Source organism: Heptranchias perlo, chromosome 39, assembly GCF_035084215.1.
Source record: "Heptranchias perlo isolate sHepPer1 chromosome 39, sHepPer1.hap1, whole genome shotgun sequence".
In the NCBI taxonomy this organism is placed as follows: Eukaryota; Metazoa; Chordata; class Chondrichthyes; order Hexanchiformes; family Hexanchidae; genus Heptranchias; species Heptranchias perlo.
Genome location: NC_090363.1, coordinates 480,127 through 552,215, shown reverse-complemented (window position 1 = coordinate 552,215; position 72,089 = coordinate 480,127). Strand labels below are relative to the sequence as shown.

At 46.5% G+C, this 72,089-nt stretch overlaps 1 protein-coding gene and 1 long non-coding RNA gene across 2 annotated transcripts; both read right to left on the bottom strand.

Moving 5' to 3' along the window:
- Nucleotides 1-21,189: 21,189 nt before the first annotated feature.
- LOC137305034 (pregnancy-specific glycoprotein 22-like) lies at nucleotides 21,190-50,533 on the bottom strand. Its single transcript, XM_067973800.1, has 6 exons — nucleotides 50,368-50,533; nucleotides 48,068-48,338; nucleotides 29,412-29,714; nucleotides 28,972-29,238; nucleotides 22,112-22,211; nucleotides 21,190-21,661 (listed from the first exon to the last, which is right to left on the bottom strand). The coding sequence occupies exons 2-6, from the start codon at nucleotides 48,129-48,131 to the stop codon at nucleotides 21,613-21,615; spliced, it is 783 nt and encodes a 260-aa protein (XP_067829901.1). The 5' UTR covers nucleotides 48,132-48,338; nucleotides 50,368-50,533; the 3' UTR covers nucleotides 21,190-21,612.
- A 10,603-nt stretch (nucleotides 50,534-61,136) lies between these two features.
- Nucleotides 61,137-66,380, bottom strand: LOC137304867 (uncharacterized). Its single transcript, XR_010958649.1, has 2 exons — nucleotides 66,119-66,380; nucleotides 61,137-61,588 (listed from the first exon to the last, which is right to left on the bottom strand). It is a non-coding gene; the product is annotated as an uncharacterized lncRNA (long non-coding RNA).
- Nucleotides 66,381-72,089: the final 5,709 nt, after the last annotated feature.

Genomic DNA, 72,089 nt, shown 5'->3' with positions numbered 1-72,089 from the left:
TGTCTGAACTCGGGAATGTTAGCACTGTGTGTTGTCTGAACTCGGGAATGTTAGCGCTGTGTGTTGTCTGAACTCGGGAATATTAGCACTGTGTGTTGTCTGAACTCGGGAATGTTAGCACTGTGTGTTGTCTGAACCCGGGTGGTGTTAACGAATTTGTGTGTCCTGAAGTTGGGAATGTTCTCGCTTTGTGTTTCCTGAACTCGGGAATATTAGCGCTGTGTGTTTTCTGAACTCGGGAATGTTAGCAATGTGTGATGTCTGAACTCGGGAATGTTAGCACTGTGTGTTGTCTGAACTCGGGAATGTCAGCACTGTGTGTTGTCTGAACTCGGGAATGTTAGCGCTGTGTGTTGTCTGAACTCGGGAATGTTAGCGCTCTGTGTTGTCTGAACTCGGGAATGTTAGCGCTGTGTGTTGTCTGAACTCGGGAATGTTAGCGCTCTGTGTTGTCTGAACTCGGGAATGTTAGCACTGTGTGTTGTCTGAACTCGGGAATGTTAGCGCTGTGTGTTGTCTGAACTCGGGAATATTAGCACTGTGTGTTGTCTGAACTCGGGAATGTTAGCACTGTGTGTTGTCTGAACCCGGGTGGTGTTAACGAATTTGTGTGTCCTGAAGTTGGGAATGTTCTCGCTTTGTGTTTCCTGAACTCGGGAACATTAGCGCTGTGTGTTTTCTGAACTCGGGAATGTTAGCACTGTGTGATGTCTGACCTCGGGAATGTTAGCACTGTGTGTTGTCTGAACTCGGGAATGTCAGCACTGTGTGTTGTCTGAACTCGGGAATGTTAGCGCTGTGTGTTGTCTGAACTCGGGAATGTGAGCACTGAGTGTTGTCTGAACTCGGGAATGTTAGCGCTGTGTGTTGTCTGAACTCGGGAATGTTAGAGCTGTGTGTTGTCTGAACTCGGGAATGTTAGCGCTGTGTGTTGTCTGAACTCGGGAATGTTAGCGCTGTGTGTTGTCTGAACTCGGGAATGTTAGCGATGTGTGTTGTCTGAACTCGGGAATGTTAGCGCTGTGTGTTGTCTGAACTCGGGAATGTTAGCGCTGTGAGTTTTCTGAACTCGGGAATGTTAGCGCTGTGTGTTGTCTGAACTCGGGAATGTTAGCACTGTGTGTTGTCTGTACTTGGGAATGTTAGCGCTGTGTGTTGTCTGTACTCGGGAATGTTAGCGCTGTGTGTTGTCTGTACTTGGGAATGTAAGCGCTGTGTGTTGTCTGAACCCGGGAATGTTAGCGCTGTGTGTTGTCTGAACTCGGGAATGTTAGCGCTCTGTGTTGTGTGAACTCGGGAATGTTAGCACTGTGTGCTGTCTGTACTCGGGAATGTTAGTGCTGTGTGTTGTCTGAACTCGGGAATGTTAGCGCTATGTGTTGTCTGAACTCGGGAATGTTAGCGCTCTGTGTTGTCTGAACTCGGGAATGTTAGCGCTCCGTGTTGTCTGAACTCGGGAATGTTAGCGCTGTGTGTTGTCTGAACTCGGGAATGTTAGCACTGTGTGTTGTCTCAACTCGGGAATGTTAGCGCTCTGTGTTGTCTGAACTCGGGAATGTTAGCACTGTGTGTTGTCTGAACTCGGGAATGTTAGCACTGTGTGTTGTCTCAACTCGGGAATGTTAGCGCTCTGTGTTGTCTGAACTCGGGAATGTTAGCGCTGTGTGTTGTCTGAACTCGGGAAGGTTAGCGCTGTGTGTTGTCTGAACTCGGGAATGTTAGCACTGTGTGTTTTCTGAACTCGGGAATGTTAGCGCTGTGTGTTTTCTGAAATCGGGAAAGTTAGCACTGTGTGTTGTCTGTACGTGGGAATGTTAGCGCTGTGTGTTGTCTGAACTCGGGAATGTTAGCGCTGTGTGTTGTCTGAACTCGGGAATGTTAGCGCTCTGTGTTGTCTGAACTCGGGAATTTTAGCGCTGTGTTGTCTGAACTCGGGAATGTTAGCACTGTGTGTTGTCTGGACTTGGGAATGTTAGTGCTGTGTGTTGTCTGAACTCGGGAATGTTAGCGCTCTGTGTTGTCTGAACTCGGGAATGTTAGCGCTGTGTGTTGTCTGAACTCGGGAATGTTAGCGCTGTGTGTTGTCTGTACTCGGGAATGTTTGCACTGTGTGTTGTCTGAACTCGGGAATGTTAGCGCTGTGCGTTGTCTGAACTCGGGAATGTTAGCGCTGTGTGTTGTCTGAACCCGGGAATGTTAGAGCTCTGTGTTGTGTGAACTCGGGAATGTTACCGCTGTGTGTTGTCTGAACTCGGGAATGTTAGCGCTCTGTGTTGTGTGAACTCGGGAATGTTAGACCTGTGTGCTGTCTGTACTCGGGAATGTTAGTGCTGTGTGTTGTCTGAACTCGGGAATGTTAGCGCTGTGTGTTGTCTGAACTCGGGAATGTTAGCACTGTGTGTTGTCTGAACTCGGGAATGTTAGCACTGTGTGTTTTCTGAACTTGGGAATGTGAGCGCTGTGTGTTGTCTGAACTCGGGGATGTTTGCTCTGTGTGTTGTCTGAACTCGGGAATGTTAGCGCTGTGTGTTGTCTGTACTCAGGAATGTTAGCGCTGTGTGTTGTCTGAACTCGGGAATGTTAGCGCTGTGTGTTGTCTGAACTCGGGAATGTTAGCGCTGTGTGTTGTCTGAACTCGGGAATGTTAGCGCTGTGTGTTGTCTGAACGCGGGGATGTTCGCGTTGTGTGTTGTCTGAACTCGGGAATGTTAGCGCTGTGTGTTGTCTGAACTCGGGAACGTTAGCACTGTGTGTTGTCTGAACTCGGGAATGTTAGCGCTGTGTGTTGCCTGTACTCGGGAATGTTAGCGCTGTGTGTTCTCTGAACTCGGGAATGTTAGCGCTGTGTGTTGTCTGAACTCGGGAATGTTAGCGCTGTGTGTTGCCTGTACTCGGGAATGTTAGCGCTGTGTGTTCTCTGAACTCGGGAATGTTAGCGCTGTGTGTTGTCTGAACTCGGGAATGTTAGCGCTGTGTGTTGTCTGAACTCGGGAATGTTAGCACTGTGTGTTGTCTGAACTCGGGAATGTTAGCACTGTGTGTTGTCTGAACTCGGGAATGTTAGCGCTGTGTGTTGTCTGAACTCGGGAATGTTAGCACTGTGTGTTGTCTGAACTCGGGAATGTTAGCTCTGTGTGTTGTCTGAACTCGGGAATGTTAGCGCTGTGTGTTGTCTGAACTCGGGAATGTTACCGCTGTGTGTTGTCTGACCTCGGGAATGTTAGCGCTGCGTGTTGTCTGAACTCGGGAATGTTAGCTCTGTGTGTTGTCTGAACTCGGGAATGTTAGCGCTGTGTGTTGTCTGAACTCGGGAATGTTAGCTCTGTGTATTGTCTGAACTCGGGAATGTTAGCGCTGTGTGTTGTCTGAACTCGGGAATGTTAGCGCTGTGTGTTGTCTGAACTCGGGAATGTTAGCGCTGTGTGTTGTCTGAACTCGGGAATGTTAGCACTATTTGTTGTCTGAACTCGGGAATGTTAGCACAGTGTGTTGCCTGAACTCGTGAATGTTAGCACTGTGTGTTTTCTGAACTTGGGAATGTTAGCAATGTGTGTTTTCTGAACTCGGGAATGTTAGCACTGTGTGTTGTCTGAACTCGGAAATGTTAGCGCTGTGTGATGTCTGAACTCGGGAATGTTAGCACTGTGTGTTTTCTGAACTCGGGAATGTTAGCAATGTGTTTTTTCTGAACTCGGGAATGTTAGCACTGTGTGTTGTCTGTACTCGAGAATGTTAGCGCTGTGTGTTGTCTGAACTCGGGAATGTCAGCACTGTGTGTTGTCTGAACTCGGGAATGTTAGCGCTCTGTGTTGTCTGAACTCGGGAGTGTTAGCGCTCTATGTTGTCTGAACTCGGGAGTGTTAGCGCTGTGTGTTGTCTGAACTCGGGAATGTTAGCGCTCTGTGTTGTCTGAACTCGGGAGTGTTAGCGCTGAGTGTTGTCTGAACTCGGGAATGTTAGCGCTGTGTGTTGTCTGAACTCGGGAATGTTAGCGCTGTGTGTTGTCTGAACTCGGGAATGTTAGTGCTGTGTGTTGTCTGGACTCGGGAATATTCGCACTGTGTGTTGTCTGAACTCGGGAATGTTAGCACTGTGTGTTGTCTGAACTCGGGAATGTTAGCGCTGTGTGTTTTCTGAACTCGGGAATGTTAGTGCTCTGTGTTGTCTGAACTCTGGAATGTTAGCGCTGTGTGTTGTCTGAACTCGGGAATGTTAGCGCTGTGTGTTGTCTGAACTCGGGAATGTTAGCACTGTGTGTTGTCTGAACTCGGGAATGTTAGTGCTGTGTGTTGTCTGAACTCGGGAATGTTAGCACTGTGTGTTGTCTGAACTCGGGAATGTTAGCACTATGTGTTGTCTGAACTCGGGAATGTTAGCGCTGTGTGTTGTCTGAACTCGGGAATGTTAGCACTGTGTGTTGTCTGAACTCGGGAATGTTAGCACTATGTGTTGTCTGAACTCGGGAATGTTAGCGCTGTGTGTTGTCTGAACCCGGGAATGTTAGCGCTGTGTGTTGTCTGAACTCGGGAATGTTAGCGCTCTGTGTTGTCTGAACTCGGGAATGTTAGCGCTGTGTGTGTTGTCTGAACTCGGGAATGTGAGCACTGTGTGTTGTCTGAACTCGGGAATGTTAGCACTGTGTGTTGTCTGAACTCGGGAATGTTAGCACTGTGTGTTTTCTGAACTTGGGAATGTTAGCACTGTGTGTTTTCTGAACTCGGGAATGTTAGCAATGTGTCTTTTCTGAACTCGGGAATGTTAGCACTGTGTGTTGTCTGTACTCGAGAATGTTAGCGCTGTGTGTTGTCTGAACTCGGGAGTGTTAGCGCTCTGTGTTGTCTGAACTCGGGAGTGTTAGCGCTGTGTGTTGTCTGAACTCGGGAATGTTAGCGCTCTGTGTTGTCTGAACTCGGGAATGTCAGCACTGTGTGTTGTCTGAACTCGGGAATGTTAGCGCTCTGTGTTGTCTGAACTCGGGAATGTGAGCGCTGTGTGTTGTCTGAACTCGGGAATGTCAGCACTGTGTGTTGTCTGAACTCGGGAATGTTAGCGCTCTGTGTTGTCTGAACTCGGGAATGTCAGCACTGTGTGTTGTCTGAACTCGGGAATGTTAGCGCTCTGTGTTGTCTGAACTCGGGAATGTGAGCGCTGTGTGTTGTCTGAACTCGGGAATGTCAGCACTGTGTGTTGTCTGAACTCGGGAATGTTAGCGCTCTGTGTTGTCTGAACTCGGGAATGTCAGCACTGTGTGTTTCTGAACTCGGGAATGTTAGCGCTCTGTCTTGTCTGAACTCGGGAATGTGAGCGCTGTGTGTTGTCTGAACTCGGGAATGTCAGCACTGTGTGTTGTCTGAACTCGGGAATGTTAGCGCTCTGTGTTGTCTGAACTCGGGAGTGTTAGCGCTCTGTGTTGTCTGAACTCGGGAGTGTTAGCGCTGTGTGTTGTCTGAACTCGGGAATGTTAGCGCTCTGTGTTGTCTGAACTCGGGAGTGTTAGCGCTGAGTGTTGTCTGAACTCGGGAATGTTAGCGCTGTGTGTTGTCTGAACTCGGGAATGTTAGTGCTGTGTGTTGTCTGGACTCGGGAATATTCGCACTGTGTGTTGTCTGAACTCGGGAATGTTAGCACTGTGTGTTGTCTGAACTAGGAAATGTTAGCGCTGTGTGTTTTCTGAACTCGGGAATGTTAGTGCTCTGTGTTGTCTGAACTCTGGAATGTTAGCGCTGTGTGTTGTCTGAACTCGGGAATGTTAGCGCTGTGTGTTGTCTGAACTCGGGAATGTTAGCACTGTGTGTTGTCTGAACTCGGGAATGTTAGTGCTGTGTGTTGTCTGTACTCGGGAATGTTAGTGCTGTGTGTTGTCTGAACTCGGGAATGTTAGCGCTGTGTGTTGTCTGAACTCGGGAATGTTAGTGCTGTGTGTTGTCTGAACCCGGGAATGTTAGCGCTGTGTGTTGTCTGAACTCGGGAATGTTAGCACTGTGTGTTGTCTGAACTCGGGAATGTTAGCACTATGTGTTGTCTGAACTCGGGAATGTTAGCGCTGTGTGTTGTCTGAACCCGGGAATGTTAGCGCTGTGTGTTGTCTGAACTCGGGAATGTTAGCGCTCTGTGTTGTCTGAACTCGGGAATGTTAGCGCTGTGTGTGTTGTCTGAACTCGGGAATGTGAGCACTGTGTGTTGTCTGAACTCGGGAATGTTAGCACTGTGTGTTGTCTGAACTCGGGAATGTTAGCGCTCTGTGTGTTGTCTGAACTCGGGAATGTGAGCACTGTGTGTTGTCTGAACTCGGGAATGTTCGCACTGTGTGTTGTCTGAACTCGGGAATGTTAGCACTGTGTGTTGTCTGAACCCGGGAATGTTAGTGCTGTGTGTTGTCTGAACCCGGGAATGTTAGCGCTGTGTGTTGTCTGAACTCGGGAATGTTAGCACTGTGTGTTGTCTAAACTCGGGAACGTTAGCACTGTGTTTTGTCTGAACTCGGGAATGTTAGCGCTGTGTGTTGGCTGAACCCGGGAATGTTAGCGCTGTGTGTTGTCTGAACTCGGGAATGTTAGCGCTGTGTGTTGTCTGAACTCGGGAATGTTAGCGCTCTGTGTTGTCTGAACTCGGGAATTTTAGCGCTGTGTTGTCTGAACTCAGGAATGTTAGCGCTGTGTGTTGTCTGAACTCGGGAATGTTAGCGCTGTGTGTTGTCTGTACTCAGGAATGTGAGCACTTTGTGTTGTCTGAACTCGGGAATGTTCGCGCTGTGTGTTGTCTGAACTCGGGAATGTTAGCGCTGTGTGTTGTCTGAACTCGGGAATGTTAGCGCTGTGTGTTGTCTGAACTCGGGATTGTTAGCGCTGTGTGTTGTCTGAACTCGGGATGTTAGCGCTCTGTGTTGTCTGAACTCGGGAATGTTAGCGCTGTGTGTTGTCTGAACTCGGGAATGTTCGCGCTGTGTGTTGTCTGAACTCGGGAATGTTAGCGCTGTGTGTTGTCTGAACTCGGGAACGTTAGCACTGTGTGTTGTCTGAACTCGGGAATGTTAGCGCTGTGTGTTGCCTGTACTCGGGAATGTTAGCGCTGTGTGTTCTCTGAACTCGGGAATGTTAGCGCTGTGTGTTGTCTGAACTCGGGAATGTTAGCGCTGTGTGTTGTCTGAACTCGGGAATGTTAGCGCTGTGTGTTGTCTGAACTCGGAAATGTTAGCACTGTGTGTTGTCTGAACTCGGGAATGTTAGCTCTGTGTGTTGTCTGAACTCGGGAATGTTAGCGCTGTGTGTTGTCTGAACTCGGGAATGTTACCGCTGTGTGTTGTCTGACCTCGGGAATGTTAGCGCTGCGTGTTGTCTGAACTCGGGAATGTTAGCTCTGTGTGTTGTCTGAACTCGGGAATGTTAGCGCTGTGTGTTGTCTGAACTCGGGAATGTTAGCTCTGTGTGTTGTCTGAACTCGGGAATGTTAGCGTTGTGTGTTGTCTGAACTCGGGAATGTTAGCGCTGTGTGTTGTCTGAACTCGGGAATGTTAGCGCTGTGTGTTGTCTGAACTCGGGAATGTTAGCACTGTGTGTTGTCTGAACTCGGGAATGTTAGCACTGTGTGTTGCCTGAACTCGTGAATGTTAGCACTGTGTGTTTTCTGAACTTGGGAATGTTAGCAATGTGTGTTTTCTGAACTCGGGAATGTTAGCACTGTGTGTTGTCTGAACTCGGAAATGTTAGCGCTGTGTGTTGTCTGAACTCGGGAATGTTAGCACTGTGTGTTTTCTGAACTCGGGAATGTTAGCAATGTGTCTTTTCTGAACTCGGGAATGTTAGCACTGTGTGTTGTCTGTACTCGAGAATGTTAGCGCTGTGTGTTGTCTGAACTCGGGAATGTCAGCACTGTGTTTTGTCTGAACTCGGGAATGTTAGCGCTCTGTGTTGTCTGAACTCGGGAGTGTTAGCGCTCTGTGTTGTCTGAACTCGGGAGTGTTAGCGCTGTGTGTTGTCTGAACTCGGGAATGTTAGCGCTCTGTGTTGTCTGAACTCGGGAGTGTTAGCGCTGAGTGTTGTCTGAACTCGGGAATGTTAGCGCTGTGTGTTGTCTGAACTCGGGAATGTTAGCGCTGTGTGTTGTCTGAACTCGGGAATGTTAGTGCTGTGTGTTGTCTGGACTCGGGAATATTCGCACTGTGTGTTGTCTGAACTCGGGAATGTTAGCACTGTGTGTTGTCTGAACTCGGGAATGTTAGCGCTGTGTGTTTTCTGAACTCGGGAATGTTAGTGCTCTGTGTTGTCTGAACTCTGGAATGTTAGCGCTGTGTGTTGTCTGAACTCGGGAATGTTAGCGCTGTGTGTTGTCTGAACTCGGGAATGTTAGCACTGTGTGTTGTCTGAACTCGGGAATGTTAGTGCTGTGTGTTGTCTGTACTCGGGAATGTTAGTGCTGTGTGTTGTCTGAACTCGGGAATGTTAGCGCTGTGTGTTGTCTGAACTCGGGAATGTTAGTGCTGTGTGTTGTCTGAACCCGGGAATGTTAGCGCTGTGTGTTGTCTGAACTCGGGAATGTTAGCACTGTGTGTTGTCTGAACTCGGGAATGTTAGCACTATGTGTTGTCTGAACTCGGGAATGTTAGCGCTGTGTGTTGTCTGAACCCGGGAATGTTAGTGCTGTGTGTTGTCTGTACTCGGGAATGTTAGTGCTGTGTGTTGTCTGAACTCGGGAATGTTAGCGCTGTGTGTTGTCTGAACTCGGGAATGTTAGTGCTGTGTGTTGTCTGAACCCGGGAATGTTAGCGCTGTGTGTTGTCTGAACTCGGGAATGTTAGCACTGTGTGTTGTCTGAACTCGGGAATGTTAGCACTATGTGTTGTCTGAACTCGGGAATGTTAGCGCTGTGTGTTGTCTGAACTCGGGAATGTTAGCGCTCTGTGTTGTCTGAACTCGGGAATGTTAGCGCTCTGTGTTGTCTGAACTCGGGAATGTTAGCACTGTGTGTTGTCTGAACTCGGGAATGTTAGCACTGTGTGTTGTCTGAACTCGGGAATGTTAGCACTGTGTGTTGTCTGAACTCGGGAATGTTAGTGCTTTGTGTTGTCTGAACTCGGGAATGCAGAGCACTGTGTGTTGTCTGAACTCGGGAATGTTAGCACTGTGTGTTGTCTGAACTCGGGAATGTTAGCACTGTGTGTTGTCTGAACTCGGGAATGTTGGTGCTTTGTGTTGTCTGAACTCGGGAATGTAGAGCACTGTGTGTTGTCTGAACTCGGGAATGTTGGTGCTTTGTGTTGTCTGAACTCGGGAATGTTAGCGCTGTGTGTTGTCTGAACTCGGGAATGTTAGCGCTCTGTGTTGTCTGAACTCGGGAATGTTAGCACTGTGTGTTGTCTGAACTCGGGAATGTTAGCACTGTGTGTTGTCTGAACTCGGGAATGTTAGCACTGTGTGTTGTCTGAACTCGGGAATGTTAGTGCTTTGTGTTGTCTGAACTCGGGAATGTAGAGCACTGTGTGTTGTCTGAACTCGGGAATGTTAGCACTGTGTGTTGTCTGAACTCGGGAATGTTAGCACTGTGTGTTGTCTGAACTCGGGAATGTTGGTGCTTTGTGTTGTCTGAACTCGGGAATGTTAGCACTGTGTGTTGTCTGAACTTGGGAATGTTAGCGCTCTGTGTTGTCTGAACTCGGGAATGTTAGCACTGTGTGTTGTCTGAACTCGGGAATGTTGTTGCTTTGTGTTGTCTGAACTTGGGAATGTTAGCGCTCTGTGATGTCTGAACTCGGGAATGTTAGCGCTCTGTGTTGTCTGAACTCGGGAATGTTAGCGCTCTGTGTTGTCTGAACTCGGGAATGTTAGCGCTGTGTGTTGTCTGAACTCGGGAATGTTAGCACTGTGTGTTGTCTGAACTCGGGAATGTTAGCATTGTGGGTTGTCTGAACTCGGGAATGTTAGCGCTCTGTGTTGTCTGAACTCGGGAATGTTAGCACTGTGTGTTGTCTGAACTCGGGAATGTTAGCACTGTGTGTTGTCTGAACTCGGGAATGTTAGCGCTGTGTGTCGTCTGAACTCTGGAATGTTAGTGCTTTGTGTTGTCTGAACTCGGGAATGTTAGCGCTCTGTCTTGTCTGAACTCGGGAATGTTAGCACTGTGTGTTGTCTGAACTCGGGAATGTTAGCACTGTGTGTTGTCTGAACTCGGGAATGTTAGCGCTCTGTGTTGTCTGAACTCGGGAATGTTAGCGCTTTGTGTTGTCTGAACTCGGGAATGTTAGCGCTCTGTGTTGTCTGAACTCGGGAATGTTAGCACTGTGTTGTCTGAACTCGGGAATGTTAGCGTTTGTGTTGTCTGAACTCGGGAATGTTAGCACTGTGTGTTGTCTGAACTCGGGAATGTTAGCGCTTTGTGTTGTCTGAACTCGGGAATGTTAGCACTGTGTGATGTCTGAACTCGGGAATGTTAGCACTGTGTGTTGTCTGAACTTGGGAATGTTAGCACTGTGTGTTGTCTGAACTCGGGAATGTTAGCACTGTGTGTTGTCTGAACTCGGGAATGTTAGTGCTGTGTGTTGTCTGAACTCGGGAATGTTAGCGCTCTGTGTTGTCTGAACTCGGGAATGTTAGCGCTCTCTGTTGTCTGAACTCGGGAATGTTAGCACTGTGTTGTCTGAACTCGGGAATGTTAGCGTTTGTGTTGTCTGAACTCGGGAATGTTAGCACTGTGTGTTGTCTGAACTCGGGAATGTTAGCGCTTTGTGTTGTCTGAACTCGGGAATGTTAGCACTGTGTGCTGTCTGAACTCGGGAATGTTAGCACTGTGTGTTGTCTGAACTTGGGAATGTTAGCACTGTGTGTTGTCTGAACTCGGGAATGTTAGCACTGTGTGTTGTCTGAACTCGGCAATGTTAACGCTCTGTGTTGTCTGAACTCGGCAATGTTAACGCTCTGTGTTGTCTGAACTCGGGAATGTTAGCAATGTGTGTTGTCTGAACTCGGGAATGTTAGCACTGTGTGTTGTCTGAACTTGGGAATGTTCGCACTGTGTGTTGTCTGAACTCGGGAATGTTAGCGCTTTGTGTTGTCTGAACTCGGGAATGTTAGCACTGTGTGTTGTCTGAACTCGGGAATGTTAGCACTGTGTGTTGTCTGAACTCGGGAATGTTAGCGCTGTGTGTTGTCTGAACTCGGGAATGTTAGCGCTGTGTGCTGTCTGAACTCGGCAATGTTCGCGCTGTGTGTTGTCTGAACTCGGGAATGTTAGCACTGTGTGTTGTCTGAACTCGGGAATGTTAGCGCTCTGTGTTGTCTGAACTCGGGAATGTTAGCACTGTGTGTTGTCTGAACTCGGGAATGTTCGCCTTGTGTGTTGTCTGATCTTGGGAATGTTAGTGCTGTGTGTTGTCTGAACTTGGGAATGTTAGCACTGTGTGTTGTCTGAACTCGGGAATGTTCGCCTTGTGTGTTGTCTGAACTTGGGAATGTTAGCACTGTGTGTTGTCTGAACTCGGGAATGTTAGCGCTGTGTGTGTCCTGAACTTGGGAATGTTCTCGCGTTGTGTTTCCTGAACTCGGGAATGTCAGTGCTTTGTGTTTTCTGAACTCGGGAATATTAGCCGTGTGTTGTCTGAACTCGGGAATGTTAGCGCTCTGTGTTGTCTGAACTCGGGAATGTTAGCACTGTGTGTTGTCTGAACTCGGGAATGTTAGCACTGTGTGTTGTCTGAACTCGGGAATGTTAGCACTGTGTTGTCTGAACTCGGGAATGTTAGCGTTTGTGTTGTCTGAACTCGGGAATGTTAGCACTGTGTGTTGTCTGAACTCGGGAATGTTAGCGCTTTGTGTTGTCTGAACTCGGGAATGTTAGCACTGTGTGATGTCTGAACTCGGGAATGTTAGCACTGTGTGTTGTCTGAACTTGGGAATGTTAGCACTGTGTGTTGTCTGAACTCGGGAATGTTAGCACTGTGTGTTGTCTGAACTCGGGAATGTTAGTGCTGTGTGTTGTCTGAACTCGGGAATGTTAGCGCTCTGTGTTGTCTGAACTCGGGAATGTTAGCGCTCTCTGTTGTCTGAACTCGGGAATGTTAGCGCTCTGTGTTGTCTGAACTCGGGAATGTTAGCGCTGTGTGTTGTCTGAACTCGGGAATGTTAGCACTGTGTGTTGTCTGAACTCGGGAATGTTAGCACTGTGGGTTGTCTGAACTCGGGAATGTAAGCACTGTGTGTTGTCTGAACTCGGGAATGTTAGCGCTCTGTGTTGTCTGAACTCGGGAATGTTAGCACTGTGTGTTGTCTAAACTCGGGAATGTTAGCGCTCTGTGTTGTCTGAACTCGGGAATGTTAGCACTGTGTGTTGTCTGAACTCGGGAATGTTAGCACTGTGTGTTGTCTGAACTCGGGAATGTTAGCGCTCTGTGTTGTCTGAACTCGGGAATGTTAGCGCTTTGTGTTGTCTGAACTCGGGAATGTTAGCGCTCTGTGTTGTCTGAACTCGGGAATGTTAGCACTGTGTGTTGTCTGAACTCGGGAATGTTAGCACTGTGTGTTGTCTGAACTCGGGAATGTTAGCGCTCTGTGTTGTCTGAACTCGGGAATGTTAGCGCTCTGTGTTGTCTGAACTCAGGAATGTTAGCGCTGTGTGTTGTCTGAACTCGGGAATGTTAGCGCTGTGTGTTGTCTGAACTCGGGAATGTTAGCGCTCTGTGTTGTCTGAACTCGGGAATGTTCGCGCTGTGTGTTGTCTGAACTCGGGAATGTTAGCGCTCTGTGTTGTCTGAACTCGGGAATGTTAGCACTGTATGTTGTCTGAACTCGGGAATGTTAGTGCTCTGTGTTGTCTGAACTCGGGAATGTTAGCACTGTGTGTTGTCTGAACTCGGGAATGTTAGCAGTTTGTGTTGTCTGAACTCGGGAATGTTAGCACTGTGTGTTGTCTGAACTCGGGAATGTTAGCACTGTGTTGTCTGAACTCGGGAATGTTAGCGTTTGTGTTGTCTGAACTCGGGAATGTTAGCACTGTGTGTTGTCTGAACTCGGGAATGTTAGCGCTTTGTGTTGTCTGAACTCGGGAATGTTAGCACTGTGTGCTGTCTGAACTCGGGAATGTTAGCACTGTGTGTTGTCTGAACTTGGGAATGTTAGCACTGTGTGTTGTCTGAACTCGGGAATGTTAGCACTGTGTGTTGTCTGAACTCGGCAATGTTAACGCTCTGTGTTGTCTGAACTCGGGAATGTTAGCACTGTGTGTTGTCTGAACTCGGGAATGTTAGCACTGTGTGTTGTCTGAACTTGGGAATGTTCGCACTGTGTGTTGTCTGAACTCGGGAATGTTAGCGCTTTGTGTTGTCTGAACTCGGGAATGTTAGCACTGTGTGTTGTCTGAACTCGGGAATGTTAGCACTGTGTGTTGTCTGAACTCGGGAATGTTAGCGCTGTGTGTTGTCTGAACTCGGGAATGTTAGCGCTGTGTGTTGTCTGAACTCGGGAATGTTAGCGCTGTGTGTTGTCTGAACTCGGGAATGTTAGCGCTGTGTGTTGTCTGAACTCGGGAATGTTAGCGCTGTGTGCTGTCTGAACTCGGCAATGTTCGCGCTGTGTGTTGTCTGAACTCGGGAATGTTAGCACTGTGTGTTGTCTGAACTCGGGAATGTTAGCACTGTGTGTTGTCTAAACTCGGGAATGTTAGCGCTCTGTGTTGTCTGAACTCGGGAATGTTAGCACTGTGTGTTGTCTGAACTCGGGAATGTTCGCCTTGTGTGTTGTCTGATCTTGGGAATGTTAGTGCTGTGTGTTGTCTGAACTTGGGAATGTTAGCACTGTGTGTTGTCTGAACTCGGGAATGTTCGCCTTGTGTGTTGTCTGAACTTGGGAATGTTAGCACTGTGTGTTGTCTGAACTCGGGAATGTTAGCGCTGTGTGTGTCCTGAACTTGGGAATGTTCTCGCGTTGTGTTTCCTGAACTCGGGAATGTCAGTGCTTTGTGTTTTCTGAACTCGGGAATATTAGCCGTGTGTTGTCTGAACTCGGGAATGTTAGCACTGTGTGTTGTCTGTACTCGGGAATGTTAGCACTGTGTGTTGTCTGAACTCGGGAATGTTCGCCTTGTGTGTTGTCTGATCTTGGGAATGTTAGCGCTGTGTGTTGTCTGAACTCGGGAATATTGGTGCTTCGTGTCTGAACTTGGGAATGTTTGCGTTTCTGTTGTCTGAACTCAGGAATGTTAGTGCTTTGTTTTGTCTGAACTCAGGAATGTTAGTGCTTTGTGTTGTCTGAACTCGGGGGTGTTAACGCTTTGTGTTTCCTGAACTCGGGAATGTTAGTGCTTTGTGTTGTCTGAACTCGGGGGTGTTAACGCTTTGTGGTTCCTGAACTCGGGAATGTTCGCGCTTCGTGTTGTCAGAACTCGGGAATGTTTGCGCTGTTTGGTGTCTAAACTTGGGAATGTTAACGCTGTGTGTTGTCTGAACTCGGGAATGTTAGCACTGTGTGATGTCTGAACTCGGGAATGTTAGCACTGTGTGTTGTCTGAACTTGGGAATGTTAGCACTGTGTGTTGTCTGAACTCGGGAATGTTAGCACTGTGTGTTGTCTGAACTCGTGAATGTTAGTGCTGTGTGTTGTCTGAACTCGGGAATGTTAGCGCTCTGTGTTGTCTGAACTCGGGAATGTTAGCGCTCTCTGTTGTCTGAACTCGGGAATGTTAGCGCTCTGTGTTGTCTGAACTCGGGAATGTTAGCGCTGTGTGTTGTCTGAACTCGGGAATGTTAGCACTGTGTGTTGTCTGAACTCGGGAATGTTAGCACTGTGGGTTGTCTGAACTCGGGAATGTAAGCACTGTGTGTTGTCTGAACTCGGGAATGTTAGCGCTCTGTGTTGTCTGAACTCGGGAATGTTAGCACTGTGTGTTGTCTAAACTCGGGAATGTTAGCGCTCTGTGTTGTCTGAACTCGGGAATGTTAGCACTGTGTGTTGTCTGAACTCAGGAATGTTAGCACTGTGTGTTGTCTGAACTCGGGAATGTTAGCGCTCTGTGTTGTCTGAACTCGGGAATGTTAGCGCTTTGTGTTGTCTGAACTCGGGAATGTTAGCGCTCTGTGTTGTCTGAACTCGGGAATGTTAGCACTGTGTGTTGTCTGAACTCGGGAATGTTAGCACTGTGTGTTGTCTGAACTCGGGAATGTTAGCGCTCTGTGTTGTCTGAACTCGGGAATGTTAGCGCTCTGTGTTGTCTGAACTCGGGAATGTTAGCGCTGTGTGTTGTCTGAACTCGGGAATGTTAGCGCTGTGTGTTGTCTGAACTCGGGAATGTTAGCGCTCTGTGTTGTCTGAACTCGGGAATGTTCGCGCTGTGTGTTGTCTGAACTCGGGAATGTTAGCGCTCTGTGTTGTCTGAACTCGGGAATGTTAGCACTGTATGTTGTCTGAACTCGGGAATGTTAGTGCTCTGTGTTGTCTGAACTCGGGAATGTTAGCACTGTGTGTTGTCTGAACTCGGGAATGTTAGCACTGTGTTGTCTGAACTCGGGAATGTTAGCGTTTGTGTTGTCTGAACTCGGGAATGTTAGCACTGTGTGTTGTCTGAACTCGGGAATGTTAGCGCTTTGTGTTGTCTGAACTCGGGAATGTTAGCACTGTGTGCTGTCTGAACTCGGGAATGTTAGCACTGTGTGTTGTCTGAACTTGGGAATGTTAGCACTGTGTGTTGTCTGAACTCGGGAATGTTAGCACTGTGTGTTGTCTGAACTCGGCAATGTTAACGCTCTGTGTTGTCTGAACTCGGGAATGTTAGCACTGTGTGTTGTCTGAACTCGGGAATGTTAGCACTGTGTGTTGTCTGAACTTGGGAATGTTCGCACTGTGTGTTGTCTGAACTCGGGAATGTTAGCGCTTTGTGTTGTCTGAACTCGGGAATGTTAGCACTGTGTGTTGTCTGAACTCGGGAATGTTAGCACTGTGTGTTGTCTGAACTCGGGAATGTTAGCGCTGTGTGTTGTCTGAACTCGGGAATGTTAGCGCTGTGTGTTGTCTGAACTCGGGAATGTTAGCGCTGTGTGTTGTCTGAACTCGGGAATGTTAGCGCTGTGTGTTGTCTGAACTCGGGAATGTTAGCGCTGTGTGCTGTCTGAACTCGGCAATGTTCGCGCTGTGTGTTGTCTGAACTCGGGAATGTTAGCACTGTGTGTTGTCTGAACTCGGGAATGTTAGCACTGTGTGTTGTCTAAACTCGGGAATGTTAGCGCTCTGTGTTGTCTGAACTCGGGAATGTTAGCACTGTGTGTTGTCTGAACTCGGGAATGTTCGCCTTGTGTGTTGTCTGATCTTGGGAATGTTAGTGCTGTGTGTTGTCTGAACTTGGGAATGTTAGCACTGTGTGTTGTCTGAACTCGGGAATGTTCGCCTTGTGTGTTGTCTGAACTTGGGAATGTTAGCACTGTGTGTTGTCTGAACTCGGGAATGTTAGCGCTGTGTGTGTCCTGAACTTGGGAATGTTCTCGCGTTGTGTTTCCTGAACTCGGGAATGTCAGTGCTTTGTGTTTTCTGAACTCGGGAATATTAGCCGTGTGTTGTCTGAACTCGGGAATGTTCGCACTGTGTGTTGTCTGTACTCGGGAATGTTAGCACTGTGTGTTGTCTGAACTCGGGAATGTTCGCCTTGTGTGTTGTCTGATCTTGGGAATGTTAGCGCTGTGTGTTGTCTGAACTCGGGAATATTGGTGCTTCGTGTCTGAACTTGGGAATGTTTGCGTTTCTGTTGTCTGAACTCAGGAATGTTAGTGCTTTGTTTTGTCTGAACTCAGGAATGTTAGTGCTTTGTGTTGTCTGAACTCGGGGGTGTTAACGCTTTGTGTTTCCTGAACTCGGGAATGTTAGTGCTTTGTGTTGTCTGAACTCGGGGGTGTTAACGCTTTGTGGTTCCTGAACTCGGGAATGTTCGCGCTTCGTGTTGTCAGAACTCGGGAATGTTTGCGCTGTTTGGTGTCTAAACTTGGGAATGTTAACGCTGTGTGTTGTCTGAACTCGGGAATGTTAACGCTGTGTGTTGTCTGAACTCGGGAATGTTCGCGCTTCGTGTTGTCAGAACTCGGGAATGTTTGCGCTGTTTGGTGTCTAAACTCGGGAATGTTAACGCCTTGCGTTGTCTGTCCTCGGGAATGTTTGTGCTTTGTGTTGTCTGAACTTGGGAATGTTAGTCCTTTGTGTTTCCTGAACTCGGGAATGTTCGCGCTTTGTTTTGTCTGAACTCGGGAATGTTAGTGCTTTGTATTTTCTGAACTCGGGAACGTTAGCGCTTTGTGTTGTCTGAACTCGGGAACGTTAGCGCTTTGTGTTGTCTGAACTCGGGAATGTTCGCGCTTTGTGTTTCCTGAACTTGAGAATGTTCGCGCTTTGTGCTGTCTGAACTCTGGAATGTTTGCGTTTTGTGTTGTCTGAACTCGGGAATATTAACACTGTGTGTTGTCTGAACTCGGTAATGTTTGCCCTGTTGGTTGTCTGTGCTCGGGAATGTTGATGCTTTGTGTTGTTTGAACTCGGGGTTGTTAACGCTTTGTGGTTCCAGATCTCAGGAATGTTCGCGCTTTGTGTTTCCTTAACTCGGGAATGTTCGCGCTTTGTGATTCCTGAACTCGGGAATGTTCGCGCTTTGTGTTGTCTGAACTCTGGAATGTTCGCGCTTTGTGATTCCTGAACTCTGGATTGTTTGCGCTTTGTGATTCCTGAACTCGGGAATGTTCGCGCTTTGTGATTCCTGAACTCGGGAATGTTCGCGCTTTGTGTTGTCTGAACTCTGGAATGTTCGCGCTTTGTGATTCCTGAACTCGGGATTGTTCGCGCTTTGTGATTCCTGAACTCGGGATTGTTCGCGCTTTGTGATTCCTGAACTCGGGAATGTTAGCGCTTTGTGATTCCTGAACTCGGGATTGTTCGCGCTTTGTGTTTCCTGAACTCTGGAATGTTCGCGCTTTGTGTTTCCTGAACTCTGGAATGTTCGCGCTTTGTGTTTCCTGAACTCTGGAATGTTCGCGCTTTGTGATTCCTGAACTCGGGAATGTTCGCGCTTTGTGTTTCCTGAACTCGGGAATGTTAGCGCTTTGTGTTTCCTGAACTCGGGAATGTTAGCGCTTTGTGTTGTCTGAACTCGGGGTGTTAGCTTTGTGTGTTTTCTGAACTCGGAGAGTTGTCAGGACTGTTGCCCACTCGCCAAAATTCCTGATTGGGAAAAGCAGCCTTTCTAAAGATATTGAGCAAAAGTAGTTCCCAAATCAGACCCCCGTGGGATCCGACTGGTTACATTCTTCCCCACTTATCACAATCCTTGTACCCCCCGCCCTCTGTGTTCTATCAGTTAACCAATTACATATCCGTTGTGAAATATTTCCACTGTTTCCTGCTTTCTTTATTTTCAGTTTCATCCTTTCCAGACGAACTCTCTGACAGGCCGTCCTGAAATCCAAGGAACCGCAGCCTGTACCTTCCCCCTATCAAGGTCCTTTGTCCACCCTCAAAGTAAAGCAGTAACATCCGTCTTTCTCAGTGTCCATGAACCTCCCCCGTAATCAACTATTTGTTATTTGAAAACATTAAACAGCCAGCTATTTTATTCTTTAAATGTTACAAAGACTTAGAGATTGAGCCAAATGAAGAGAATGGAAATGAGTTTGCAGCAATTTAATTTTATTTCACTGATAATGAACTAACAGAGTGAAGGAACAGATATAATCTGCTCCAGGGTACAGCAATCATTAGCTTTTCACTGTTGCACACCTTTGGAATCAGTTTTTCCGGAGCTGGTTGATTATTTTGTTAAAGGTGTTTGATGTTGCAGGCCTCTCTCTGCTACATTCACTGGGTTTAGTGGAGGAAGGTTAGAATGCCAGCAGAGAGCAGTCAGCATTCAGAGCACTCAGGATGGGATGGGGCCGCTCAAAAGCTTCGAAAGATGAGTTTTTACACTTCTTTATCGGAGGTAAGGGTCGCAGTAAAGACATCTTGATCTTCCAGCCCAATGGACAATAATTTGCCACTTTCTCACCTTCAAGTGTTTCTCTTGACAATAGGGCACCTTCATACAGGACCCACACACCTGTCTCGACAGCATGGGACGAGGCCAGTGTCGAAACCTCCTCTCTTCAGATCATCTACCGAATGAGACTGGCCCTTGAAGTCAATATGCTCGTACAGAAGGACTGGCGAGGTATTGAGGAGTTTCAGAGAACTGATATTTTTGTCAAAGGTTCCCAGTTTCTTATGCTCTCCTTCTCCAAATATCTTGGGATCTCTGATGTAATTTTTAACCCTTCACCTTAAGAGAGTGAGGGGCCCCAGTTAAGAACTTCAGCCAAAGTCAGGGGTGTCAGAGGAGAAATCTTCCATTTTTCCTTCTCTATTGTATCGAACAATCTCGCACATTCTTCCAATGATTCAGGGAATGAAGAGACAGGTCAGAGTCGAGAGGAATGTTGATGGGATATCTGTGTCTCTGGGTTTACATTGGCCATCTCACTGATTACACAGCACATATTATAATTAGATTGCTTATCAATAGCCAATTGTAAGTGGCCACAATGCACTGGTTCAGTCCAGTCCAGAAAATATCCTAGCCAGACCCAACCCATAATTACGAAAAGGGAATGAGTAATAAAGCCTTTCTCAGATTCCTAAATTGTCAACTCAGCGTTTTCACAATTAAATCAGATCAGCTCACATATGCCAAAAACCATTACAGGCTTGATCATTTTCATTCTCGTACTCCCACTTGTTTCCTGCTGTCTCTGTAGTTTCTCTTCCCTGATTCCATGAAGGACCTTCTTTCATTACAATTTCTGTTCCTCATTCACTAATATCCCAGCAGGTTATTGGGAAGAAATAACATATCATTCCGACTCGGAAATATATCGCCGTTCCTTCATTGTCTCTGGGTCAAAATCCTGGAACTCCCTTCCTAACAGCACTGTGGGAGAACCTTCACCACACGGACTGCAGCGGTTCAAGAAGGCGGCTCACCACCACCTTCTCAAGGGCAATTAGGGATGGGCAATAAATGCCGGCCTCGCCAGCGACGCCCACATCCCATGAACGAATAAAAAAAATATTCCCCAAAGGACAGCCCCTGATTGTAGGAGCCAGGAGTAGCCAGTTCCCTCCTCCTCCCTCGGGACTTGAATATTGCCTGCAGATAACGTTTAACTCATGTTGTAATTACATATACGCAATACCTGAGATGCCAACCTTTTCTTTATGGACATGGAATTGGTGACTTTGGACCTGCGGTTCCTAAAGCTCCATCACTGGCGTTTTTCCTCCCCTCAAGTCTGGGTCTGTTGTCGGCTCATTGATTGGGATTGATTATGATTAATTAACAATTCCATTATCGTTGTATCATGTGACTACCAAGATGCTAGAAGACGAACTGGATGGACCTCAGTCTTTTATCATCCAGTGATTCCTATGTTGCTATGTTTTTTGAAGGTGTTTTTTGTACAAATCTTGCTCCTACCATTACCCTGATTCTCAGGGCTCATCACTCCAAGAAGCATTTAATGAATGAATGTTTACGCACAAGCTCAGGAGTCGGCCCGTGGCTCAGTGGGTAGAACCGACACCTCTGAGTCAGAAGGCTGTGCGTTCAAGTCCGACTCCAGAGCCATGAGCCTATAATCCAGGCTGACATTCCCAGGGCGGTACAGAGGGAGCGCCGCACCGTCGGAGGGGCGGTACAGAGGGAGCGCCGCACCGTCGGAGGGGCGGTACAGAGGGAGCGCCGCACCGTCGGAGGGGCGGTACAGAGGGAGCGCCGCACCGTCGGAGGGGCGGTACAGAGGGAGCGCCGCACCGTCGGAGGGGCGGTACAGAGGGAGCGCCGCACCGTCGGAGGGGCGGTACAGTACAGAGGGAGTGAGTGACCATTGACTATGGGGAATGGTCTCCCCTGTGTATTTATCGGGTGATGCCTTGTATAACCCCCAGCTGCATCTGTGCTGGAACATGTCAAGGTTGGATAGAGCTGTCTTGGGTTGTAGGGTGAGGAGTCATGGCGAGGGGGGGCACAAGGCATGGTGCGGGGGGCCGCGAGGCACGGTGAGGGCTGTGTGATCTGCACTGCCCTGCGAGTGGCTGTAAATACGTGACCCAGTTTGAACACATTCCCAAACCTTGCCAAACATTCTCCAATTACAAGCCTGGTTACACTGCATGCTGTTACGAATGCAATGAAGTGTGTATGGATGGGTTTAGTGCTGGCAGATAGATTTTAATAGAAATACATACATGGTTTTGTGTACAATACTGGCACACCCAGTTTCCTCCAATCATAGTGCCCTTGCACGGTGATTATTAGGGGACAATCTCCCTGGTCACAAAAGTTGAACATCTCTCAGGATTCTCCAATCCTCCTCACAGCCATCCATCAGCAGAAACACCCACCTTCGATCTGCTCTGCCAGATGCTGCAGTGACATGGCCCAGGAGACTTCAGTACTCACCTGCCCCCCTACTTCCTCATTAATACATTCGGACACAATCTCTCAGCACTTTACATGATGATGGAACTCAGTTACAGCCTGTAACTGCCCTGCTGCTTTAATTGGTTGGGAGATCACACACCACTCCTGGACTCCTCACAATGTCAAGTTCACCACTATCCTCACACATGGTCAATGCCGATGGTTATAAGTCAGTGCAGGGGGAAGGTGGCAGCGATACCTGCACAAAGACAAGGAAACAAACATATCACTGGAGAATGGAGACACCATTTCCCTCAACCCCCCACACCCCTCCCCTGTTCGCCCCTTCCCCCTCCCCCCCATTCGCCCACTCCCCCCAAGGTAACCCCTCCCACCTGGTGCAGAGTCTGTGTCCAGTAAAGACCGGGGGGCGGTGGTGAAAAGAGCCGGGGGGAGGGGGGTAAAGACTGCGGAAACTGCAGACTTCCTGATGGATGAGTGACTCAGGGCTGATTCCACAATCCTAGTGATGAGCCACAGGCAGAATGTGGGAAATATTGGGCGGGCCCTGTTAATACTAATGTCTGACCCCACAAGCGCGACCCCGGGCGAGGAGGACAGAATCAGCCCTGTTGCCGCCTTCTGATTTCATCAGACTCACTGTCACAAGTTGCGGGTCACTGTGATATTTATATTTATATTTACTAACCTCACTAAAATAATGCCAAAGACCAGCATCATTGGAAAGACACACGCTATCCCAAAGACAATACCAATGATCATGCCAGGTTTATAGGTCGCATATGGAACTAAGGAATGAAATAAAATGACTCAATTAATTCATCATCATCACGCTTTAAACATTTACACTGTAAAGGAATAGCCCGAGATTACAAATATACAGTTCCTGCAATGACTTGCATTTATATAACGCCTTTATAGTAAAACGTCCCAAGGCGCGTCACAGGATCAATCAAACAAAAATTGACACCGAGCCACTTAGAGATATTAGGACAGGTGACCAAAAGCTCAGTCAAAGAGGCAGGTTTTAAGGAGGGTCTTAAAGAAGGAGAGGTGGAGATGCGGAGAGGTTTAGGGAGGGAATTCCAAAGCTTAGGGTCTAGGCAGCTGAAGGCACGGCTGCCAATGGTGGAGTGATTAAAACCAGGGATGGACAAAAGGTCAGAGTTTGAGGAACGCAGAGATCTCGGAGGGTTGTAGGGCTGGAGGAGGTTACAGAGATCGGGAGGGGTCAGTCCGTGGAGGGATTTGAAAACAAGGATGAGAATTTTAAAATCGAGGCGTTCCCGGACCGGGAGCCAATGTAGGTCAGCGAGCACAGGGGGTGATGGGTGAACGGGACTTGGTGCGAGTTGGGATATGGGGCAGCAGAGGTTTGGATGAGCTCAAGTTTATGGAGGGTGGAAGATGAGAGGCCGGCCAGGAAAGCATTGGAATAGTCAAGTCTGGAGGTAACAAAGGCACGGATGAGGGTTTCAGCAGCTGATGAGCTGAGGCAGGGGCAGAGACTGGCGGTCTTGGTGATGGAGCGGATATGTGGTTGGAAGCTCATCTCAGGGTCAAATAGGATGCCAAAGGTTGCAAACGGTCTGGTCCAGCCTCAGACAGTGGCCAGGGAGAGGGATGGAGTCGGTGGCGAGGGAACAGAGTGCATGGCAGGGACCGAGGACAATTTTTGCTCATCCAGCGCTAGATATCGGACAAGCAATGCGACGAATGGGAGACAGCGGAGGTGTCGATGGAGGTGGTGGTGAGGTAGAGCTGGGTGTTGTCAGCGTACATGTGGAACCTGACGTGTTTTCGGATGATGTTGCCGAGGGGCAGCATGTAGATAAGAAATAGGAGGGGGCCAAGGATAGATCCTTGGGGGATGCCAGAAGTAACAGTGCGGGAGCGAGAACAGAAGCCATTGCAGGTGTATAATGGAGAACAAGGAAATAGGGGATGAATTGAACAGATATTTTGCATCCATCTTCACTGTAGATACAAATAACACTAGAAATAATTGTGAATCAAGAGGTGAAAGGGAGGGAGGAACTTAAAACATTTACAATCACCAGGGAAAGGATTCTGAAAAAATTATTAGAACTAAAGGCTGACAAGTCCCCAGGTCCTGATGGACTTCATCCTCGAGTCTTCAAATAAGTGGCTGCAGGGATAGTAGATGCATTGGTGTTAATTTTCCAAAATTCCCTAGATTCTGGAAGGGTCCCATCAGATTGGAAAACAGCAAATGTAACTCCTCTATTCAAGAAAGGAGAGAGACAGAAAGCAGGAAACTACAGGCCAGTAGCTTAACATCTGTCATGGGGAAAATGCTAGAATCTATTATTAAGGAGGTTATAGCAGGGCACTTAGAAAATCTCAATGCAATCAGGCAGAGTCAATGCAGCTTTGTGAAAGGGAAATCGTGTTTGACTAATTTATTAGAGTTCTTTGAGGAAGTAACAAGCAACGTGGATAAAGGGGATCCTGTGGATGTGGTGTACTTGGATTTCCAGAAGGCTTTTGACAAGGTGCCACATCAAAGGCTACTACACAAAATAAGGGCTCATGACATAGGGGGTAACATATTAACATGGATAAAGGATTGGTTAGCTAACAGGAAACAGAGAGTAGGCATAAATGGGTCATTTTCAGGTTGGCAAGATGTAACGAGTGGAGTGCCACAGGGATCAGTGCTTGGGCCTCAACTATTTACAATCTATATCAATGACTTGGATGAAGGGACTGAATTTATGGTTGCTAAATTTGCTGATGACACAAAGGTAGGTAGGAAAGTAAGTTGTGAAGAGTCTGCAAAGGGATATAGATAGGTTAAGTGAATGGGCAAAAATTTGGCAGATGGAGTGTAATGTGGGAAAATGTGAACTTGTCCACTTTGGCAGGAGGAATAGAAAAGCAGTGTATTATTTAAATGGAGAGAGACTGCAGAACTCTGAGGTACAGAGGGATCTGGGTGTCCTAGTACATGAATCACAAAAAGTTAGTCTGCAGGTACAGCAAGTGATTAGGAAGGCAAATGGAATGTTGTCATTTATTGCAAGAGGAATGGAATATAAAAGTAGAGATGTTTTGCTACAGTTGTACAGGGCATTGGTGAGACCACATCTAGAATACTGTGTGCAGTTTTGGTCTCCTTATTTAAGAAAAGACATAATTACTTTGGAGGCAGTTCAGAGAAGGTTTACTCAACTGATTCCTGGGATGAGGGGTTTATCTTATGAGGAAAGGTTGGACAAGTTGGGCCTGTATACACTGGAGTTTGGAAGAATGAGAGGTGATCTTATTGAAACATGTAAGATGCTGAGGGGACTTGAAGGGGTAGATGCTGAGGGGATGTTTCCCCTTGTGGGAAAGACTAGAACTAGGGGCCACAGTTTAAAACTAAGGGGTCTCCCATTTAAGACGGAGATGAGGAGAAATTTTTTCTCTCAGAGGCTCGTGAGTCTGTGGAACTCCCTTCCCCAGAGAGCGGTGGAGGCAGGGTCATTGAATATTTTTAAGGCTGAGTTCGATAGATTCCTGATTAACAAGGGAGTGAAAGGTTATAGTAGGTAGACAGGAAAGTAGGGTTGAGGTCACAAATCAGATCAGCCACGATCTTATCAAATGGCAGAGCAGGCTCGAATGGCCTACTCCTGCTCTTAATTTGTATATTTGTAGGTGATTCTGTGGCTAAAACGAGATAGATAAGAATGGAACCAGACGAGCGCAGTGCCACCCAGCTGGTCGATGGAGGAGAGGCGTTGGAGGAGGAGGAGGATGGTGTAGTCAATCATGTCAAAGGCTGCAGACAGGTCGGGAAGGATGAGGAGGGCTAGCACGGTCAAAGTCACATAGGATGTCATTTGTGAATTTGATAAGGGCCGTTTCAGTACTGTGGCAGGGGCGGAAACCTGATTGGAAGGATTCAAACATGGAGTTGCGGGAAAGAAGAGCACGGATTTGGGGACATGTTCAATTCGAACTTGGCTTTACTCAGCTGCACCGCCATCCCAGCATGGTCAAATAGCTCGCTGATGCTCACTACCTTAGGTGACATGAGTAGTGAGGAATACTTGGAGATGGTACTGGAGTGGATCTAGATTCCAGCAGGAGTCAATGCTTGAGGGAGAGAGAGATAAAGGTCACCAACATTTCTCTCAGGGTCCCACAGGAGCTGAGTGCACAGTGTAGAGGCCAGAGATAGTGAGCAACACTGAGCCCACTGTCCCTGACCTGGGTTATCTCCTCTGGCTGCTCCAATTGACCTCAGTACCCTGGCTTAGAGAGGTGAAATATCACCTGCTATTCTCACTGCTCCACACTATTCGCTACCTGTGCCCCTCAGGCGAGCAGATTTCTGTGACAATAGAATTATAGAATCGTTACAGCAAAGAAGGAGGCCATTCGGCCCATCGAGCCTGTGCTGGCTCTTTGTAAGAGCAATCTAGTTAGTCCCACTCCCCGCTCTTTCCCCATAGCCCTGCGAATTTTTTCTCTTCAATTATTTATCCAATTCCTTTTTGAAGGCCATGATTGAATCTGCCTCCACCACCCCCTTGGGCAGTGCATTCCAGATCCTGACCACTCGCTGTGTAAAAGTTTTTCCTCATGTCACCTTTGGTTCTTTTGCCAATCACCTTAAATCTGTGTCCTCTGGTTCTTGACCCCTCTGCCAATGGGAACAGTTTCTCTATTTACTTTATCTAAACCATTCATGATTTTGAATACCTCTATTAAATCTCCTCTCAACATTCTCTGCTCTAAGGAGAACAACCCCAGCTTCTCCAGTCTATCCACGTAACTGAAGTCCCTCATCCCTGGAACCATTCTAGTAAATCTCTTCTGCACCATCTCCAAGGTCTTCACATCTTTCCTAAAGTGCGGTGCCCAGAATTGGACACAATACTCCAGTTGTGGTCGAACCAGTGTTTTATAAAGGTTCATCATAACTTCCTTGCTTTTGTACTCTATGCTTCTATTTATAAAGCCCAGGATCCCGTATGCTTTTTTAACCGCTTTCTCAACCTGCCCTGCCACCTTCAACGATTTGTGCCCATATACCCCCATTTCTGTGACAGACGCTGTCCGGAGGGCCGATCTCAGCGGCGGACGCTGTCCGGAGGGCCGATCTCAGCGGCGGACGCTGTCCGGAGGGCCGATCTCAGCGGCGGACGCTGTCCGGAGGGCCGATCTCAGCGGCGGACGCTGTCCGGAGGGCCGATCTCAGCGGCGGACGCTGTCCGGAGGGCCGATCTCAGCGGCGGACGCTGTCCGGAGGGCCGATCTCAGCGGCGGACGCTGTCCGGAGGGCCGATCTCAGCGGCGGACGCTGTCCGGAGGGCCGATCTCAGCGGCGGACGCTGTCCGGAGGGCCGATCTCAGCGGCGGACGCTGTCCGGAGGGCCGATCTCAGCGGCGGACGCTGTCCGGAGGGCCGATCTCAGCGGCGGACGCTGTCCGGAGGGCCGATCTCAGCGGCGGACGCTGTCCGGAGGGCCGATCTCAGCGGCGGACGCTGTCCGGAGGGCCGATCTCAGCGGCGGACGCTGTCCGGAGGGCAGCTCTGAGCAAATGGCTGCAGCCAAGCTCTGCCTCTTCACTCATCCTCCTGTGCGCTTCCAAAACAGAGCAGGGCTGGAAATTTGGGCTGCAGCACTCTAAATTGTAGCAGTTCACCTTTAAGAAAGGTTAGAGTGTGACTGGGGTTTAATGTCCATTGCATGTGAGAGACCACTGTCCTCTGCTATAAAGGACCCTCTGGGAAATAACCAGCTGGCTGGGTGGAATGGGAGACTGTTGGAATGACCCTTACCAGTTCCCATCCCCCAATGTGGAAAATTGCCCAGGTATGTCCTATCCACAAAAAGCAGGACAAATCCAATCCGGCCAATTACCGCCCCATCACTCTACTCTCAATCATCAGCAAAGTGATGGAAGGTGTCGTCGACAGTGCTATCAAGCGGCACTTACTCACCAATAACCTGCTCACCGATGCTCAGTTTAGATTCCACCAGGACCACTTGGCTCCAGACCTCATTACAGCCTTGGTCCAAACATGGACAAAAGAGCTGAATTCCAGAGGTGAGGTGAGAGTGACTGCCCTTGACATCAAGGCAGCATTTGACCGAGTGTGGCACCAAGGAGCCCGAGTAAAATTGAAGTCAATGGGAATCAGGGGGAAAACTCTCCAGTGGCTGGAGTCATACCTCGCACAAAGGAAGATGGTAGTGGTTGTTGGAGGCCAATCATCTCAGCCCCAGGGCATTGCTGCAGGAGTTCCTCAGGGCAGTGTCCTAGGCCCAACCATCTTCAGCTGCTTCATCAATGACCTTCCCTCCATCATAAGGTCAGAAATGGGGATGTTCGCTGATGATTGCACAGTGTTCAGTTCCATTCGCAACCCCTCAAATAATGAAGCAGTCTGAGCCCGCATGCAGCAAGACCTGGACAATATCCAGTCTTGGGCTCATAAGTGGCAAGTAACATTCGTGCCAGGTAAGTGCCAGGCAATGACCATCTCCAACAAGAAAGAGTCTAACCACCTCCCCTTGACATTCAACGGCATTACCATCACCGAATCCCCCACCATTAACATCCTGGGGGTCACCATTGACCAGAAACTTAACTGGACCAGCCATATAAATACTGTGGCTACGAGAGCAGGTCAGAGGCTGGGTATTCTGCGGCGAGTGACTCACCTCCTGACTCCCCAAAGCCTTTCCACCATCTACAAGGCACAAGTCAGGAGTGTGATGGAATACTCTCCACTTGCTTGGATGAGTGCAGCTCCAACAACACTCAAGAAGCTCGACACCATCCAGAACAAAGCAGCCCGCCTGATTGGCACCCCATGCACCACCCTAAACATTCACTCCCTTCACCACCAGCGCACTGTGGCTGCAGTGTGTACCATCCACAGGATGCACTGCAGCAACTCGCCAAGACTTCTTCGACAGCACCTCCAAAACCCGCAACCTCTACCACCTAGAAGGACAAGAGCAGCAGGCACATGGGAACAACACCATCTGCACGTTCCCCTCCAAGTCACACACCATCCCGACTTGGAAATATATCGCCGTTCCTTCATCGTCGCTGGGTCAAAATTCTGGAACTCCCTTCCTAACAGCACAGTGGGAGAACCGTCACCACACGGACTGCAGCAGTTCAAGAAGGCGGCTCACCACCACCTTCTCAAAGGCAATTAGGGATGGGCAATAAATGCCGGCCTCGCCAGCGACGCCCACAACCCATGAACGAATAAAAAAAATGCCTCAAAAAAGCACAGTGAACTATCCCCCAGTGCAAACTCTGCCCTTCCAGTTTCTGGATCCAATTCAATTGGTGAAGTGTATTGCACACCATATTACACCCGTTGTTCACCCACACTCAGTTCCTGGAATACCTACACAAAGCCCCATGCTGGTTACCAGAAAGGGTTTATTCTGTATCACAAGCAATTTTGGAGAAATCAGTCATTTCATGTACCCTGATTTACAAACACAATAAAGCGCAGTACAAGAGACTTTGTTACACACTAAATGGAAAGTTTTATACACTCACTCTTGATTGACAGCAAGTAGGAGCTGTTGCTTTGGCTGATGGGGTTCTGTGCAATACAGGTGTAGATGCCAGAATCAGATTCCTGTGCCATATGAATGATTAAAGTCCTATTATTATCAGACAATGTGTAATGCTCATTAGGAATGGAAACTCCATCTTTGATCCACGTGATAGAATCGGCTTCCCTTTCCTGCAGTACACAGTTCAATGCGATAACACTGTTCACCAGGCTGGAATTGCTGTATATTTTGAGTATGGTAAGAAGCTCTGGAGAGAGAAATGGAACAGAGGCTTTTAAAACAATATTAGGGAGAGACATTAGAATCATAGCACCGCATGCAGAAAACTACTTCAGGAGAGGAGAGGAGAGGCAGAAAGGGGCTGATCTTTCTCACTTATTTCGACGAACATAATCAAATAAGTAGTTTTAATATGCTTACGGAAGACTTCAAGAAATACATTTTTCAAGCGTTTAGTGCCTGAACTGTCCAGTAATACGTATTGCCCAGAATCTGCTTCCTGTACATTCATTAGCAGGAAGGACGCATTTGTTGAAAAAAATTGAATCCGTTCTTTATACGCACGATGGATAATAAGTCTCTTACGGCCGACGTAATACTCCACGATGCTGAGAGAGTTTTTAGGATGTATGAAATACCAATAAATAAAGAAATTTCCAATAAAATTATGCATTCCAGGAATTAAAACAGAGCTTCCTTTGGCAGCAACCAATTTGACCGTCGCTGAAATAAAAGAAAAGTACATTACACAGTGTCACTGCACAAACACCCGCACAGGCCCCCCCCCCCCCCCCGCGCACTGCCCCCCCCCCCCCCCCCGCGCACTGCCCCCCCCCCCCCCCCCCGCACACAGGCCCCCCCCCCCCCCCCCGCGCGCACTGCCCCCCCCCCCCCCCCCCCCGCGCACTGCCCCCCCCCCCCCCCGCGCACTGCCCCCCCCCCCCCCCCCGCGCACTGCCCCCCCCCCCCCCCGCGCACTGCCCCCCCCCCCCCCCGCGCACTGCCCCCCCCCCGCGCACTGCCCCCCCCCCCCGCACACAGGCCCCCCCGCCCCCCCGCACACACGCCCCCCCGCCCGGGGGGGGGGAGGAGCTAAATACGATTAAAATCACTAAGGAATTGGTACTCAGTAAATTAATGGGACTCAAGGCGGATAAATCCCCTGGACCTGATGGCTTACATCCGAGGGTCTTGAGGGAAGTGGCAGTAGGGATTGTGGATGCTTTGGTAATAATTTTCCAAAATTCTCTGGACTCGGCAAAGGTCCCGGCAGATTGGAAAACTGCTAATGTAACACCCTTATTCAAAAAGGGTAATAGGCAGAAGGCTGGAAATTATAGACCAGTTAGCCTAACATCTGTGGTGGGTAAAATTTTGGAGTCTATTATTAAGGAGACAGTAGCGGAACATTTGGATAAACATAATTTAATAGGACAAAGTCAGCATGGCTTTACGAAGGGGAAGTCATGTCTGACAAATTTGCTTGAGTTCTTTGAGGATATAACGTACAGGGTGGATAAAGGGGAACCAGTGGATTTAGTGTATTTAGACTTCCAGAAGGCATTCGACAAGGTGCCACATAAAAGATTATTGCTCAAGATAAAGAATCACTGGATTGGGGGTAATATTCTGGCATGGGTGGAGGATTGGTTATCTAACAGGAAGCAGAGAGTTGGGATAAATGGTTCATTCTCGGACTGGCAACCAGTGGCCAGTGGTGTTCCGCAGGGGTCGGTGCTGGGTCCCCAACTCTTTACAATCTATATTAACGATTTGGAGGAGGGGAGCGAGTGCAACATATCAAAGTTTGCAGGTGATACAAAGATGGGAGGGAAAGTAGAAAGTGAGGAGGACATAAAAAACCTACAAGGGGATATAGACAGGCTGGGTGAGTGGGCGGAGATTTGGCAGATGCAATACAATATTGGAAAATGTGAGGTTATGCACTTTGGCAGGAAAAATCAGAGAGCAAGTTATTATCTTAATGGCGAGAAACTGGAAAGTACTGCAGTACAAAGGGATCTGGGGGTCCTAGTGCAAGAAAATCAAAAAGTTAGTATGCAGGTGCAGCAGGTGATCAAGAAGGCCAACGGAATGTTGGCTTTTATTGCTCGGGGGATAGAATATAAAAACAGGGAGGTATTGCTGCAGTTATATAAGGTATTGGTGAGACCGCACCTGGAATACTGTATACAGTTTTGGTCTCCATACTTAAGAAAAGACATACTTGCTCTTGAGGCAGTACAAAGAAGGTTCACTCGGTCAATCCCGGGGATGAGGGGGTGGACATATGAGGAGAGGTTGAGTAGATTGGGACTCTACTCATTGGAGTTCAGAAGAATGAGAGGCGATCTTATTGAAACATATAAGATTGTGAAGGGGCTTGATCGGGTGGATGTGGTAAGGATGTTCCCAAGGATGGGTGAAACTAGGACTTGGGGGCATAATCTTAGAATAAGAGGCTGCTCTTTCAAAACTGAGATGAGGAGAAACTTCTTCACTCAGAGGGTAGTAGGTCTGTGGAGTTTGCTGCCCCAGGTAGCTGTGGAAGCTACATCATTAAATAAATTTAAAACAGAAATAGACAGTTTCCTAGAAGTAAAGGGAATTGGGGGTTACGGGGAGCGGGCAGGAAATTGGACATGAATTTAGATTTGAGGTTAGGATCAGATCAGCCATGATCTTATTGAATGACGGAGCAGGCTCGAGGGGCCGATTGGCCTACTCCTGCTCCTATTTCTTATGTTCTTATGTAAGTACAATTTGAAAATTTGCGGATGACACCAAATTGGGGGGTGTAGTTAACACTGTGGAGAACTGCAACAAAATACAGGAATGAATAAACTTGCAGAATGGGCGTGTAATTGGCAAATGAATTTCAATTATAGGTAAGTGAGGTAGTGCATTTTGGTATACGGAATAAGGAGGCCACATACTCCTTGGAAAATAAGAGTCTAAACGGGATAGACGAGCAAAGAGATCGTGAGGTACAGATGCACAAATCACAAAGTAGCAACGCAGGTTAATAAGGCCATAAAAAATTGCAAATAAATCAACAGGGTTCATTTCTAGAGGGATAGAATTAAAAAGCAGAGAAGTTATGTTAAACTTATATGGAAACTTGGTTAGACCACACTTGGAGTATTGTGCACAGTTCTGGTCTCCATGTTATAGAAAGGATATAGAGGCCTTGGAGAAGGTGCAAAAAAGATTTACAAGGATTATACCAGAACTGAGAGACTATCCTTTTCAGGAAAGACTGAACAGGCTGTGGCGCTTTTATATAAAAATGAGAAGGCTGAGGGGTGACCTGATAGAGATCTTTAAAATTATGAAGGGGTTTGGCACGAACTCGATGGGCAAATGACCTCCATCCTTGCTGTAACCATTCTATGATTCTATGATAGGTTTCCACTTGTGGGGGAGTCCAAAACTAGGGGCCATAAATATGAGAGTCACTAATAAATCACTTTACCCAGAGAGTGGTTAGAATGTGGAACTCGCTACCACAAGGGGTAGCTGAGGCAAATAGCATCGATGTACTTAAGGGAAGTTAGACACACATGAGGAAGAAAGGAATAGAAGGTCATGCTGATAGGGTGAGATGAAGTAGGGAGGGAGGTAGCTCCTGTGGAGCATAAACACCAGCATAGACCAGTTGGGCCAAATGGCCTGTTTCTGTGCTGTAAATTCTATGTAATTCTATGTAAATTAATCCCTTATAGAGTATGAATCATGCACATTCATGTATATTCATGTATATTTCATGTATATTCAATTCCTTATAGACTACGGATCGTGCATATCAATTAGTCATAATAAGAATAAAACCAGACAGACCACCCGGCACTGGACCACGAGGCACCGGACACGACAAAGGCAAAGGCAAACCAAGCCCAGTCGACCCTGCAAAGTCCTCCTCACCAACATCTGGGGACTTGTGCCAAAATCGGGAGAGCTGTCCCACAGACGAGTCAAGCTACAGCCTGACACAGCCATAATCACAGAATCATACCTTTCAGCCAACGTCCTAGACTCTTCCATCACCATCCCTGGGTATGTTCTGTCCCACCGGCAGGACAGACCCACCAGAGGTGGCGGCACAGTCAAGAGGGAGTGGCTCTGGGAATCCTCAACATTGACTCTGGACCCCATGAAGTCTCATGGCATCAGGTCAAACATGGGCAAGGAAACCTCCTGCTGATTATCACCTACCGCCCTCCCTCAGCTGATGAATCAGAACTCCTCCATGTTGAACACCACTTGGAGGAAGCACTGAGGGTAGCAAGGGCACAGAATGCACTCTGGGTGGGGGAATTCAATGTCCATCACCAAGTGCGGCTCGGTAGCAACACTACTGACCGAGCTGGCCGAGTCCTGAAGGACATATCTGCCAGACTGGGCCTGCGGCAGGTGGTGAGAGAACCAACACGAGGGAAAAACCTACTCGACCTCATCCTCACCAATCTACCTGTCGCAGATGCTTCTGTCCATGACAGTATTGGTAGGAGTGACCACCGCACAGTCCTTGTGGAGACGAGGTCCCGTCTTCATACTGAGGACACCATCCATCGTGTTGTGTGGCACTACCACCGTGCTAAATAGGATAGATTCAGAATAGATCTAGCAGCTTAAAACTGGGCATCCATGAGGCACTGTGGGCCATCAGCAGCAGCAGAATGGTATTCCAGCACCATCTGTAACCTCATGGCCTGGCATATTCCTCACTCCACAATTACCAACAAGCCAGGAGATGATCTCTGGTTCAATAAGGAGTGTAGAAGAGCATGCCAGGAGCAACACCAGTCATACCTAAAAATTAGGTGCCAACCTGGTGAAGCTACAACACAGGGTTACATGCACGCTAAACAGCAGAAGCAGCATGCTATAGACAGAGCTAAGCGATCCCACAACCAACAGATCAGATCAAAGCTCTGCAGTCTTGTCACATCCATGAAGAGTTTGCAACCATCTTCAGCCAGAAGTGCCGAGTGGATGATCCAACTCGGCCTCCTCCCGATATCCCCACCATCACAGAAGCCAGTCTTCAGCCAATTCAATTCACTCCACGTGATATCAAGAAACGGCTGAGTGCACTGGATACAGCAAAGGCTATGGGCCCCGACAACATCCCGGCTGTAGTGCTGAAGACTTGTGCTTCAGAATTAGCCGCACCTCTAGCCAAGCTGTTCCAGTACAGCTACAACACTGGCATCTACCCGACAATGTGGAAAATTGCCCAGGTATGTCCTGTCCTCAAAAAGCAGGACAAATCCAATCTGGCCAATTACCGCCCCATCAGTCTACTCTCAATCATCAGTCAAGTGATGGAAGGTGTCGTCAACAGTGCCATCAAGTGGCATTTACTCACCAATAACCTGCTCGCTGATGCACAGTTTGGGTTCCGCCAGGACCACTCTGCTCCAGAGCTCATTACAGCCTTGGTCCAAACATGGACAAAAGAGCTGAATTCCAGAGGCGAGGTGAGAGTGACTGCCCTTGACATCAAGGCAGCATTTGACCGAGTGTGGCACCAAGGAGCCCTAGTTAAATTGAAGTCAATGGGAATCAGGGGGAAAACTCTCCAGTGGCTGGAGTCATACCTAGCACAAAGGAAGATGGTAGTGGTTGTTGGAGGGCAATCATCTCAGCCTCAGGGCATTGCTGCAGGAGTTCCTCAGGGTAGTGTCCTAGGCCCAACCATCTTCAGCTGCTTCATCACTCAGATGAGCATCACTTCCCTCCATCATAAGGTCAGACGTGGAGATGCTCACAGATGATTGCAGTGTGTTCAGTTTCATTCGCAACCCCTCAGATAATGAAGCAGTCCGTGCCCTCATGCAGCAAGACCTGGACAACATCCAGGCTTGGGCTCATAAGTGGCAAGTAACATTCGTGCTAGACAAGTGCCATCTTCGACAAAAGAGTCTAACCACCTCCCCTTGACATTCAACAGCATTACCATCGCTGAATCCCCCACCATCAACATCCTGGGGGTCACCATTGACCAGAAACTAAACTGGGCCAGCCACATAAATACTGTGGTGACAGAAGTAGGTCAGAGGCTGGGTATTCTGTGGTGAGTGACTCACCTCCTGACTCCCCAAAGCCTTTCCACCATCTACAAGGCACAAGTCAGGAGTGTGATGGAATACTCTCCACTTGCCTGGATGAGTGCTGCTCCAACAACACTCAAGAAGCTCGACACCATCCAGGACAAAGCAGTCCGCTTGATTGGCACCCCATCTATCACCTTAAACATTCACTCTCTCCACCACTGGTGCACCGTGGCTGCAGTGTGTACCATCTACAAGATGCACTGCTGCAACTCGCCAAGGCTTCTTCGACAGCACCTCCCGAACCAGCGACCTCCACCACCTAGAAGGACAAAGGCAGCCGGCGCATGGGAACAACACCACCTGCACAGTCCCCTCCCAGTCACTCACCATCCTGACTTGGAAATATATTGCGGTTCCTTCATCGTCGCTGGGTCAAAATCCTAGAACTCCCTTCCTAACAGCACTGTGGGAGAACCTTCACCACACGGACTGCAGCGGTTCAAGAAGGCGGCTCACCACCACCTTCACCACATGGACTGCAGTGGTTCAAGAAGGCGGCTCACCACCACCTTCTCAAGGGTAATTAGGGATGGGCAATAAATGCGCACATCCCATGAATGAATAAAAAAAAGTTAATGTATATTAATCCCCAATGGACTCTTAATCGTCGATATTAATTATTTCATGTATATTGGCAGGGGATGGGCACCAGGATGAAACATTAGAAAGGAGAAACAAGGATGCACAGAGGAATGGGAGGGACAAATATCACTAGGGTAAGGAATAATTCAGAAATAGGAGGGATCAGACAGGGGTAAATGCATATGTGTAAATGCACGTAACATGGTAAGCTGCAGGCACAAGTCGCCACATGGGACTATGGTATTGTGGTGATAACAGCCAGTGGGTAGTATTAGGATCACTGCTCTTTTTGATATATATCAATAACCTGGATTTGGGTATCGAGGGTATAATTTCAAGGTTTGCAGATGACACAAAACTCAAATGTAGTAAACAATGTGGAGGATAGTAACAGACTTCAGGAGGACAGAGACAGACTGGTGAAATGGGCAGACACATGGCAGGTGAAATTTAACACAGAAATGTGAAGTGATACATTTTGGTAGGAAAAATGAGAGGCAATATAAACTAAATGGTACAATTTTAAAGGGGGTGCAGGAGCAGAGAGACCATCTTTTGGTCATCTGTCCTAATATCTCCTTACGTGCTCAGTGTCAAAGTTTGATTGATAGTCGCTCCTGTGAAACACCTTGGTACGTTTTACATTAAAGGCGCTATATAAATGCATGTTGTTGTTGACCCTGTGTATATGGATCTCTTAAGGACTCCTAGACAAGTCTATTAATCCCTTATAGACTCCTAGTAATATATATTAATTAGTTCATACATTTTGATCCGTTAGGCATACTTAATCAATCTGGCCAACTAGTTTCAGCCTGCACACAGAACGCAGAGTGTTCATTGGCTCTTGAAACGGACAGGAGAAAGTGGTGAGTATCAGATGTGAACAATATATAGCAATTAGTGTTAACTCAGAGACCAGGGCGTGATAACTCATAATGGCATTGGTTCGGTGGATACCTAAGCCGGAACTTTCCACTTGGCGATATCGGAACAGCTGCCTGTTATTTACCCCCATCCAAATGGAGAGTTCTGCTCTGGGTCTGCTTAGTGAAACTACCATCTATCCCTGAACACATGGTGAAAGCTCAAACTGTAACAGGAAGAGCAAGAGACGACAGGAGGTAAGGAAGAACTGGTGGACCAAAGGCTCCGAGGACTTGGTAGCATTGTTTGCAATGGTATGGATGTAGCTGAACCATGGGGAGAGCAAGGTGGGCTAGGATATGGGGAGGGTATTGAGCATGAGGAGTTAAAGCATTGAAGGACGAAGATGGGCTATGAATAAACTTACCACAGTAAAAACTGTGAGATGCCCACATTCTCACATCACCTTCAAAGCGACCATAATAGATAGGAGCAGGAGTAGGTCTTTGGCTCTTCGAGCCTGCTCCGCCATTTAAAAGGTCATGGCTGATCCGATTTTTACCTCAATTCCACTTTCCTGCCTTTCCCCATATCCTTTGACTCCCTTGCTGATCAAAAATTTGTCTAACTCAGCCTTGAATGTATTCAATGACTCAGCCTCCACAGCTTTTTGGGGTAAAGAATTCCAAAGATTCACAACCCTCTGGGAGGAGAAATCCCTCCTCATTTACGACTTAAATGGTTGACCCCTTATTCTGAGACTATGCCCCCTGGTTTCAGATTCCCCCATGAGGGGTAACATCCTCTTAGCATCTACCCTATCAAGTGCTAGGGTCAAGGATGTCACGGAGCGGCTGCAGGACATTCTGGAGGGGGGAGGGTGAACAGCCAGTAGTCGTGGTCCATATCAGTACCAACGACATAGGTTAAAAAAAAAGGGATGAGGTCCTGCAAGGTGAATTTAAGGAGTTAGGAGATAAATTAAAAAGCAGGACCTCAAAGGTAGTAATCTCAGGATTACTACCAGTGCCACGCGCTAGTGAGTGTAGGAACAGGAGAATAGACCAGATGAATGCGTGGCTGCAGTGATAGTGTAGGAGGGAGGGATTTAGATTCCTGGGACATTGGGACCAATTCTGGGGAAGGTGGGACCTGTACAAGCGGGACAGGTTACACCCGAGCAGGACCGGGACAGATGCCCTCGCGGGGGTGTTTGCTAGTGTTGTTGGGGAAGGTTTAAACTAGAATGGCAGGGGGATGGGCACTTGAGCAGGGAGACAGGGGGGAGGCGGGGGGAAACAAGGATGGAAACAAAAGACAGAAAAGGAAGAAGCAATAGTGGAAGGCAGAGAAAACAAGGGCAAAAAACAAATAGGGCCATATTGCAAAATAATACTAAGATGACCAGCAATCTTAAAAAGACAAGTCTAAAGGCATTGTGTCTTAATGCGTGGAGCATTCGCAATAAGGTGGATGAATTAACAGCGCAAATAGATATTAACGGTTCTGATATAGTTGCGATTACGGAGACATGGCTGCAGGGTGACCAAGGATGGGAACTGAACATCCAAGGGTATTCAATATTTAGGAAGGACAGGCAAAAAGGGAAAGGAGGTGGGGTAGGGTTGTTAGTAAAGGAGGAAGGATATTGGCTCGGAAAATCACGGTGTGGAATCTGTATGGGTGGAGCTAAGAAACACCAAGGGGCAGAAAACGTTGGTGGGGGTTGTCTATAGGCCCCCAAACAGTAGCGGAGATGTAGGGGAGGGCATTAAACAGGAAATTAGAGACGCATGCAAGAAGTGTACAACGATAATCATGAGTGACTTTAATCTACATATAGATTGGTCAAACCAAATTAGCAATAATACTGTGGGGGAGGAATTCCTGGAGTGTGTACGTGATGGTTTTCTAGACCAATACGTTGAGGAACCAACTAGAGAACAGGCAATCCTAGACTGGGTGTTGTGCAATGAGAAAGGATTAATTAACAGTCTTGTTGTGCAGGGTCCCTTAGGGAAGAGCGACCATAACATGATAGAATTCCTCATTAAGATGGAGAGTGAAGTAGTTGAATCCGAAACTAGGGTCCTGAATCTAAATAAAGGAAATTACAAAAGTATGAGGTGCGAGTTGGCATTGATAGATTGGGGAACTTTACTAAAAGGGATGACGGTGGATAGGCAATGGCTAATATTTAAAGAACGTGTGCAAGAATTACAACAATTATTCATTCCTGCCTGGTGCAAAAATAAAACTGGAAAGGTGGCTCAACTGTATCTTGCAAAAGAAATTAGGGATAGTATTAGATCCAAAGAGGAGACAGAAAAAATTGCCAGAAAAAGCGGCAAGCCTGTGGATTGGGAGCAGTTCAGAATTCAGCAAAGGAGGACAAAGAGATTGATTAAGAGGGGAAAAATAGAGTATGAGAGCAAACTAGCAGGGAACATAAAAACTGACTGTGAAAGCTTCTATAAATATGTCAAGAGAAAAAGATTAGGGAAGACAAATGTCGGTCCCTTACAGTCAGAAATGGGGAAAATTATAATGGGGAACAAAGAAATGGCAGAACAATTAAACACATAGTTTGGTTCTGTCTTCACAAAGGAGGACACAAATAACCTCCCAGAAATGTTAGGGAACCAAGGGTCCAGTGAGAGGGAGGAACTGAAGGAAACCAATATTAGTTTAAAAAAAGTGAGGGAAATTAATGGGGCTAAAGGCTGACAAATCCCCAGGGCCTGATAATCCACATCCCAGAAAGGGGTGTAAAGGAAGTGGCCCTGGAAATAATGGATGCATTGGTGATCATCTTCCAAAATTCTATAGACTCTGGAACAGTTCCTTCAGATTGGAGGGTGGCAAATGTAACTCCACTATTTAAAAAAGGAGGGAGAGAAAACACAGGGAATTACAGACCAGTTAGCCTAACATCAGTAGTGGGGAAAATGCTAGAGTCTATTATAAAAGATGTGATAACAGAACACTTGGAGGGCATTAACGGGATTGGACAAAGTCAGCATAGGTTTATGAAAGGGAAATCATGCTTAACAAATCTACCGGAGTTTTTTGAGGATGGATAGGGGAGAACCAGTGGATGTGGTGTATTTGGATTTTCAGAAGGCTTTTGATAAGGTCCCACACAAGAGGTTAGTGTGCAAAATTAAAGCACATGGGATTGGGGAGAATATACTGGCACGGATTGAAAATTGGTTGACAGACCGGAAACAGAGAGTAGGAATAAACGGGTCTTTTTCCGGGTGGCAGGCAGTGATTAGTGGGATACCGTAGGGCTTGGGCCCCAGCTATTCACAATATATATCAATGATTTGGATGAGGGAACAAAATGCAACATTTCCAAGTTTGCAGACGACACAAAGCTGGGGTGGAATGTGAGCTGTGAGGAAGATACAAAGAGGCTCCAATGATTTAGACAAGTTGGGTGAGTGGCCAAGAACATGGCAGATGCAGTATAATGTGGATAAATGTGAGGTTATCCACTTTGGTTGTAAAAACAGAAAGGCAGATTATTATCTGAATGGTGATAGATTGGGAAAAGGGGAGGTGCGACGAGACCTGGGTGCCCTTGTACACCAGTCGCTGAAAGCGAGCATTCAGGTGCAGCAAGCAGTTAGGAAGGCGAATGGTATGTTGGCCTTCATTGCAAGAGGGTTGGCCTTCATTGCAAGAGGATTTGAGTACAGGAGCAGGGATGTCTTACTGCAGTTATACAAGGCCTTGGTGAGGCCACATCTGGAGTATTGTGCAGTTTTGGTCTCCTTATCTGAGGAAGGATGTCCTTGCCATGGAGGGAGTGCAACGGAGGTTTACCAGACTGATTCCTGGGATGGCAGGACTGACGTATGAGGAGAGATTGGGTCGACTAGGCCTATATTCACTAGAGTTTAGAAGAATGAGAGGTGATCTCATCGAAACATATAAAATTCTAACAGGACTAGACAGACTAGATGCAGGGAGGATGTTCCCGATGGCTGGGGTGTCCAGAACCAGGGGTCACAGTCTCAGGATACGGGGTATGCCATTTAGAACCGAGATGAGGAGAAATTTCTTCACTCAGAGGGTGGTGAACCTGTGGAATTCTCTACCACAGGAGGCCAAGTCATTAGATGTATTCAAGAAGGAGATAGATATATTTCTTAATGCTAACGGGATCAAGGGATATGGGGAAAAAGTGAGAACAGGGTCCTGAGTTAAATGATCAGCCATGATCATTTTGAATGGCGGAGCAGGCCCGAATGGCCTACTCTTGCTCCTATTTTCTATGTTTCTATGTAAGTCCCTTCAGAATATTATATGTTTCAATAAGATCTCCTCTCATTCTTCTAAACTCCAATGAGTACAGACCCAACCTGTTCAATCTTTCCTCATAAGATAACCCTTCCATGCCCGGAATCAACCTAGTGAACCTTCTCTGAACTGCCTTCAATGCAAGTATGTCCTTCCTTAAATAAGGGCACCAGAACTGAACGCAGTACTCCAGGTGTGGTCTCACCAGCACCCTGTACAGTTGTAGCATGACTTCCCTGCTCTTATATTCCAGCCGCCTAGAAATATTCCGTTTGCCTTCCGGATTACGTGCTGCACCTGTATGTTGACTTTTTGTGTTTCATCTACGAGGACACCCAGATCCCTCTGTACCGCAGCATTTTGTACTATTTCTCCATTCAAATAATATTTTGCTTTTTTATTTTTCCTCCCAAAGTGGATGACTTCATTTTCTTACATTATATTCCATCTGCCAAACTTTTGCCCATTCACTTAACCTGTCAATATCCCTTTGCAGACACTTTGGGGGTGATTTTAAACACCAAGAACGGATGGGTTGGGGGCAGGTGGGAGTTGAAAATCATTGTTTTTTTCGGTTGCAACCACAAGGTTTTCAGACTTTGCATTCCCAGTGAGAAGCCTGTACTTTTATGCGCGACGTTAAACCTGGAAATAAAGCTGGGTTGCAGTCGTGACCCAAAAAACAACTATTTTCAACTCCCACCCGCCCCCAACCCACCTGTTCTTGGGGATTAAAATCACCCCATTTGTGTCCTCATCGCAACTTGCTTTTCCACCTATCTTTGTATCAGCAGCAAATTTGGCCACAAGACACTCTGTTCCTTCATCCAAGTCATTGATATATATATTGTAAATAGTTGAGGCCCCAGCACTGAGCCCTGCGGCATCCCACTAGTTACAGATTGCTATTTTGAAAATGACCCTTTTATCCCGACTCTTTGTTTTCTGATAGTTAGCCAATCCTCTATCCATGCCAGTATATTACCCCCAACACCATGAGCTCTTATCTTGTGCAGTAATCTTTTATGTGGCACCTTATCGAATGCCTTTTGGAAATCCAATTATACTGCATCCATTGGTTCCCCTTAATCCACCCTGCCCGTTACTTCCTCAAAGAACTCTACTAAATTTATCAGACACGATTTCCCCTTCATAAAACCATGTTGACTCTCCTTGATTGTATTATGAGTCTCCAAATGTCCTGCTACTACTTCCTTAATAATGGATTCTAGCATTTTCCCAATGACAGATGTTAGGCTAACTGGTCTATAGTTACCTGCTTTCTGTCTCACTCCCTTCTTGAATAGGGGTCTTACGTTTGCGGTTTTCCAATCTGCTGGGACCTTTCCAGAATCTAGTGAATTCTGGAAGATTACAACCAATGCATCCACTATCTCTGTAGCCACTTCCTTTAAGACCCTTGGATGTAAGTCATCAGGTCCAGGGGACTTGTCAGCCTTTAGACCCATTAGTTTACCTAGTATTTTTTCTCTAGTGATAGTGATTGTTTTTAGTTCCTCCCTCCCCTTTGCCCCTTGATTTTCTACTATTATTGGTATTTTATTAGTTTCTTCTACTGTGAAGACAGATACAAAATATCTGTTCAATTCCTCTGCTATTTCCTTGTTTTCCATTATTATTTCCCCAGTCTCATCCTCTAAGGGACCAATGTTTACTTTAGCTACCCTCTTCCTTTTTATATACTTGTAGGAGCTTTTACTAACAGTTTTTATATTTCTTGCTAGTTTACTCAATTTATTTTCTCCCTCTTTATTATTCCTTTAGTCATCTGTTGCTAGTTTTTAAAGTTTTCCCAATCTTTGGGCTTACCAGTAATCTTTGCCATGTTGTATGCTTTTTCTTTTAACCTGATACCATCCTTGACTTCCTTAGTTAGTCATGGTTGGTTCACCCTTTTTGTGGAGTCTTTCCTCCTCACAGGGATATATTTTTGTTGCGAGTCATAAAATATCTTTTTAAATGTCTGCCACTGTTATCCACCATCATACCATCTAATCTGTTTACCCAGTCCACTTTAGCCAATTCCACCCTCATTCCTTTATAATTGCCCTTATTTAAGTTTAATACAGTATTTTCAGACCCAAGATCCTCGCTCTCAAATTGGATGTGAAATTCTATCCTGTTATGATCACTGTTTCTCAAGGGATCCTTTACTTTGAGACCATTAATTAATCCTGTTTCATTACCCATTACCAGATCCAAAATGGCCTGTTCCCTGGTTGGTTCCCCAATGTATTGGTCTAAGAAACAGTCCCTAATACATTCTATGAACTCCTCCTCAGGGCTATTTTTGCCAATTTGATTTGTCCAATCTGTGTGAAAGTTAAAATCGTCCATGATTATTGTATTACCTTTTTTACAAGCCCCCCTTATTTCCTGATTTATATTTTGCCCTACAGTGTAGCTACTGTTAGGGGGCCTATATACTACTCCCACCAGTGATTTCTTTCCCATGCTATTTCTTACCTCCACCCAAATTGATTCAACATCTCGATCTTCTGAGCCAAGATCATTTCTCACTATTGTACCAATTTCATCCTTTATTAACAGAGCTACCTCACCACCTTTATTCCTGTCTTCCGAAATGTTAAATAACCCTGAATATTTAGCTCCCAACCTTGGTCATCTTGCAACCATGTCTCTGTAATGGCCACGAGATCATACCCATTTGTTTCTATTTGTGCCGTCAATTCATCTATCTAATTACAAATGCTGCGCGCAGATAAAGAACCTTTAATTTTGTCTTTTTACCATCCTGTCCTACCCCGGCCCCATTTGCTAGTGTACTCTTATGTTTGTACGCTCTGTCCCTTCCTGACACACTGTTTATCATTACCCCCATCACTTTCCTGTACTACTTCCTTGTCTTTTCTTTATCAATCTAAATTTCACCCCACCTGAGCCCTCCCCCCTCTATTTAGTTTAAAGCCTTCTCTATCACCCTAGTTATTCGGTTCGCCAGAACACAGGTCCCAGCATGGTCCAGGTGAAGCCCATCCCAATGGAACAGCTCCCTCTTTCCCCAGTACTGGTGCCAGTGCCCCGTGAATCGAAACCCACTTCTCCCACACCAATCTTTGAGCCACACATTCATCTCTCTGATCTGATTTAACCTGTGCCAATTTGCTCTTGGCTCAGATAATAATCCACAGATTATTACCTTTGTGGTTCTGCTTTTTAATTTAGTCCCTAGCTGCTCAAACTCCCTCAGCAGAACCTCTTTCTTAGTCCTACCTATGTTGTTGGTACCTACGTGGACCACAACAACTGGATCCTCCCCTCTTACTCCAAATTCCTCTTCAGCCCTGAGGAGATGTCCTTAACCCTGGCACCGGGTCGGCAACTCAGCCTTCGGGACTCTCGCTCTTGGCTGCAGAGCACAGTATCTATCCCTCTAACTATACTGTCACCTACTACAACCACATTCCTTTTTACTCCCTCCACTTGAATGGCCCCCTGAACCACGGTGCTGTGGCCAGTTTGCTTATCCTCCCTGCACTTGTCCACAAGGGCTGCAAGAACCTCATATCTATTGGACAAGTGCAGAGGCTGAGGCTCTTGTAATGCTCCCTCCCGGATCCCCATACCTGCCTCACTCGCAGTCACACCCTCCTGTCCCTGTCCATGTGCCAATTCTACAGTATTTAGTCTAAGGGGTGTGACTGTCTCCTGGATCAACGTGTCCTGGTAACTTTCCCCCTCCATGATGCCTCGCAATGTCTGCAGCTCGGACTCCAGCTCCTCAACTCGGAGCCGAAGTTCCTCGAGCCGCAGACACTTACCCCAGATGTAGTCGCCCTGGACAAACTGTCCGGTAGCTCCCACATATTGAAGCTGCAACACATCTCCTGCCCTGTCATAACTATCTTATTTATTGAATTTATTACTTCAATGCCAATCAAATTATTCTTAGGTTGAACCAAGTACTGGCCTTGTTTAATTAAGTTAAGTTTAGTTTTTTAAAAAAAAATTAATTTTATGCTGTAAGTTACTTAGCCCACAGTCCTAATAAAGAAGAAAATAGAAGAAACTTCAGGCACAATAAAACATAGAAACAAAAGGAATAGTCACAACCAACAGAGGCAGAATCAATCCACGGGAGTTTAAGATGCCCTTTTTAGAAAGACACTCCTTCCAATCCCTGACACATTACACGCCCTTTGGATGAACCAAACTGACTTTTTTTGCAGGCTTTTGACATAAGATGCAAAGTTGGAATATCCCAGAGGGAGAGGCTAACACAGGATTATCAGCCCTGTAATCAGGCAACCCCCCCCATTCCAGTTTGCCCATGGAGTTTGGATGTTTTTACCTGGATTGACAGCACAAACTCACAAATTACCTGTGTATATAGAAATATATTTTTAAATTCTCTGGCTAGTTTCTCTCTCTCCCCCGAAGAAGTTTTCTCCTGTCACAAACCATGGCCACACTCTGACACCTCAGCATTCTTCCCAAGTCAACCACAGGCTTTTCACATAGAACGCCATTCCAGCTGAACCAAATGCTGTTCTCAGACAATGGGGTCACCGGACAGCGATTAAGGAGCAGGAACCCTTCTTACTGCTTCCCCCATTGAAACCAGCTAATACAAAACAGACCTGGGACTATCTAGGTCACTATGGTTCAGCTGCTTACTAATAAGCCAGTAAGGTTCATAGAATCATAGAAGTTACAACATGGAAACAGGCCCTTCGGCCCAACATGTCCATGTCGCCCAGTTTATACCACTAAGCCAGTCCCAATTGCCTGCACTTGGCCCATATCCCTCCATACCCATCTTACCCATGTAACTGTCCAAATGCTTTTTAAAAGACAAAATTGTACCCGCCTCTACTACTGCCTCTGGCAGCTCGTTCCAGACACTCACCACCCTTTGAGTGAAAAAATTGCCCCTCTGGATCCTTTTGTATCTCTCCACTCTCACCTTAAATCTATGCCCCCTCGTTATAGACTCCCCTACCTTTGGGAAAAGATTTTGACTATCGACCTTATCTATGCCCCTCATTATTTTATAGACTTCTATAAGATCACCCCTTAACCTCCTACTCTCCAGGGAAAAAAGTCCCAGTCTGTCTAACCTCTCCCTGTAAGTCAAACCATCAAGTCCCGGTAGCATCCTAGTAAATCTTTTCTGCACTCTTTCTAGTTTAATAATATCCTTTCTATAATAGGGTGACCAGAACTGTACACAGTACTCCAAGTGTGGCCTCACCAATGCCCTGTACAACTTCAACAAGACATCCCAACTCCTGCATTCAATGTTCTGACCAATGAAACCAAGCATGCCGAATGCCTTCTTCACCACCCTATCCACCTGTGACTCCACTTTCAAGGAGCTATGAATCTGTACTCCTAGATCTCTTTGTTCTATAACTCTCCCCAACGCCCTACCATTAACGGAGTAGGTCCTGGCCCAATTCGATCTACCAAAATGCATCACCTCACATTTATCTAAATTAAACTCCATCTGCCATTCATCGGCCCACTGGCCCAATTGATCAAGATCCCGTTGCAATCCCAGATAACCTTCTTCACTGTCCACAATGCCACCAATCTTGGTGTCATCTGCAAACTTACTAACCATGCCTCCTAAATTCTCATCCAAATCATTAATATAAATAACAAATAACAGCGGACCCAGCACCGATCCCTGAGGCACACCGCTGGACACAGGCATCCAGTTTGAAAAACAACCCTCTACAACCACCCTCTGTCTTCTGTCGTCAAGCCAATTTTGTATCCAATTGGCTACCTCACCTTGGATCCCATGAGATTTAACCTTATGTAACAACCTACCATGCGGTACCTTGTCAAATGCTTTGCTGAAGTCCATGTAGACCACGTCTACTGCACAGCCCTCATCTATCTTCTTGGTTACCCCTTCAAAAAACTCAATCAAATTCGTGAGACATGATTTTCCTCTCACAAAACCATGCTGACTGTTCCTAATTAGTCCCTGCCTCTCCAAATGCCTGTAGATCCTGTCCCTCAGAATACCCTCTAACAACTTACCCACTACAGATGTCAGGCTCACTGGTCTGTAGTTCCCAGGCTTTTCCCTGCCGCCCTTCTTAAACAAAGGCACAACATTTGCTACCCTCCAATCTTCAGGCACCTCACCTGTAGCGGTGGATGATTCAAATATCTCTGCCAGGGGACCCGCAATTTCCTCCCTAACCTCCCATAACGTCCTGGGATACATTTCATCAGGTCCCGGAGATTTATCTACCTTGATGCGCGTTAATCTACCTTGATGCGCGTTATTGGAGGAACCACTATAATATGTTTATACCAGCACGATTATGTAGCCAGGTGCCCAATGTATAAATTGTCAGCCTTCCTCAGTGGGTCCCACTCTTGCCTCTGAGTCAGAAGGTTATGGGTTCAAGCCCCACTCTAGAAGGATGAGCCCATAATCCAGACTGACACTCCAGTGCTGCACTGTTGGGGACAATGGTGTATAAATTAATCCTGGGCAATAGCTCAAAAGGATGCGAGCGAATTGGCAGCCATTTTAAGTTAGAGCCTGAGAAAAATTTATCTTCCACTGTTTCTCTGATGAGGCCCAGTCTGCCCTCTCAACTGAATGTAAAAGATCCCACAGCACTAGTCGAAGAGCAGCAGGGGAGTTCGCCCCGGTGTCCTGGTCAATATTTATCCTTCAATTAACATCACTAAAAAACAGATGATCTGATCATGATCACACTGCTGTTTGTGGGATCTTGCTGTGTGCAAATTGGCTGCCACATTTCCTACATTGCAATAGTGACTACACTTCAAAAGTACTTCTTTGGCTGTAAAGCGCTTTAGGCATCCTGAGGTAGGGAAAGGCGCTGAATAATATCTACAAGGAACTTATACAGCCAGCGGAACAGGAGAGAGTTAGATCCTATTAGCCAGGTCCCACCGATGATAGGAGATTGTGTGAAGCCACTGCATACCTGGGCTCTGTTAGGCACACATTCCAGGCCCTTCTCTACTACCTGAGGGCATCTAATGATATAAATATATAACACAATGTCTAAGGTTATACTGTCACCTACATCCTTCCACAGATATAGTCCAATGAATACTATTCTCTAAATCTTACAGCATGGTCTTCATTTTCAGGTGCTTTTTAATGCAGAGCTTCCTCTAATTAAAATGCTGCAATTAAATACACAAAGATCAGTTTACCTGTCTGAGACTCACTCGGAATATGTAGTGCGTTGAGAAATGCAAGGAAACAAAAAATCTTCATTTCACTCCAGACATCCAGTACATTCAACGTAAGATTAGAAAACCGCAACAGTAATCCCAAAGAATTCGCACAGATTGGAGGAATGGTATCTGGCCAGAGAAGATTTAACACAGTCCCAATCACCTCATTCCACTGGCAGAATTCTGCTGCAGCTGATACACAACTCACCGACGCGCAGAGGGAGAGTCTGCAGTTAGCATCAGCGCCCTAAGAGAGACAGAGACAATGTGAGTCCAAATTGAAGCCCATGGAATAAAAGGGGCAATGGCAGCATGATTACAAAATTGGCTAAGGGACAGGAAACAGAGAGTAGTGGTGAACGGTTGTTTTTCGGACTGGAGGGAGGTGTACAGTGGTGTTCCCCAGGGGTCGGTGCTGGGACCACTGCTTTTCTTGATGTATATTAATGACTTGGGAGTATAGGGTACAATTTCAAAATTTACAGATGACACAAAACTTGGAAGTGTAGTGAACAGTGAGGAGGATAGTGATAGACTTCAAGAGGACATAGACAGGCTGGTGGAATGGGCGGACACGTGGCAGATGAAATTTAACACTGAAGTCCAGTAGGAAGAACGAGGAGAGGCAATATAAATTAGACGGCACAATTCTAAAGGGGTGCAGGAACAGAGAGATCTAGGGGTATATGTGCAGAAATCGTTGAAGGTGGCAGGGCAGGTTGAGAAAGCGGATAAAAAAGCATACAGGATCCTGGGCTTTATAAATAGATGTGGAGATGCCGGTGATGGACTGGGGTTGACAATTGTAAACAATTTTACAACACCAAGTTATAGTCCAGCAATTTTATTTTAAATTCACAAGCTTTCGGAGATTTTCTCCTTCCTCAGGCAAATGTTTCAAGATCTCCTTGAAGCCTACGCATTTATACATATTGAACAATATTGAACATACGTTGCAGGAAAGGATGCCCCAGAGCATGGTACATTGGCGAGACCATGCAGACGCTGCGACAACGGATGAACGGACACCGCGCAACAATCGCCAAACAGGAGGGTTCCCTCCCAGTCGGGGAACACTTCAGCAGTCATGGACATTCATCCACCGACCTTCGGGTAAGCGTACTCCAAGGCGGCCTTCGAGACACACGACAACGCAAAATCGTCGAGCAGAAATTGATAGCCAAGTTCCGCACCCATGAGGACGGCCTCAACCGGGATCTTGGGTTCATGTCACGCTACACGTTACCCCACCAGCGAACAAATGTTATCTGTTTTTAATATAATGGGTCATTTGCTGGCTCTCTCTGCCTTCCGGATGTTTCTGCCTCTCTCTGTGTTTTTTTTTTCTCTGTTTTTTTTTCCCTGTTTGTTTTTTTATTGAATGTGTATTCGGAGGTTCTGCAGGTAACACCTCTCTGTCTGAACACGGTGATTGCCTTGGCAACGGGCAGTTGCAGGGGCAGTCTGTAAACACCATGTATTATTGTTCAATATGTATAAATGCGTAGGCTTCAAGGAGATCTTGAACATTTGCCTGAGGAAGGAGAAAATCTCCGAAAGCTTGTGAATTTAAAATAAAATTGCTGGACTATAACTTGGTGTTGTAAAATTGTTTACAATTTATAAATAGAGGCAGAGAGTACAAAGGTATGGAAGTTATGATGAACCTGTGGAAAACTATAAGCTTTGACTGACTAAATTGACTTTCTAATACACTTAAACCATAAAGCTGACCATATTAATGTAGAAATACTGAACCATAAAAGAAGCAAAGCATGATGGAATAAGTTGACCATGTTAGCTGACCAGCTGAATACAATAGAACGCTTAGGGGGGGTGAGGAGGGGGTGAGGGGGAGGAGGGGAGGGGAGGTGAGGGGGAGGGGGAGGGGGGGAGGAGGGGGGGAATGAGGGGGGGAGGAGGGGGGGAATGAGGGGGGAGGAGGGGGGGAATGAGGGGGGAGGAGGGGGGGAATGAGGGGGGAGGGGGGGGGACCGGGCTGGATTGGTCCTGCAGAGAGCCGGCACGGGCTCGATGGGCCGAATGGCCTCCTTTGGTGCTGTGACCTTTCGATGATTCATTCACAGAGAGAGAGACACAATGTCCGTCCCCTCCCCGCCCGGGGCCCGGGGCCTCCGCTCACCGCCCGGGGCCCGGGGCCTCCGCTCACCGCCCCGGGGCCCGGGGCCTCGCTCACCGCCCGGGGCCCGGGGCCTCCGCTCACCGCCCGGGGCCCGGGGCCTCCGCTCACCGCCGGGGCCCGGGGCCTCGCTCACCGCCCGGGGCCCGGGGCCTCCGCTCACCGCCCGGGGCCTCCGCTCACCGCCCGGGGCCCGGGGCCTCCGCTCACCGCCCGGTCCGGTTTTCGCCGCCTCGCAACAGCCGACAACAACCGTTATCCACGGGGCTTCCCGGCGAGAGCCCGTCCACACAGGGCGGGGCCTGAGGGAGGGGCGGGGCTAGAATGGGGGCGGGACCTGAGGGAGGGGCGGGGCTAGAATGGGGGCGGGGCCTGAGGGAGGGGCGGGGCTAGTATGGGGGCGGGGCTAGAGTAGGGGCGAGGCCTGAGGGAGGGGCGGGGCTAGAGTGGGGGTGGGACCTGAGGGAGGGGCGGCGCTAGAGTGGGGGCGAGGCCTGAGGGAGGGGCGGGGCTAGAGAGGGGCGGGGTCTGAGGGAGGGGCGGGGCTAGAGTGGGGGGGCGAGGCCTGAGGGAGGGGCGGGGCTAGAATGGGGGCGGGGCCTGAGGGAGGGGCGGGGCTAGAATGGGGGCGGGGCTGAGGGAGGGGCGGGCCTAGAGAGGGGCGGGGCTAGAGAGGGGGCGAGGCCTGAGGGAGGGGCGGGGCTAGAGTGGGGGCGGGACCTGAGGGAGGGGGCGGCGCTAGAGTGGGGGCGAGGCCTGAGGGAGGGGCGGGGCTAGTGAGGGGGCGGGTCTGAGGAGGGGCGGGCTAGAGGGGGCGAGGCTGAGGGAGGGCGGGGCCTGGGGGAGGGGCGGGGCAAGAGTGGGGGGGCGAGGCCTGAAGGGGGGGTGGGGCCAGGGGGAGGGGCGGGACTAGAGTGGGGGTGGGGGTCAGAGAGAGGGGCAAGGCCTGAGGGAGGGGCGGGGCTACAGTGGGGGTGGGGCCAGGGGGGGAGGGGTGGGGGAACTGGGTATTTACATCGAACTCAGTCCAGGCATCTGAGCTCCTCCCCGACCAATCCCACCTGATACCTGTCCATCAACACCCCCACCCCCACCCCCCCCCCCCCCCCGACACCCCACCCCTCCCCCGACACCCCACACCCCCCACCCCCCCCGACACCCCCACCCCTCCCCCCCCGACACCCCCCACCCCCCCCCCCGACACCCCCACCCCTCCCCCCCGACACCCCCACCCCCCCCCCCGACACCCCACCCCCCCCCCCGACACCCCCACCCGCCCCCCCCCAACACCCCCACCCCCACCCGACACCCCCACCCCTCCCCCCGACACCCCCACCCGCCCCCCCAACACCCCAACCCTCCCCTCCCATCCCCTGACAGCCCCAACCATCCTGTGACCCAACACCCAATTAGGATGATACAGAGCAATGGGGAGAGTGTGTCAGTGGGATTAGTTTGGGATTGATCAGGGCTATGGGGAGAGAGTGGGGCAGTGGGATTAGTTTGCGATTGATACAGGGCTATGGGGAGAGAGTGGGGCAGTGGGATTAGTTTGGGATTGATACAGGACTATGAGGAGAGAGTGGGGCAGTGGGATTAGTTTGGGATTGATACAGGACTATGGGGAGAGAGCGGGGCAGTGGGATTAGTTTGGGATTGATACTGGACTATGGGGAGAGAGTGGGGCAGTGGGATTAGTTTGGATTGATACATGACTATGGGGAGAGAGTGGGGCAATGGGATTAGTTTGGGATTGATACAGGGCTATGGGAGAGAGTGTGTCAGTGGGATTAGTTTGGGATTGATACAGGGCTATGGGGAGAGAGCGGGGCAGTGGGATTAGTTTGGGGATTGATACAGGGCTATGGGGAGAGAGTGGGGCAGTGGGATTAGTTTGGGGATTGATACAGGGCTATGGGGAGAGAGCGGGGCAGGGGGATTAGTTTGGGATTGATACAGGACTATGGGGAGAGAGCGGGGCAGGGGGATTAGTTTGGGATTGATACAGGACTATGGGGAGAGAGTGGGGCAGTGGGATTAGTTTGGGATTGATACAGGGCTATGGGGAGAGAGTGGGGCAGTGGGATTAGTTTGGGATTGATACAGGACTATGGGGAGAGAGTGGGGCAGTGGGATTCGTTCGGGATTGATACAGGACTATGGGGAGAGAGTGGGGCAGTGGGATTAGTTTGGAATTGATACAGGACTATGGGGAGAGAGTGGGGCAGTGGGATTAGTTTTGTATTGGTACAGGACTATGGGGAGAGAGCAAGGCAGTGGGATTCGTTTGGGATTGATACAGGACTATGGGGAGAGAGTGGGGCAGTGGGATTAGTTTGGGATTGATATGGGACTATGGGGAGAGAGTGGGACAGTGGGATTAGTTTACGGTTGATACAGGGCTATGGGGAGAGTGTGGGGCAGTGGGATTAGTTTGGGATTGATACAGGACTATGGGGAGAGAGTGGGACAGTGGGATTTGTTTGGAATTGATACAGGACTATGGGGAGAGAGTGGGGCAGTGGGAATAGTTTGGGATTGATACAGGACGATGGGGAGAGACACGGGCAGTGGGTTTCGTTTGGGATTGATACGGGACTATGGGGAGAGAACTGGCAGTGGGATTAGTTTGGGATTGATACAGGACTATGGGGAGAGAGCGGGGCAGTGGGATTAGTTTGGGATTGATACAGGACTGTAGGGAGTGAGTGGGGCAAAGGGATTAGTTTGGTATTGGTACAGGACTGTGGGGAGAGTGGGACGTGGGATTAGTTTGGGATTGATACAGGGCTATGGAGAGAGTGGGACAGTGGGATTAGTTTGGGATTGATACAGGGCTATGGAGAGAGTGGGGCAGTGGGATTAGTTTGGGATTGATACGGGGCTATGGGGAGAGAGCGGGGCAGTGGGATTAGTTTGGGATTGATACAGGACTATGGGGAGAGAGCGAGGCAGTGGGAATAGTTTGGGACTGATACAGGGCTATGGGGAGAGAGCGGGGCAGTGGGATTAGTTTGGGATTGATACAGGACTATGGGGAGAGAGCGAGGCAGTGGGAATAGTTTGGGACTGATACAGGGCTATAGAGAGACTGGGGTTGAGGGATTAGTTTGGGATTGATTCAGGGCTATAGAGAGAATGGAGCATTGGGATTAGTTTGGGATTGATACAGGACTATGAGGAGAGAGTGGGGCAGTGGGAATAGTTTGGGATTGATACTGGGCTATGGGGAGAGAGCAGGGCAGTGGGATTAGTTTGAGATTGATACGGGGCTATGGGGAGAAAGCGGGGCAGTGGGATTAGTTTGGGATTGATTCAGGACTATGGGGAGAGAGCGGGGCAGTGGGATTAGTTTGGGATTGATACAGGGCGATGGGGAGAGAGCAAGGCAGTGGGATTAGTTTGTGATTGATACAGGACTATGGGGAGAGAGCGGGGCAGTGGGATTAGTTTGGGATTGATACAGGACTATGGGGAGAGAGCGGGGCAGTGGAATTAGTTTGGGATTGATTCGGGGCTATGGGGAGAGAGCGGGGCAGTGGGATTAGTTTGGGATTGATACAGGGATATGGGGAGAGAGCGGGGCAGTGGGATTAGTTTGGGATTGATTCGGGGCTATGGGGAGAGAGCGGGGCAGTGGGATTAGTTTGGGATTGATACAGGACTATGGGGAGAGAGTGGGGCAGTGGGATTAGTTTGGGATTGATACAGGGATATGGGGAGAGAGTGGGGCAGTGGGATTGCTTTAGGGTTGAAACAGGACTATGGGGAGAGAGTGGGGCAGTGGGATTAATTTGGGATTGATACAGGACTATGGGGAGAGAGCGGGGCAGTGGGATTAGTTTGGGATTGATACAGGACTATGGGGAGAGAATGGGGCAGTGGGATTAGTTTGGGATTGATACAGGACTATGAGGAGAGAGCGGGGCAGTGGGATTAATTTGGGATTGATACAGGACTATGGGGAGAGAGTGGGGCAGTGGGATTAGTTTGGGATTGATACAGGGCTATGGAGGGAATGGAGTGGGGGATTAGTTTGGGATTGTTACAGGGCTATGGGGAGAGAGCGGGGCAGTGGGATTAGTTTGGGATTGATACAGGACTATGAGGAGAGAGTGGGGCAGTGGGATTAGTTTGGGATTGATACAGGACTATGGGGAGAGAGCGGGGCAGTGGGATTAGTTTGGGATTGATACAGGACTATGGGGAGAGACCAGGGCAGTGGGATTAGTTTGGGATTGATACAGGGCTATGGGGAGAGAATGGGGCTGTGGGATTAGTTTGGGATTGATACAGGGCTATGGGGAGAGAGTGGGGCAGTGGGATTAGTTTGGGATTGATACAGGACTATGGAGGGAATGGAGTGGGGGATTAGTTTGGGATTGTTACAGGGCTATGGGGAGAGAGCGGGGCAGTGGGATTAGTTTGGGATTGATACAGGACTATGAGGAGAGAGTGGGGCAGTGGGATTAGTTTGGGATTGATACAGGACTATGGGGAGAGAGCGGGGCAGTGGGATTAGTTTGGGATTGATACAGGACTATGGGGAGAGAGCAGGGCAGTGGGATTAGTTTGGGATTGATACAGGGCTATGGGGAGAGAATGGGGCTGTGGGATTAGTTTGGGATTGATACAGGGCTATGGGGAGAGAGTGGGGCAGTGGGATTAGTTTGGGATTGATACAGGGCTATGGGGAGAGAGTGGGGCAGTGGGATTAGTTTGGGATTGATACAGGACTATGAGGAGAGAGTGGGGCCGTGGGATTAGTTTGGGATTGATACAGGACTATGGGGAGAGAGCGGGGCAGTGGGATTAGTTTGGGATTGATACAGGACTATGAGGAGAGAGTGGGGCAGTGGGATTAGTTTGGGATTGATACAGGACTATGGGGAGAGAGCGGGGCAGTGGGATTAGTTTGGGATTGATACAGGACTATGGGGAGAGAGCAGGGCAGTGGGATTAGTTTGGGATTGATACAGGACTATGGGGAGAGAGCGGGGCAGTGGGATTAGTTTGGGATTGATACAGGACTATGGGGAGAGAGCGGGGCAGTGGGATTAGTTTGGGATTGATACAGGACTATGGGGAGAGAGCGGGGCAGTGGGATTAGTTTGGGATTGATACAGGGCTATGGGGAGAGAGTGGGGCAGTGGGATTAGTTTGGGATTGATACAGGGCTATGGGGAGAGAGCGGGGCAGTGGGATTAGTTTGGGATTGATACGGGACTATGGAGGGAATGGAGTGGGGGATTAGTTTGGGATTGTTACAGGGCTATAGAGAGAATGGGGTTGAGGGATTAGTTTGGGATTGATACATGACTATGGGGCGAGAGTGGGGCAGTGGGATTAGTTTGGGATTGATACAGGGCTATGGGGTGAGAGTGGGACAGTGGGATTAGTTTGGGATTGATACAGGACTATGGGGAGAGAGCGGGGCAGTGGGATTAGTTTGGGATTGATACAGGACTATGGGGTGAGAGTGGGACAGTGGGATTAGTTTGGGATTGATACAGGACTATGGGGAGAGAGCGGGGCAGTGGGATTAGTTTGGGATTGATACAGGGCTATGGGGAGAGAGCGGGGCAGTGGGATTAGTTTGGGATTGATACAGGACTATGGGGTGAGAGAGGGACAGTGGGATTAGTTTGGGATTGATACAGGACTATGGGGAGAGAGCGGGGCAGTGGGATTAGTTTGGGATTGATACAGGACTATGGGGAGAGAGCGGGGCAGTGGGATTAGTTTGGGATTGATACAGGGCTATGGGGAGAGAGTGGGGCAGTGGGATTAGTTTGGGATTGATACAGGGCTATGGGGAGAGAGCGGGGCAGTGGGATTAGTTTGGGATTGATACGGGACTATGGAGGGAATGGAGTGGGGGATTAGTTTGGGATTGTTACAGGGCTATAGAGAGAATGGGGTTGAGGGATTAGTTTGGGATTGATACATGACTATGGGGCGAGAGTGGGGCAGTGGGATTAGTTTGGGATTGATACAGGGCTATGGGGTGAGAGTGGGACAGTGGGATTAGTTTGGGATTGATACAGGACTATGGGGAGAGAGCGGGGCAGTGGGATTAGTTTGGGATTGATACAGGACTATGGGGTGAGAGTGGGACAGTGGGATTAGTTTGGGATTGATACAGGACTATGGGGAGAGAGCGGGGCAGTGGGATTAGTTTGGGATTGATACAGGGCTATGGGGAGAGAGCGGGGCAGTGGGATTAGTTTGGGATTGATACAGGACTATGGGGTGAGAGAGGGACAGTGGGATTAGTTTGGGATTGATACAGGACTATGGGGAGAGAGCGGGGCAGTGGGATTAGTTTGGGATTGATACAGGACTATGGGGTGAGAGTGGGACAGTGGGATTAGTTTGGGATTGATACAGGACTATGGGGAGAGAGCGGGGCAGTGGGATTAGTTTGGGATTGATACAGGACTATGGGGAGAGAGCGGGGCAGTGGGATTAGTTTGGGATTGATACAGGGCTATGGGGAGACAGCGGGGCAGTGGGATTAGTTTGGGATTGATACAGGACTATGGAGGGAATGGAGTGGGGGATTAGTTTGGGATTGTTACAGGCCTATGGGGAGAGAGTGTGGCAGTGGAATTAGTTTGGGATTGATACAGGGCTATTGGGAGAGAGCGGGTCAGTGGGATTAGTTTGAGATTGATACGGGGCTATGGGGAGAGAGTGGGGCAGTGGGATTAGTTTGGGATTGATACAGGACTATGGGGAGAGAGTGGGGCAGTGGGATTAGTTTGGGATTGATACAGGGCTATGGGGAGAGAGCGGGGCAGTGGGATTAGTTTGGGATTGATACAGGGCTATGGGGAGAGAGTGGGGCAGTGGGATTAGTTTGGGATTGATACAGGGCTATGGGGAGAGAGTGGGGCAGTGGGATTAGTTTGGGATTGATACATGACTATGGGGAGAGAGTGGGACAGTGGGATTAGTTTGGGATTGATACATGACTATGGGGAGAGAGTGGGACAGTGGGATTAGTTTGGGATTGATACGGGGCTATGGGGAGAGAGCGGGGCAGTGGGATTAGTTTGGAATTGATTCGGGGCTATGGGGAGAGAGTGGGGCAGTGGGATTAGGTTGGGATTGATTCAGGGCTATGGGGAGAGAATGGGGCAGTGGGATTAGGTTGGGATTGATAAATGGTTATAGGGAGAGAGTGGGGCAGTGGGATTAGGTTGGGATTGATACAGGACTATGGGGAGAGAGTGGGGCAGTGGGATTAGTTTGGGATTGATTCAGGGCTATGGAGAAAATGGGGCAGTGGGATTAGTTTGGGATTGATGCAGGGCTGGACGGAGAGAGCGAGGCAGTGGGATTAGTTTGGGATTGATTCAGGAATATGGGGAGAGAGCGGGACAGTGGGATTGGTTTGGGATTGACATTGGGCTATGGGGAGAGAGTGGGGCAGTGGGATTAGTTTGGGATTGATGCAGGGCTGGACGGAGAGAGCGAGGCAGTGGGATTAGTTTGGGATTGATACGGGGCTATAGGGAAAGAGCGGGGCAGTGGGATTAGTTTGGGATTGACATTGGGCTATGGGGAGAGAGTGGGGCAGTGGGATTAGTTTGGGATTGATACAGGACTATGGGGAGAGAGTGGGACAGTGGGATTGGTTTTGGATTGATACAGGGCTATAGGGAGAGAGTGGGGCAAAGGGATTAATTTGGGATTGATACTGGAATATGGGGAGAGAGCAGGACAGTGGGTTTAGTTTGGGATTGATACAGGACTATGGAGAGAGTGGGGCAGTGGGATTGGTTTGGGATTGATACACGACTATGGGGAGAGAGTGGGGCAGTGGGATTAGTTTGGGATTGATACAGGACTATGGGGAGAGAGTGGGGCAGTGGGATTGGTTTGGGATTGATACACGACTATGGGGAGAGAGTGGGGCAGAGGTATTAGTTTGGGATTGATGCAGGGTTATGGGGAGAGAGCGGGGCAGTGGGAATGTTTTGGAATGATGCACGGCTAGACGGAGAGAGCGAGGCAGTGGGATTAGTTTGGGATTTATATGGACTGTGGGGAGAGACCTGGGCAGTGGGATTAGTTTGGTATTGGTACAGGACTATGGGGAGAGAGCGGGGTAATGGGATTAGTTTGGGATTGATACAGGACTATGGGGAGAGAGCGGGGCAGTGGGATTAGTTTGGGATTGATACAGCACTATGAGAGAGAGTGGGACAGTGGGATTGGTTTTGGATTGATACAGGGCTATAGGGAGAGAGCGGGGCAAAGTGATTAATTTGGGATTGATACAGGACTGTGGGGGAGAGTGGGACAGTGGGATTACTTTGGGATTGATAGAGGACTATGTGGAGAGAGCGGGGCAGTGCAACCATCTTCAGCCAGAAGTGCCGAGTGGATGATCCATCTCGGCCTCCTCCTGATATCTCCACCATCACAGAAGCCAGTCTTCAGCCAATTCGATTCACTCCACGTGATATCAAGAAACAGCTGAGTGCACTGGATACAACAAAGGTCATGGGCCCCGACAACATCCCGGCTGTAGTGCTGAAGACTTGTGCTCCAGAACTAGCTGCGCCTCTAGCCAAGCTGTTCCAGTACAGCTACAACATTGGCATCTACCCGACAATGTGGAAAATTGCCCAGGTATGTCCTGTCTATAAAAAGCAGGACAAATCCAATCCGGCCAATTACCGCCCCATCAGTCTACTCTCAATCATCAGCAAAGTGATGGATGGTGTCGTCGACAGTGCTATCAAGCGGCACTTACTCACCAATAACCTGCTCACCGATGCTCAGTTTGGGATCTGCCAGGACCACTCGGCTCCAGACCTCATTACAGCCTTGGTCCAAACATGGACAAAAGAGCTGAATTCCAGAGGTGAGGTGAGAGTGACTGCCCTTGATATCAAGGCAGCATTTGACCGAGTGTGGCACCAAGGAGCCCTAGTAATATTGAAGTCAATGGGAATCAGGGGGAAAAGTCTCCAGTGGCTGGAGTCATACCTGGCACAAAGGAAGATGGTAGTGGTTGTTGGAGGCCAATCATCTCAGCCCCAGGGCATTGCTGCAGGAGTTCCTCAGGGCAGTGTCCTAGGCCCAACCATCTTCAGCTGCTTCATCAATGACCTTCCCTCCATCATAAGGTCAGAAATGGGGATGTTCGCTGATGATTGCACAGTGTTCAGCTCCATTCGCAACCCCTCAAATAATGAAGTAGTCTGAGCCCGCATGCAGCAAGACCTGGACAACATCCAGGCTTGGGCTCATAAGTGGCAAGTAACATTCGTGCCAGATAAGTGCCAGGCAATGACCATCTCCAACAAGAGAGAGTCTAACCACCTCCCCTTGACATTCAACGGCATTACCATCGCCGAATCCCCCACCATCAACATCCTGGGGGTCACCATTGACCAGAAACTTAACTGGACCAGCCATATAAATACTGTGGCTACGAGAGCAGGTCAGAGGCTGGGTATTCTGCAGTGAGTGACTCACCTCCTGACTCCCCAAAGCCTTTCCACCATCTACAAGGCACAAGTCAGGAGTGTGATGGAATACTCTCCACTTGCTTGGATGAGTGCAGCTCCAACAACACTCAAGAAGCTCGACACCATCCAGGACAAAGCAACCCACTTGATTGGCACCCCATCCACCACCCTAAACATTCACTCCCTTCACCACCGGCGCACTGTGGCTGCAGTATGTACCATCCACAGGATGCACTGCAGCAACTCGCCAAGGCTTCTTCGACAGCACCTTCAAAACCCGCGACCTCTACCACCTAGAAGGACAAGAGCAGCAGGCACTTGGGAACTACACCACCTGCACGTTCCCCTCCAAGACACACCATCCCGACTTGGAAATATATCGCCGTTCCTTCATCGTCGCTGGGTCAAAATCCTGGAACTCCCTTCCTAACAGCACAGTGGGAGAACCTTCACCACACGGACTGCAGCAGTTCAAGAAGGCGGCTCACCACCACCTTCTCAAGGGCAATTAGGGATGGGCAATAAATGCCGGCCTCGCCAGCGACGCCCACATCCCACAAACAAATAAAAAAAAAGTTTGGGATTGATACAGGGCTATGGAGAGAATGGGGTAGAGGGATTAGTTTGGGATTGATACAGCAAAGAGCCAGGACAGACCTGATGGCCTCCTTCCTTGCCGTAAACCTTCGAACATATTTGATTTGGTGAAGTAAATCCAGTTCAGAATGAGGAGGAATGTACAATCTCCTGGACTGGTAGAATCCTTCCTCTGTGAAAGTAACTTGTGCAACCTCAGCCCTGTGTCTAATGGTTACAGGCTCCAGAGCACAAGACTGCCCCCAGTTTGACATGACAGACCCTCGGGTGGCTGGTTTTGGGGCCAGTGGAGAAAGATTTCGTTGCTACAGTAGGGAAAGGATCACATTGAAATTCTGCAGCACTGAACAGAAGCATTTGAGATATTTCAGTTCTACAGATCGGCCGTCAGTGTTTTTGACCGTGAGTTTTTTGGCAGTGACCTTGCACCTGTGAACATCGACTGGATAATTCTTAGGTATTAATGTACCGTCCTATCAATGATGCAAACCTCCGACTCAAACTATAAAACTGAAAGTTACAGATCTTGTAATCTATCTCCTGGTGTGGTTCGCATTTTTGTTACATTTGGTTTGATTTGTATAATACAATTCCTTCATGTTGAAAGCTGGATTTATAGTTTGCCATGCATTTAGCTGACTGTTAGACACAGATCGACATCATAGCAGCCCAGATATTTACAGCCCACTTGGAGTCGGTGAATTTTATATCTCTCCAAGCAAAAGAGGAGTGAAGATTTTTACCCAGTGGAAAGGACACTGAACCTTCAATGAGACACAAACACTGAGAGCTTCAGTAAGCAAGAATACAAGAGTCACTCTTCAGCAGTTAATGTTTATTTAACCATCCACTGAAAATTAAAACAATGTGACATTGATAAGTCGCAAAAACTGCCTCTAACTTTTGGCTTTTTTCTTCATCAGCTGCTGTCTGAAGTGGACTTTTTCCCTTTAAGATAATACGTTTCATCTTTTTGTGAAGAACTTTATTTTCCTAAACTGGGATCAACAATGACAAAAACACATCTCACAGACTGCACTCGTGTACTAACAGTGCTTGAAATCCAATCCCAACTTTACATTCTCACTTCTTCATTACTTCTTCCAAAATTCAGACTCGACACAGATCCTGCATTAATTCGCTTCTCTTACTCTCATCAGGTTTCACTTTTTTCATTCTCAAATACACTTTGTTTGCCAACATTTCCTTGTCGTGTCAGCCAGATACAAGAGTTTGTTGATCAGAATTTCCACAAGATCACAGCAGCAGGCACTGGGAAAAGGGATGGAATTATGATGTTGGTCGAGTTGAAAAATGGTTAATCTTATCGGATATTCTTGTGAGTGAAAGTAGATTGAGGTCATATCATCATAAACTTATGAGGGTCAGCAATGTGATTCATAGCTGAAATGGACCTGATTCTGATCTGAGCCCTTCTGCTAAGAGCGGGGCAGTGGGATTAGTTTGGGATTGATACAGGACTATAGGGAGAGAGCGGGGCAAAGGGATTAGTTTGGGATTGATACAGGGCTATGGGGAGAGAGCGGGGCAGTGGGATTAGTTTGGGATTGATACAGGGCTATGGGGAGAGAGCGGGGCAGTGGGATTAGTTTGGGATTGATACAGGACTATGGGGAGAGAGTGGGGCAGTGGGATTAGTTTGGGATTGATACAGGACTATGGGGAGAGAGCGGGGCAGTGGGATTAGTTTGGGATTGATACAGGACTATGGGGAGAGAGTGGGGCAGTGGGATTAGTTTGGGATTGATACAGGGCTATGGGGAGAGAGCGGGGCAGTGGGATTAGTTTGGGATTGATACAGGGCTATGGGGAGACAGCGGGGCTGAGGGATTAGTTTCAGATTGATACAGGACTATGGGGAGAGAGTGGGGCAGTGGGATTAGTTTGGGATTGATACAGGACTATGGGGAGAGAGCGGGGCAGTGGGATTAGTTTGGGATTGATACAGGGCTATGGGGAGACAGCGGGGCAGAGGGATTAGTTTCGGATTGATACAGGACTATGGGGAGAGAGTGGGGCAGTGGGATTAGTTTGGGATTGATACAGGACTATGGGGGGAGAGTAGGGCTGAGGGATTAGTTTTGGATTGATACAGGGCTATGGGGAGAGAGCGGGGCAGTGGGATTAGTTTGGGATTGATACAGGACTATGGGGGGAGAGTGGGGCAGTGGGATTAGTTTCGGATTGATACAGGACTATAGGGAGAGAGCGGGGCAAAGGGATTAGTTTGGGATTGATACAGGGCTATGGGGAGAGAGCGGGGCAGTGGGATTAGTTTGGGATTGATACAGGACTATGGGGAGAGAGCGGGGCAGTGGGATTAGTTTGGGATTGATACAGGACTATGGGGAGAGAGCGGGGCAGTGGGATTAGTTTGGGATTGATACAGGGCTATGGGGAGAGAGCGGGGCAGTGGGATTACTTTGGGATTGATACAGGACTATGGGGAGAGAGCGGGGCAGTGGAATTAGTTTGGGATTGATACAGGGCTATGGGGAGAGAGCGGGGCAGAGGGATTAGTTTGGGATTGTTCGAACCAAGAGCTGGGACAGGCACAGTGGGCCAAATGGCCTCCTTTGCTGCTGCAAATTTCTATGGTTCAATATAGTTTCTGCTGAGACCGGAAAGAGGTTAGTTGCGAGATGTTTGCAATTCAAAGCTTATTATAATGAAATTACCGTTGGACGGAACATGAGAGTTCAGAACAGTGTTGGAATGAGGATGGGATTAAAATGTACTGTGTTCAGTTTTGGGCTCCTTATCTAGGGAAGGATATTCTTGCCTTCGAGGCGGTGCATCAAAGTTTCACTAGATTAATTCCTGGGATGAGAGGGTTGTCCTGTGAGGAGAGATTGAGTAGAATGGGCCGATACTCTCTGGAGTTTAGAAGAATGAGAGGTGATCTCATTGAAACATAAGATTCTGAGGGAGCTTGACAGGGTAGATGCTGAGAGGCTGTTTCCCCTGGCTGGAGAGTCTAGAACTAGGGGACATAATTTCAGGATCAGGGGGTCGGCCATTTAAGACTGAGATGAGGAGGAATTTCTTCACTCAGAGAGTGGTGAATCTTTGGAATTCTCTACCCCAGAGGGCTGTGGTTGAGTCATTGAGTATATTCAAGGCTGAGATCGATAGATTTTTGGACTCTAGGGGAATCAAGGGATATGGGGATCGGACGGGAAAGTGGAGTTGAGGTCGAAGATCAGCCATGATCTGATTGAATGGCGGAGCAGGCTCGAGGGGCCGAATGGCCTACTGCTGCTCCTATTTCTTATGTTCTTATGTTCAAATGGAAACCAATGAATAGGGTTTCAAAAAAACCAAAATGTAACAGAATTCACAATTTACAAACATTTCCTGTCCTTTTAAAAGAATAAAGAAGCATCAAACAGAACAGTTTTCAGTGAAATGCAATCTATTTCATACTGCTCTTGGTAACATGGTAAATAATAAAGTCCATCACTGTACCCATCAACAGACTGAACTCACTTTACAAGGTAGCAACTCTTGAACTACCCAAGCACTAACCTCTCCTATTATGAGCTGCATGTCTCGGCCTAGAGTCTTTCTCTGGCTAGAAAGAAAGTGAGACCCTTTCTACCTCACTGATTGTTCCCGACTTAAACCAGCTGTAGACTGAATTTTTCCCCACACGGAGAGCTGTTCCCCAAAATGATTACCTCGGCCCCTGGTGTGGGCAATCATATCATAGAATCATAGAAGTTACAACATGGAAACAGGCCCTTCGGCCCAACATGTCCATGTCGCCCAGTTTATACCACTAAGCTAGTCCCAATTGCCTGCACTTGGCCCATATCCCTCTATACCCATCTTACCCATGTAACTGTCCAAATGCTTTTTAAAAGACAAAATTGTACCCGCCTCTACTACTGCCTCTGGCAGCTCGTTCCAGACACTCACCACCCTTTGAGTGAAAAAATTGCCCCTCTGGACCCTTTTGTATCTCTCCCCTCTCACCTTAAATCTATGCCCCCTTGTTATAGACTCCTCTACCTTTGGGAAAAGATTTTGACTATCTACCTTATCTATGCCCCTCATTATTTTATAGACTTCTATAAGATCACCCCTTAACCTCCTACTCTCCAGGGAAAAAAGTCTCAGTCTATCCAACCTCTCCCCATAAGTCAAACCATCAAGTCCCGGTAGCATCCTAGTAAATCTTTTCTGCACTCTTTCTAGTTTAATAATATCCTTTCTATAATAGGGTGACCAGAACTGTACACAGTACTCCAAGTGTGGCCTTACTAATGTCTTGTACAACTTCAACAAGACATCCCAACTCCTGCATTCAATGTTCTGACCAATGAAACCAAGTCTGAGTGAAAGAGACGAATGTCTCCTACATTGTCTGTTTCACTGAGACTCCTGCTGTGTTGAACAAGTGGAAGCTAACCTAACATTACAATTGCATGTACCCCTGAAATATACTAACGTTGCCCAATATTGTCTCAAGCTGATATGATATTGAGAGAAGACACAATTCTGGTAATTATCTAGATATTCGATTCTATTAAGGTCGACTCTGCGTTTTACAAGTCCGTACTAAGCGGCTCTGATTAATTTCTGTTTCCCCAAGTACTTAGTAATTTCTTCCTGTATTATAGACTCTCAGGCCTAGAAATTGGATCTTGTAGCGCCCATTTTTCAGGCTAAGGTAGAATATGGCGGGCAGCGCGCACGCTGATCCTGCAGTGCACACGACTTGCCTGCAGGTTTTCACCTCCTTTAGGTTCAGGCCTGAACCAATTTCTGGGCTGAGGAGTTTACCAACAACTGACAAATGAACAGCTTAGAATTTTCTGGCTGATCCCTGTCTCCTTTTGTGATGAGGGTGTCACATTTGCCACTCTCCATTTCTCTGTCTTCTGCCAAAATTTTCCTTCCCCCGTGCCTCTCCTATCTCTTCCCCAGTTTCCCCCAGGACCTGTGGATGTAAACCATCAGGTCCCGATGATTTATCCACCTTAAGCTTAAGTGGCTTTGCGTAAGCCTCATTGACGTATAGCCTCCACTTACAATTTTAGACCCTCCTGCGGAGTGTTTATCAGCTGAATATCCATCTCCTCAGTGAAAACTGTGGCAAAATCACTGCCATTCCTTCTCTCTCCATGACAAGCCTGATCACCAATGATAAGCCAATGCCCTTCCTTGCTACCATTCTGCTAATGTGCCTGTGCAAAACCTTTATGCTTCCTTTTATGTTTTTTGTACATTTTCTCTCCTACTTCTAATCTCTCCTATATTCTTTACATCTATCAAGGCTTTTTTTAGGTCCCTACCTTGTAAGCATTAAATGCTTCTTTTTGTAGTTTTAAAGTTTATGTAATCTGCCTGTTTCACCATGAAACCACAGCCTTCGATACTATCCCGTTTTCACTGAACTCCAGTTCCAGATGTGATGGGGGAAGAGAGAGAGAGAGAGAGAAACAGAGAGAGGGAGAGAAAGAGACAGAGATGGAGAGGAGAAAGATAGAAGTGATGGGGAAGGGAAAGAGAGGGGGAGAGGGTAAGAAAAGTGGAGAGAAGAAAGAAGACAAGAGAGAAAGGGGAGAGGAAGAGAATGAGGAGGGGAAAGAGAGAAGGGGAGTGGGAGGGGTGAGGAATAAGGAACGAGGGAGTGGAAGAGAGAGGCAATAAGAGAGACAGAAATGGAGCGGAGTGGAAGGAGAGAGAGAGACGCACAGAAAAGGCGATTCCCACCCTTGGAATGCATATTACAGCCAGGCTCTGTAAGACCATTTATATTTGGTTGCATTTTACCTCCAAACAGTGTAAATTGCATCAAGCTGCAGTAAGTCTCATCTTGTCCATAGCCTACTAGTTCTTTTCTCAAGATTCCATGTCTGCACTGTAAACAAAATATACAAGGCATTGAATAAAACATGTGAATAATCGGAACTCAATTAAAAGCTGGACAGTTCCTGTGACAGTCCCAGTCCCATTGCATTATGAACAACAACCTGCATGCTGGGATAAACAACAATAACTTGCATTTATATAGTGCCTTTAATGTGGAAAACGTCCCAAGGTGCTTCACAGGAAAATAATTGACACCAAGCCAAAGAAGGAGCTGTTAAGAAGGGAGACTAAAAGCTTGGTCAAAGAGGTAGGTTTTAAGGAGCATCTTAAAGGAGGAGAGAGTGGCAGAGAGGCTTAGGGAGGGAATTCCAGAGCTTAGGGCCCAGGCAGCTGAAGGCACGGCCGCCAATGGTGGAGTGATTAAAATCAGGGATCCACAAGAGGCAAGAATTGGAGGAGCGCAGAGATCTCTGAGGGTTGTAGGGCTGGAGGAGGTAACAGAGATAGGGAGGGGCGAGGCCATGGAGGGATTTGAAAACAAGGATAAGAATTTTAAAATTGAGGTGTTGCCAGACCGGGAGCCAATGTAGGTCAGTGGGCACAGGGGGTGATCGGTGAACGGGACTTGGTGCGAGTTAGGATACGGGCAGCAGAGTTTTGGATGAGTTTAAGTTTATGGAGGGTGGAAGATGGGAGGCTGGTCAGGAGACCATTGGAATAGTCCAATCTGGAGGTAACAAAGGCATGGATGAGGGTTTCAGCAGCAGATGAGCTGAGGCAGGGGCGGAGACGGGCGATGTTACAGAGGTGGAAGTAGGCAGTCTTGGTGATGGAGCAGATTTGTGGTCGGAAGCTCATCTCAAGGTTGTGAACGGTCTTGTTCAGCCTCAGACAGTGGCCAGGGAGAGGGATGGAGTCGGGGGTCTGGGGAACGGAGTTTGTGGCGGGGACTGAAGACAGTGGCTTCGGTCTTCCCAATATTTAGTTGGAGGAAATTTTTGCTTGTTGGACAAGCAGTGTGACAAATGAGAGATAGTGGAGGGGTCGATGGAAGTGGTTGTGAGGTAGAGCTGGTTAGCTTAGATGTGGAATCTGACATGTTTTCAGATAAGGTCACCGAGGGGCAGCATGTGGATGAGAATTAGGAAGGGGCCAAGGATAGATCCTTGGGGGATTCCAAAGATAACCAAGCGGGAATGGGAAGAAAAGCCACATTGCAGCTGATTCTCTGGATATAACTGGATAGATAGGAATGGAACGCAGTCCCACCCAAATGGAAGAAAGAGAAGAGGCGTTGGAGGAGGATGGTGTGGTCAACCATGTCAAAGGCTTCAGACAGTTAGAGAAGGACGAGGAGAGATAGTTTACCACGGTCATAGTTACATAGGATGTCATTTGTGACATTGACAAGGGCCGTTTCTGTACTGTGGCGGGGCAGAAACCTGATTGGGCATGTTGGAGAGTGGAGAGTTAATAACCAAAATGGATGATAATAATCACAACAATCTATAATAATCACAATGATCTATAATAATCACAATGATCTATAATAATCACAATGGACGATAACAATCACAATGGACGATAACAATCACAATGATCTATAATAATCACAACAATCTATAATAATCACAATGATCTATAATAATCACAATGATCTATAATAAACACAATGGACGATAACAATCACAATGATCTATAATAATCACAACAATCTATAATAATCACAATGATCTATAATAATCACAATGATCTATAATAATCACAATGATCTATAATAACCACAATGATCTATAATAAACACAATGGACGATAACAATCACAATGATCTATAATAATCACAACAATCTATAATAATCACAATGATCTATAATAATCACAATGATCTATAATAATCACAATGATCTATAATAATCACAATGGACGATAACAATCACAATGATCTATAATAATCACAATGAATAATAAATATCACAACAATCTATACTAATCACAATGAAATATAATAATCACAATGATCGATAATAATCACAACAATCTAAAATAATCACAATGATCTATAATAATCACAACAATCTATAATAATCACAATGATCGATAATAATCACAACAATCTATAATAATCACAATGAACTATAATAATCACAATGATCGATAATAATCACAACAATCTATAATAATCACAATGATCTATAATAATCACAATGATCGATAATAATCACAACAATCTATAATAATCACAATGAACTATAATAATCACAATGATCGATAATAATCATAACAATCTATAATAATCTCAATGATCCATAATAATCACAATGGATGATAAGAATCACAATGATCTATAATAATCACAATGATCCCTCACAATCACAATTAATATATAATAATCACAAAGATCCATAATGACCACAATGATCTATAATAATCACAATGATCAATAATAACCACAATCATTTATTGCAATCACTAAGATCTATAATAATCACAATGAACTATAATAATCTCAATGAACTATAATAATCACAATGAATAATAAATATCACAATAATCTATACTAATCATGATGATCTACAATAATCATGATGATCCATAATAATCTCAATGATCTATAATAATCACAATTTATGATAATAATCTCAATGATCCATAATAACCACAATGATCTATAATAATCACAATGATCTATAATAACCACAATGATCTATAATAATCAGTGAACTAAAATAATCACAACAATCTATAAATTCACAATGATCTATAATAACCAAAATCGACCATAATAATTACAATGATATATAATAATCACAAAGATCCATAATAACCACAGTGATCTATAATAATCACAATGATCTATAATAACCACAATGATCTATAATAATCACAGTGAACTAAAATAATCACAACAATCTATAAATTCACAATTATCTATAATAACCAAAATCGACCATAATAATTACAATGATATATAATAATCACAAAGATCCATAATAACCACAGTGATCTATAATAATCACAATGATCAATAATAATCACAATGATCAATAATAATCACAATGATCTATAACAAAAACACAATGGACGATAATAATTACAATGATCTATAATCAGCACAATTATCCATAATAACCACAATGATCTATAATAATCACGATGATCTACAAAAATCACGATGATCTACAAAAATCACGATGATCTATAATAATCACAATGATCTACAATAATCACAATGTTCCATAATAACAAGGATCAAGAATAACAACAATGATCCATAATAAACATAATGGATGATAATAATCACAATGGACGATAATATTCACAATGATCTTTAATAATCATGATGATCCATAATAATCACAATGATCTGTAAGAATCACAATTTATGATAATAATCACAATGATCTATAATAATCACAACAATCTATAAATTCAGAATGATCTATAATAACCACAATTGACTATAATATTCACAATGATCTATGATAATCACAATAATCTATAATAATCACAATGATCTATAATAATCATAATAATCAATATTAATCACAATGATCTATAATGACCACAATGATCTATAATAAACACAATAGACGATAATAATTAAATGATCTATAACAGCACAATTATCCATAATAACCACAAAGATTTATAATAACAACAATGTTCCATAATAACAACAATGATCTATAATAACCACAATGATCTATAATAACCACAATGAACTATAATAATCACAATGATCTATAATAATCACAATGATCTATAATAATCACAATGATCTAGAATAATCACAACAATCTATAATAAACACAATGATCTATAATAATCTCAATGAACTATAATAATCACAACGATCTATAATAATCACAATGATCTATAATAATCACAACGATCTATAATAATCACAATGATCTATAATAATCACAACAATCTATAATAAACACAATGATCGATAATAATCACAATGATCGATAATAATCACAACAATCTATAATAAACACAATGATCTATAATAATCTCAATGAACTATAATAATCACAACGATCTATAATAATCACAATGATCTATAATAATCACAATGATCTATAATAATTACAACAATCTATAATAATCTCAATGAACTATAATAATCACAATGATCTATAATAATCACAACGATCCATAATAATCACAATGATCTATAATAATCACAATGATCTATAATAAACACAATGATCTATAATAATCACAATGATCTATAATAATCACAACAATCTATAATAATCTCAATGAACTATAATAATCACAATGATCTATAACAATCACAACGATCTATAATAATCACAATGATGTATAATAATCACAACGATCTATAATAATCACAATGATCTATAATAATCACAACGATCTATAATAATCACAATGATCTACAATAATCACAATGATCTATAATAATCACAATGATCTATAATAATCACAATGATCTATAATAATCACAACGATCTATAATAATCACAATGATCTATAATAATCACAATGATCTATAATAATCTCAATGATCTATAATAATCACAACGATCTATAATAATCACAATGATCTATAATAATCACAACAATCTATAATAAACACAATGATCAATAATAATCTCAATGAACTATAATAATCACAATGATCTATAATAATCACAACGATCTATAATAATCACAATGATCTATAATAATCACAACGATCTATAATAATCACAATGATCTATAACAATCACAATGATCGATAATAATCACAATGATCTATAATAATCACAACAATCTATAATAAACACAATGATCGATAATAATCTCATTGAACTATAATAATCACAATGATCTATAATAATCACAATGATCTATAATAATCACAACGATCTATAATAATCACAATGATCTATAATAATCACAACAATCTATAATAAACACAATGAATTATAATAACCAAAATGAACTATAATAATCACAATGATCTATAATAATCACAATGATCTATAATAATCACAATGATCTATAATAATCACAATGATCTATAATAATCACAATGATCTATAATAATCACAATGAACTATAATAATCACAATGAACTATAATAATCACAACAATCTATAATAATCACAATGATCTATAATAATCACAATGATCTATAATAATCACAACAATCTATAATAATCACAATGATCTATAATAATCACAATGATCGATAATAAACACAATGATCTTTAATAATCAAAATTAACTATAATAATCACAATGATCTATAATAATCACAATGATCCATAATAATCACAACAATCTATAATAATCACAACAATCTATAATAATCACAATGATCCATAATAATCAAAATGAACTATAATAATCACAATGAACGATAATAATCACAACAATCTATAATAATCACAACAATCTATAATAATCACAATGATCCATAATAATCAAAATGATCTATAATAATCACAATGATCTATAATAATCACAACAATCTATAATAATCACAATGATCTATAATAATCACAATGATCTATAATAATCACAACGATCTATAATAATCACAACGATCTGTAATAATCACAACAATCTATAATAATCACAATGATCTATAATAATCACAACAATCTATAATAATCACAATGATCTATAATAATCACAATGATCTGTATTAATCACAATGATCTGTATTAATCACAACGATCTATAATAATCACAATGATCTATAATAATCACAATGATCCATAATAATCACAATGATCTATAATAAACACAATGAACTATAATAATCACAATGATCTATAATAATCACAATGATCTATAATAATCAAAATGATCTATAATAATCACAATGATCTATAATAATCACAATGATCTATAATAATCACAATGATCTATAATAATCAAAATGATCTATAATAATCACAATGATCTATAA

Excerpts from the sequence above, each read along its gene's own strand:
- LOC137305034 (XM_067973800.1), bottom strand. The coding sequence starts at position 48,131 with ATGAAGATTTTTTGTTTCCTTGCATTTCTCAACGCACTACATATTCCG. Across the intron at positions 29,715-48,067 it reads TCCGAGTGAGTCTCAGACAG|CGACGGTCAAATTGGTTGCT; the intron begins GTAAACTGATCT and ends CTTTTATTTCAG. Across the intron at positions 29,239-29,411 it reads TGTATTTCTTGAAGTCTTCC|AGCTTCTTACCATACTCAAA; the intron begins GTAAGCATATTA and ends TTCTCTCTCCAG.